The sequence below is a fragment of the Nicotiana sylvestris genome, chromosome 9 (assembly GCF_000393655.2).
Source record: "Nicotiana sylvestris chromosome 9, ASM39365v2, whole genome shotgun sequence".
Classification (NCBI taxonomy): domain Eukaryota; kingdom Viridiplantae; phylum Streptophyta; class Magnoliopsida; order Solanales; family Solanaceae; genus Nicotiana; species Nicotiana sylvestris.
In genome coordinates, this window is record NC_091065.1 from 58,987,421 (window position 1) to 59,059,509 (window position 72,089).

At 39.1% G+C, this 72,089-nt stretch overlaps 4 protein-coding genes across 4 annotated transcripts; 3 read left to right on the forward strand and 1 right to left on the reverse strand.

The window, feature by feature from the left end:
- The first annotated feature begins 3,537 nt into the window (after positions 1-3,537).
- Positions 3,538-4,026, forward strand: LOC138877631 (uncharacterized). The gene has a single exon (XM_070157256.1). It carries the CDS (start codon positions 3,538-3,540, stop codon positions 4,024-4,026), a length of 489 nt encoding a protein of 162 aa, XP_070013357.1.
- Positions 4,027-11,203: 7,177 nt separating this feature from the next.
- Positions 11,204-18,135, forward strand: LOC138877632 (uncharacterized). Its single transcript, XM_070157257.1, has 6 exons — positions 11,204-11,303; positions 11,749-12,587; positions 12,877-13,019; positions 13,132-13,202; positions 16,506-16,671; positions 18,033-18,135. Exons 1-6 carry the CDS (start codon positions 11,204-11,206, stop codon positions 18,133-18,135), a joined length of 1,422 nt encoding a protein of 473 aa, XP_070013358.1.
- A 5,631-nt stretch (positions 18,136-23,766) lies between these two features.
- Positions 23,767-27,807, forward strand: LOC104233570 (uncharacterized). Its single transcript, XM_009786979.2, has 5 exons — positions 23,767-23,885; positions 25,408-25,487; positions 25,599-25,696; positions 26,303-26,619; positions 27,221-27,807. The coding sequence occupies exons 2-5, from the start codon at positions 25,479-25,481 to the stop codon at positions 27,598-27,600; spliced, it is 804 nt and encodes a 267-aa protein (XP_009785281.1). The 5' UTR covers positions 23,767-23,885; positions 25,408-25,478; the 3' UTR covers positions 27,601-27,807.
- A 2,276-nt stretch (positions 27,808-30,083) lies between these two features.
- Positions 30,084-38,351, reverse strand: LOC104233571 (thiamine-repressible mitochondrial transport protein THI74). The gene is made up of 3 exons (XM_009786980.2): positions 37,539-38,351; positions 36,638-37,058; positions 30,084-30,663 (listed from the first exon to the last, which is right to left on the reverse strand). Exons 1-3 carry the CDS (start codon positions 38,037-38,039, stop codon positions 30,371-30,373), a joined length of 1,215 nt encoding a protein of 404 aa, XP_009785282.1. The 5' UTR covers positions 38,040-38,351; the 3' UTR covers positions 30,084-30,370.
- Positions 38,352-72,089: the final 33,738 nt, after the last annotated feature.

Sequence of the window (72,089 nt, forward strand, 5' to 3'; positions counted from 1 at the left end):
ACACAGCAGCAATACAATAACAGCAACAATCCTGGAGCTATGTGACCCCAGGTTAAAGTGGTGCCTTACCAAAGGCAATAGGTTACAACCAGCAAAATCAGCAACTGGGTTATCAACAACCTCAACAACAACATATTGTGAGACAAGATGATGGGTTTGCTGAACTTAAGGGAATGCTGAAACAACTGATTGGGTCCACTGGAAAAATAACCGAGAGAGTAGACTCACATGAATCAGCGATAAAGGGTATTGAGATTCAATTAGGACAAATTTTGATGGCTTTAAATAATCGTCCCCAAAGGACATTACCTGCAGACATACAAATCAATCCAAAAGAGCAGGGCCTAAAACAGCTTATGATAGTAAGTCTACAAAATGGTAGAGACCTAGATCTGGAGCAAGAAATTGCTCGTGAAAATTGACCTACTGAAACACTTATGCAATACCTATTGAGATAGATGATTCAACAGGGTTAACTAAGGTGATGGTACAACATGCACAAAAGAACACCAGCAAAGAAAAAGAGGTTGCGAAGGAGACTGAGGTAGCACAAGAAACAACAGTAGAAGCAGTGCCTGAACAAGATAACACTCAAATCACAGGAAAAAACGACCTCCAACTCCATTCCCACATAGATTGGCCAAGTATCAGAAAGATGAGTAGAATAAAAAATTCTTGGAGATGTTGAAGCAAATTTAGGTGAACATTCCATTGATTGACACCTTAAAGTAAATGCTTGGTTATGCAAAAATGATGAAGGACTTGATGTCTATTAAGTTCGACTTTCAAGACTTGGCCATGATTGCACTGACTCAGACACGTAGTGCTGTAGTAACGAGACCCATAGCTGAGAAGCTGTCTGACCCAGGGAGTTTCACAATCCCATGCACAATAGGCAACTATGCATTTGCTAAGGCACTTTATGGTTTAGGAGCAAGCATAAACTTGATTCCCCTGACTATCTACAAAAGGTTAGGCATTTGAAAAGCTAGGCCCACGTCCATGTTACTACAGCTGGCTGACCGGACAGTGAAGAGGCCCTCTGATATTCTTGATGATGTATTAGTATAGGTTGGGAAATTTGTGTTCCCATCAGATTTTGACATTCTTGACCATCGGGTTGACGAGGAGATTCCCATAATTTTGGAAATACCATTCTTGGCCACAGGGAGAGCTTTAATTGACTGCGAAACTAGAGAGCTCAAAATGAGACTAAATGATGAAGAAATAACATTCAACGTACAGAAATCTATGTGGTAACCAAGTAAATTTGCTAATTGCTCTTTAATAGAAGTCGTGGATGTAATTTTGGAGGAGGAAGATGAAATATTGAACACTAGAGACCCTCTAATAGCCTATCTCATGAACTTATATAAAGCAAATGGAGAGGACTTGGCGAAGTGGGTACTGGCTCTTAAAGGCCAAGGTTTTTGGAGAAGGGAGCTCGAATTTGAGCCTTTGAACTTAGAAGAAAGGAAAACTCCTCCAGCTAAGCCATTGATAGAAGAGCCACCAAAGTTGGAACTGAAGCCCTACCACCTCATCTCAAGCATGTTTTCTTGGGACCTAACTCAACTTTACCTTATTATCTCATCTAGTTTGTTAGATGTGCAAGCAGAACAGCTTTTGCAGGTATTGATGGAGTGCAAAACTGCAATTGGTTAGACTATTGCTGACATTAAGGGTATCAGTTGGTCTTCTGTATGCATAAAATTCTACCGGAAGATAGCCACAAACCTTCCAGAGAACATCAAAGAAGGCTGAACCCCAACTTGAAAGAAGTTGTGAAAAAGGAAGTGATAAAGTGGTTAGATGTTGGGATCATTTTCCCCATCTCCGACAGCAACTGGATCAGCCCAATCCAATGCGTGCCTAAGAAAGGTGTGATGACTGTAGTGCAAAACGAGAACAATGAGTTCATATCAACAAGAATAGTCATGGGATGGCGAATTTGTATGGATTATAGAAGATTGAACAAGGCCACCCGAAAAGACCACTTTCCCTTGTCGTTCATTGATCAAATGCTAGATAGATTGGCTGGAAAGTCCCACTTTTGCTTTCTAGATGGATACTCGGGGTATAATCAAATCTCTATTACCCCGAAAGATAGAGAGAAAACATCATTCACTTGTCCATATGGCGTCTACGCCTTCTAGAGGATGACGTTCGGCCTATGCAATGCACCTGCCACATTTCAAAGGTGCATGATGGCCATCTTCACTGATATGGTTAAGGACATCATGGAGGTCTTTATGGATGATTTCTCGGTAGTGGGAGACACATTCGATGATTGCCTAAGGAATTTTAAAAGAGTGATGAAAAGATGTGTCAAGACTAATCTGGTACACAATTGGGAAAGGTGTCGTTTCATGGTACATGAAGGTATAGTCTTGGGGCACCTAGTGTCCAGTAAAGGCACTGAGGTAGATCATGCAAAGTTTGATGTGATCGAAAAACTTCCACCACTCACTTCCATCAAAGCAATAAGAAGTTTCCTCAGGCACGCCGGCTTCTATAGGAGATTTATAAAAGATTTTTCCAAAATTGCTAACCCCTTGTGTAAATTGCGTGAAAAAGATCACCCTTTTGTGTTTTCTGATGACTACAAGGTGGCTTTTGAGGAATTAAAGAAGAGGATGGTAACAACACCTATTATAATTGCACCTGACTAGGAGCAACCATTTGAGATGATGTATGATGCAAGCGACTACGTTGTGGGAGCATTTCTTGGGCAGCGAAAAGACAAAGTCATGCATCCAATATACTACAGAAGTAGAACTCTGAGTGGTGCCCAACTAAATTACACAATGATTGAGAAGGAAATGCTAGCAGTGGTGTTCACATATGACAAATTCAAGTCATACCTGATAGGCTTGAAGGTAATTGTTTATACTGACCATGCTGCTCTCAGGTACTTAATTGAGAAGAACGAGTCAAAGTTGCGCCTGATTCGATGGGTGCTACTACTACAAGAATTTGACTTGGAAATCGGTGACCAAAAGGGAATAGAAAACCAAGTGGCTGATCACGTGTCTAGGCTGGAAGTTGCTGAGAAGAAGGTTGAGGTGGAAACGATTGTGGAGACTTTCCCGGATGAATAACTATTAGCCACGAGTCTTGAGGTAGCACCATGGTACGCAGATATTGCAAACTACCTGGCAAGGGTATTATTCCTTATGACCTTTCCTCTGTCCAAAAGAAAAAGTTCTTTCGTGATTGTTGCATGTATTATTGGGATGAACCTTATCTGTTCAGGATTTGTGTTGATAACATGATCCGAAGATGTATCCCCGAGATAGACCAATCTTTTATTTTGCAGGCGTGTCACGCATCACCATATGGTGGCCATTTTAGGGGAGTAAGGACAACGGCGAAAGTGTTGGAGTCGGGCTTCCACTGGCCGACATTGTTCAAAGATTCACACTTATGGGTGAAGGGTTATGATGAATGCCAACGAACCGGGAATATTTCTTGCTGACATGAAATGCCTATGAACCCAAGTAGATAGAAGTGTTTGATGTATGGGGAATCGATTTTATGGGACCTTTCGTTAACTCATATGGCAACAAGTACATACTCGTAGTTGTGGACTACGTGTCCAAATGGGTGGAGGCTGCATCACTCCCTACAAATGATGCAAAATGGGTAATTGGTTTTTTGAGAAAGAATATATTCACCCGATTTGGCACTCCAAGGGCAATAATCAGTGACGGAGTCACTCACTTCTGTAATCGAACCTTCGCAAAGTTATTAGAAAAGTATGATGTACGCCACAAGGTTGCCATCCCATATCATCCACAAATGAGTGGGAAAGTAGAAGTTTCGAACAGAGAGATAAAGAGCATTTTGACAAAGACTGTGAATGCTACAAGAAGGGATTGTGCAAGAAAGCTAGATGATGCACTTTGGGCCTATCACACCACTTTCAAAACTCCGATTGAAATGTCGCCGTACAAATTGGTGTTTGGGAAGGCGTGTCACTTACTAGTGGAGTTGGAGCATAGAGCTTTGTGGGCATTGAGATAGCTGAATCTCGATATAGAATTTGCGGGTACAAGTAGAGTCACAGAGTTGCACGAGCTTGATGAGTTTCGATACCACGCTTTTGAGAGCATAAGATTATACAAGGAGAGAATAAAAATGATACATGAAAAAAATATTCTTGAGTGGAGTTTTAAACCCGGAGATAGGGTAGTGCTATACAATTCAAGATTGAGGTTATTTCCGGGCAAATTAAAGTCAAGATGATCAGGACCATTTCGTGTGGTAGAGATTCACCCCACTGGTGCCATAGAGATTGCTGCAGAAAATGACTCCTCGCACATTCAGAGTCAATAGGCACAAGTTAAAACATTATTTGGGCATGGATGATGCAAAAGTAGTGACGGTGACTCATTTGCTCGAGCCACCGATGTTGAGCATACTTTAAATGCGCTTACCTGCACCATGCCGTGATGTTAAATCAGGCACTTCATGGGAGGCAACCCATTGGACTATTATATTCATCATGCCACGATGTTAACTAAGGCACTCGTTGGGAGGCAACCCAATTCGTAGTTGATTTTTAATGTAGTTCGAATTTTTTTTCTTTTTGTTTTTAGGTACTAACAAGTTGTAGGTGATTTTATGCAAGTCGAGCAGAGTTTTCAGCATCACATGAAGGAAAGCTGGTGATGGAGTTGGTGTCGCCTGGGGTAAGGCCAGGTACACCAGGCGCTAAGCCTGTTACCGCATGGGTTGAGGCCAAGTACTTAGGCAGGCGTCGCCAGGTAAGTTTTTTCTTCAGCTTATTTTAATTTTTTTCCTTATTTATTTTAACCCCTCCCTTCTTGGACTCTAACATAAACGCCCACACTACCATAAAATAAAACCCTAACCTAAATCACTTCACTCCTCACACAACACTCCTCACAAAACACTCACACACATACACTGCCATCCCTTCCCATCCCAAACCCATTGAAGTCAAGCGAGTTTGTCCTCTTCCACTCACTAGAAACAACAGTTCAAAGGCTAAACCTACATCTTACAACATCTAAGGTATGAATTTTATCTTCTTTCTTTCTCAATTTCGAGTTGGATGAAGGTATGAAATAGGAAAGGCCACTTCCACTGCTCCGGCTAAAGCAAAGGCGACCTCCGCACCTCCCCCAAAGAAGAGAAAAAGGGGAGAAGCTACCTCCAGTCTAAGTGGAGCACAAGTTGTGGCAGCTCTAGCAGCCATGCGTCTAAAACCCCAAGGTCAATGGGAGTTTGGCATCAATAGCATACCCCGCAAACTAAGGATTGGTACAAGCGTTGTAGGCCTAAACATGTACACCCGGAAGCAGTTATCCAGAAACGCAGCCTGAAAGCAAAGTATCAGGCAATTTGGAGGGGCATCCAGGATTTGGGGTTGAGCTATGTATTCAAGAACACAGGGGATATTAATCTCAATCTAGTACGGGAATTCTATGCAGAGTTTTATCCCCAAGATATTGAACATCTGGTGCTGATTCGTGGACGTTTGATAGATTTTTCAGCCATGGCCATATGTAACTTTTTAGGTGAGCCAGATTGTTCCTATGGAGCCATTGGACCACTTAATTTGCCGGCCTACATATAGATAGTTGAGACACATGCTCTGTAGTGTCGACTCTACGGTGGCATGGGTCTAGGATAAGAAAACAAATCGGCACAAGAGATTCCCCAAGAATAAGATGGAGGCAGAGGCTCAAGTGTGGCTTAAACTGATAAATGCACTGCTCCTACTGTGCAATCATGACACACTCATTAGCTGTGAGAGGACCTGTATGCTCTACTTCCTCATGACGGGTCAAAGGGTGAATGTGGGTCATCTGATCCGCTACCAGATGTCATAAGTCAGAATGAGTAAGAAAATTGATTGAATGCCATTTTCCAATTGTTTGACTCAGTTCTTAAGACACGAGGAGGTTGAGGAGGAGCCCGAGTTTGACCACACTATCGATCAGCCCCTCCGACAAATGGACATCACTAGTCTCCGGGTGAAAGAAGAGATTGCCATGCCATCATTGACAGGTGCTGAGCGCAATGCTCGTGATGATAGTTTTATGTTCCATCTCTATGGGATGATGGATTTGCAGCTGAGGATAGGGGGCCGGCCGACCACATATGAGGAGAAGACTTTATTGGAGCAGCGGTACCCGCTAATCGCTCATGCCCAACAGCTGGTTGGAATAGGTGATGGATACAGACTCCCCGATGATAAGGATATCAACACACCTAAGCAGTTTGAGGCCGAGCTAGAGCAGTCAGATGATGAGGACGATGTTGATGATGAGGACGATGTTGATGATGAGGAGGAAGAACATGATGAAGAGTGGAGAGCATCATAGGATGAGGACACAACTTGATCAGGGAGTTCCTTGCACCCTAATCCTTTTTCTTGTTTTGTCAATTTGCGCATGCACTGAGGACAATGCATGATCTAAGTGTGGGGTGGGGACTTGTAGAAATTAGTAGTTGTTAGTTGTTTTTGTTGTTTTAGTAAGTGTCGTTTTCGTTAGCTAATTGTTTTAGTTATTTCTTTTAAGAATTTGTTTTCATTTTGGGGTTTTTTTGTTATTTGTTTTTTAGTCAGAAAATATAAAAAACAAAATTGGACTCTTCCCAACGATGGATCTCCTAGACAGTTTTCTTGAGGGAAGTAAGTTTAATGAAAAATACCAAAAAGATTTTTTTTGGGTAGTGTAGTAATTCCCCCTGGTTTTTCTTTGGGCCGCGGTTCTTTTCCAAGGATTTTTAGTTGAACCGGATGTAGTTAGTTTTAATTTTTAGGAGTAGGAACCACGGGGCTATGCATTTAATCGCAGCAATATCTCTTAGCTTTGTGATGCCTTGAGAATAGTTAGTACTCTGGTTGTGACGCTTAGGCTCAGTTTTTTGCTCTAGTATAAGTACCTTAAATCGTAGATTCTTGAATTTGCTTAACTACTTTGACTGGAGTGTCGTGAAAAAAACCAATCCTGAATGAGTTATGTGCCATGTCTGTGTGAGGTTTGTATGTATTTTGTGCATTGCATTTAATTGTCTAGAACTTGCCTTGTGTGTGCAAAGCAAAATAATAGTTTTGTTCAGTATGAGAAGTTATATAGACGTTTCTTTGTTAAGCCAGATATATATAGAGTACCCACCTAAATGTTATGTATCGTAGTTAAACCCTTTGAGCTTATAATCCTATTTCTTTGGTAACCACATTACAAGCCGTACCCCTTTATTTGAATCGATCATATATTTGAACCTTGTCACCTCTCATGAGCACTTGAATTGTGATGAATTATGAAAAAGTTAAAGTGTGAGGTGGTGGGTTGGCTTTTAAGTGGAACAATTGAAACAAGGAGAAAGGTGCACCGTTTGAAAGAAGAAAAAAAAGATGAGAAAGAAGAAAAAAAATAGTCATATTGTATGAACAATAATTCTTGATGGTAGTGGCTGGTGATATATTGGTGCTTAAAGAAGTAGGGGGGTAATATAGAGTGAAGTTAAGGTAGAGTTTTGATTTAACATAAGTATGGGCTTGAATGTTAAAGTATATATATTAAAGTGCTTAAGGGAGGTGTAGTCACTCATATCCAAATGTATCCTACCCGACCCACAGCCGACATTATAACCAATGAAAGTCCTACTTGATCTTAGACTGAATTAACTCAATTAGTAGAGTATTACACTATGGGCAAGCCTATGGTGCATCATTTGTGGCATATGAAGGTTATTTCTGAGAGCGAGTGAATTTTTCGTATCTTGAGTTCCTACGTTCTTAAATTCATTGTGTGTGGAACTAAGCTCTTTGATTGGGTGATGGCACATGATTCATAAAGGAAAGGTATTGTTGTTGATCTCCATGTTCGAGTAAGTGAATGGTAAATAATTCATGGTATTTGTGAGTCAAATCTTAAGGCGAGGATGTTACACCTTGATGTTGTTACATCTCGCGTTTTTCGTACGTTAAAATTTCATCTTCAGTTAATTGACGTAGACTCGGAGGTGAGGTCATCTTGACGTTAATGTATTTATGCTATCTATAACAAGCGATAAATAAGTGTCGTGAAGGATAAAGGATGCACAAATTAGAGAAAGCAAGTTTTGTTGAAAATGGCCAATTTGGGATAAAATACGGATAAAGTAATAATACCCAATAATTATAAACTAGTACCATGCAAGGTACCATATGACCACGGTAGTATAAGGTATAAAGTATATTAAAAATAAGTAGAATTTTAAATAATTTGGGGAAATTTTTAAATTATGCAGGTAATTGATTAATTACGGGTAACCGAACATTACCCAGTTAACTAATAAGTGAATAAGGATTAAATATCTCATCCCAACCCCACGTGGTAGCTAGCCATGTTTGAAGGAATGACTAATATCATTCCTTGATAAGGTGTCATTCCAAGACTTTGCCTAATCAAAGTCTTTCAATTAAAGAATAAAATACACCATACAACTTGATTTTCAAAAAGGTTTCAAGAAGACAGAACGCTAGGATCTTGCAAAAACACTTTCAAAGTTTCATCCAAGACCAAAAACCGTGATTCCTTCTCAAAAAGGCATTAACTTAGGGGCAAAATTAGATTTCTATCATGAAGTAACGAAGATTTTTAGAATTTTAGCAACGTAAAATCTTGCGGTTCTAAGGGAGTACGGTGTAACTTTTTCCAAGGATATCATACGGATTTTTCCTACTCCAGGTATGTTAAGGCTAAGCTTTTTCTTTATTTTAGCATGATCGCATCATTACACAAGTTTGATAACGAAGCATAAAGAAAAATTTATATCCCGAAATTTACGTATATTTTCCTAATTTTGTAAGTTACAATATTCTCCTTATTGGGACTTCATATTCAATTGAGTATTTTCTTCTTCCAGTCAAAAGAGCGGAGAATTTATATATATACAGTATTAAAAGTATTTTCATTACAATCGAGCTATAATCGATGGGCAGGCCCCTATTAGCAACCTCTAATCAGATTGTAAGTTATATACTGAGCCTACTGTGACCAAGCGCCTATGAGCGAGACCAGTTGGTTGAGATACAGAGCCTAGTATGGCCGAACGCTTATGAGCGAGCCTACTACGACATAACAGATATATATGTATACCGAGCCTTATAGGGTTGGACAACTATTTTACTCACTATATTGGGAGAGTTGAGTCAGTATCAGCTGATGAACATATCTTCAGATTATCTTTGATCCCCAATTGCTTTCAGTTATTATATTATCAGTTCAGTTTTAGCTTCAGTATATTGCCTTACATACTCGATACATTATTTCGTACTGACGTCCCCAGGGGCGGATTTACATGGTGGCAAGCGGTGTCATAGGACACCGCTTCGTTGAATTTGTTTACTATTTATATATATATAAATAATAAGTAAAACAGAAATACAAGATAAAACTATTAAAAGTGACACCACTTGTAACAAAACATCTCAGTAATCTAGTGGTTGTTAGCTTTAAGTATTATGTGAGAGGTCTTGGGTTCGTACTCCCTTGGCTCCACAAAATATTTTTTGACTGTTACGGCCCTTTTACTAGAAATAATGACACAACTTATGAAAAATCTTGTGTACACCACTGGACGTCCCTTTCTGGGGGCGCTGTATTTCATGCGTGCAGGTTCAGACAGACATACGGGTAGACCTCCTCAATAGGTGTTGCCTGAGTTCAACTTTATCGGTAAGCTCCCCTTCTTTCGGAGTTGACGAGTCTAACAGTGTGGTGTATATCTTGTGTATATATGTAGATAGGTTATGGATAGGTCAGGGCCCTGTTCCGATCACAGTACATCTATCAGTAGAGGCTTTAGGCATATTCTATCGGTTAGTGCAGTATGTTGGGCATGTAGGCCTTGTACGTATATTTTGTTGGCCTGTTAGTTGTAGTAATTATGACAGCCTTGCGGCCCAACTTTATGTTGACATTAGTCAGTGTTAGTCTCCATTTAGTTTTATATTTTGCATCGCACATTATCATGTAATGTGGCCCGTAGCCAAAGTATGACATTACATGTTTAGAGTCTCTTAGTTGCAAGTGGTACGCAAGGATAGATAAGGCACTAGGTGCCAGTCTCGCCCTGGGCTCGGGGCGTGACAAAAGTGGTATCAAAGCAGTTCTGTCCTAGGGAGTCTACAAGCCGTGTCTAGTAGGGTCTTGTTTATAAATGTGTGGTGCACCACATTATATAAGCAGGGGACTACAGGGCATTTAGGAGTTGGTTACCCTTCTTTCAAATCTAAATCGTGTTGTAGCACTGAGTTATAGGAAATTTGAGTTAAACTTATGTGTTGACGTTTGCATGCACAGATGATGGTAACTAGGAAGACTACGGCTAGCCAGAGGAGAGAAACAACAGTAGGTGAGGGGACTAGCAGGGTACCCCTAGCAGATAGGGCCCAATCGGAGTCGCAGGGAGAGACCCCTACCCAGCAATTACCGGCTCCTCCACCACCTGAGGAGATTACTATGGAGATCGCACATCCAGTTCCCCCTCCGCTTCCATCAGACTAGGACTTGAGGAGTGCGGTGCATTTGTTGGCACAATTGGTAGCTACCCATCAATAGTCTAGGGCATCTGCTAGTGCAGGACCTTCTGAGGGATCTGGGAGTTCAAGGGTCCGAGAGTTTATTGCTTTGAATCCCCCAGAGTTCACGGGGACAGACCAGATGGAGGACCCGCAGGATTTCATAGATCACCTTTATAGGATCTTTGATGTTATGCATACCACGGAGAAGGAGGCGGTTGAGTTAGCAGCTTTTCGACTCTGAGATATAGCCATCCTTTGGTATGAGGGATGAGAAAGGTCTAGGGGACGTGATGCACCTCTTACTATTTAGGAGAATTTTTCAGATGCCTTACTTGACCAGTACTTACCACGAGAGATCCGTAATGCCTGACTCGATCAGTTTCTAGCCCTCAAGCAGGGCAATATGAGTGTTCGAGAATATAGTTTCCGTTTTGATTTATTGTCTAGATATGCACCATCCATAGTTGCTACTATGCAAGACAGGATCCACAAATTTATAGCAGGGTTGGCCCCAGAGTTGACTGAGGCATGTGCCACCGCTGCATTACAGGATAGTATGGATATCTCCCGGATTCAAGCATTTGCCCAGAATATAGAGAGGGGTAGGCATCGACAGCAGAGTACGAGAGGACTGAGTCAGGGCAACGTAAGAGAATGAGATTTGCCAGGTCTCAGGAGCAGTCTCAGGGTAGTTACAGGTCCCAGTACTTTGAACGGACACCTATACCTCCGCCACCTCAGCTACAGGTTACAGGTATGACTGCTATACTCAGTCAGAACCAGGTGAGAGCTCCTAGGTGTCAAGTTTGCAGCGACAATGAGGTTTGAGGCAGATAGGTCTGTTTCCACCACGGTGTGCCATCTACGGTCGAGGACACTTGGGCCAATGCTGAGCCAGTTTCGATGCGTGTTATACATGTGGACGTCCAGGGCATATGATGCGAGAATCCCAAATAGAAATTCTGGGGGTATGGCGTAACCAGCGAATTCAGCAACACGATCAGCTATGTCAGTGCATCCTTTAGGGCGCGAGTCTCAGTCTTCGACTGGTAGAGATCGAGGCAGAGGTAGAGGGTCTAGTTTAGGTGGTAACCAGAATTGTATCTATGTGCTAGCAGGTCGACAGGACTAAGAATCCTCACTAGACGTTATAATAGGTATGTTAACCATTTGTTCTCATGATGTTTATGCCTTGATAGACCCAGGATTTACTTTATCATGTATTACCCCATTTGTCGCGAGGAAATTTGGTATAGTACCTGAAATACTAAGTGATCCTTTTGTGGTAACTACACCGGTCGGAGAATCAATTATCTCTAGACGCGTTTACCGAGGTTGTACGATATCAGTTTGTGGTCGTCAAAACTCAGCCGACCTAGTTGAACTAGAGATGTTGGATTTCGATGCTATCTTGGGCATGGACTGGTTGACAGCTTGTTATGCCACAGTTGATTGTCGAGCAAAGACAACTAGATTTTATTTTCCGGGTAATCCAGTCCTTGAATGGGAAGGTAATACAACGACACCCAGAGGCAGGTTTATTTCCTATCTGAAGGCGAGGAAAATGATCACAAAAGGGTACATTTATCATATTGTGCTAGTTAAAGATGCAGATGCTGAGATACCTACACCTCAGTCTATTCCAGTAGTAAAGGAGTACGCGGATGTATTTCCAGATGAACTTCCAAGTATTCCTCCAGAGCAAGAGATTGATTTTGGCATCGATTTGCTTCTAGGAACTCAAACAATATCCATCCCTTCGTATAGAATGGCACCTGCCGAATTAAAGAAGTTAAAGGAGCAGTTAAAAAATTTACTGGAGAAAGGTTTCATCAGACCCAATACCTCACCTTGGGGTGTACCGGTATTGTTTGTATGGAAGAAAGACGGCTCGCTAAGGATGTGTATCGCCTATAGGCAACTGAACAAGGTAACTATTAAGAATAAGTACTCGCTTCCAAGGATAGACGACTTGTTTGATCAGTTGCATGGAGCTAGATGTTTTTCAAAGATAGATTTGAGATCGGGGTACCACCAGGTCAGAGTTCGAGAGAAAGATATTCCCAAGACAACCTTTAGGACCCGATATGGCCACTTTGAGTTCCTTGTTATGTCTCGGGTTAACGAATGCACCTGCCATATTTATGGACTCAATGAATAGACTATTCCTACCATATTTGGATCTGTTCGTGATAGTCTTTATTGATGATATTCTGGTTTATTCACGTTCAGAGGATGAGCATGTGGATCACCTGCGAGCAGTACTCCAAACCCTCCACAATAATAAATTGTATGCTAAGTTTTCTAAGTGTGAGTTCTGGTTAAAGTCCGTAGCATTCTTGAGGCATATTGTATCCGACGGAGGTATAAAGGTAGACACTCAGAAGATTGAGGTTGTGAAGTCCTGGCCTAGACCTACCACTCCGACAGAGATTCGTAGCTTTCTAGGCTTAGCAGGATATTACCAGAGGTTTGTAGAGGGTTTTTCTTCTCTTTCAGCACCATTAACAAAGCTGACGCAGAAAGCGACTAAGTTTCAGTGGACAGTCCTGTGAGCTTAGTTTCCAAGAGCTTAAAAACAGGTTGACTTCAGCGCCAATTCTAGCACTTCCAGAAGGTCCAGATGGTTATGCCATGTATTGTGATGCCTCAGGTGTCGGGTGAGGATGTGTCCTAATGCAACATGGGAAAGTAATTGCATATGCTTCAAGGCAGTTAAGGAAGCATGAACGGAATTATCCGACCCACGACCTCGAGTTAGCTGCAGTTGTCCATGAACTTAAGATATGGCAGCATTATTTATATGGTGTGCATGATCATAAAAGTCTGCAATATATCTTCAAGCAAAAAGAGTTGAATTTGCGACAGAGGTGGTGGCTTGAGTTATTAAAAGACTCGATGTTAACATTATCTACCATCCAGGGAAAGCTAATGTTGTAGTAGATGCCTTAAGTCGCCGATCTATGGGCAGTTTAGCACATGTAGAGGCCGAAAAAAGACAATTAACCAGAGAGATTCATCAATTGGCTTGTTTGGGGGTTCGATTAGTAGACTCTGTCAATGGAGGAGTTGTACTCCAAAATACTGCAAAATCATCTCTCATAGCTGAAGTAAAGGAGAGGTAGTACAAGGATCCAGAGTTAGTCAAGTTGAGAGAGCGGGTTCCACAACAGAAGAAGTCGTTGTTAGAACTCAAAGGAGATGGGGTTCTCAGATACAGGGGTCGTTTGTGTGTTCCAAATGTAGCAGGGCTATAAGACAGGATTATGTTAGAGGCACATTATTCATGGTATTCCATTCACCCTGGGTCGACAAAGATGTATCATGACATTAAGGATGTGTATTGGTGGAATGATATGAAGAAGAACATTGCTGAGTATGTCGCTCAATGCCCTAGTTGCCAGCATGTGAAAATAGAGCACCAGAAGCCCGAAGGGCTAATGCAGACTATAGAGATCCTAACATGGAAATGGGAGGCGATAAACATGGACTTTATCGTAGGTTTACCTTGTTCCCATCGTAAGTTTGATTCCATATGGGTGATAGTCGACAGGCTCACGAAATCAGCTCATTTTTTTCAGGTCAAATCTACATATACAGCAGAAGATTATGCAAAATTATATATTAAAGAGATATGCGACAACACGGAGTACCGATATCTATTATATCTGACCATGGGGCCCAGTTTACAGCACATTTTTGGAGGTCATTTTAGAAAGGTCTAGGAACTCAGGTGAATCTCAGCACAGCTTTTCATCCACAAATAGATGGACAAGCCGAGCGCACGATTTAGACGCTCGAGGATATATTGTGAGCAAATGTGCTGGATTTTAAAAGAAGTTGGGATGAGCATCTACATCTTATCAAGTTTTCATATAATAACAGTTACCACTCTAGTATCCAGATGGCTCCGTACGAGGCTTTGTATGGGCGCAGGTGCAGATCTCCCATAGGGTGGTTTGATGTTGGAGAATATGGGTTACATAGGCCAGACCTAGTTCAGCATGCCATAGAAAACGTGAGGCTTATTTGGGAGCGACTATTGACAGCTCAGAGTCATCAGAAGTCATATTATGACGTGCGGTGATGAGATTTAGAGTTTGGGGTTAACGGCTGGATATTCTTAAAGGTGTCACCTATGAAAGGTGTGATAAGGTTTGGCAACAAAGGCAAGCTTAACCCACGGTATATTGGGCCTTATAGGATCATTCAGAGAGTGGGCCAAGTAGCTTATGAGTTAGAATTGCCCTCGAAATTGGAGTCTGTTCATTCGGTTTTTCACGTATCTATGTTACAAAAATGCATTGGCGATCCTACCCAAGTGGTGCCCGCAGATGATGTACAGATTACAAAGGACTTGTCATACAAGGAAATTCTAGTTGTCATCCTAGACCGACAAATCCACAAGCTACAAAATAAGGATATAGCATCCGTGAAGGTTTTATGGAGAAGTAAGAAGGTGGAAGAGATGACATGGGAAGCAATGGAAGAAATGAAGTCTAAACACCCCCAGCTATTTCAAACTGAAAATATGACTCGAGGGTATTAACTCTCAGGCCAGTAGGTCATCAGGTGAGCTCTCATTTTTAACTCTGTATGTTAAGGCTAAGTTTCTTCTTCATTTTAGCATGATTGCGTCATTACACAAGTTTGATAACGAAGCATAAAGAAAAATTCATATCCCGAAATTTAAATATATTTTGCTAGTCTCGCAAATTATATATATTTTCTTAGTTTTGTAAGTTACAATATTCTCCTTATTGGGACTTCATATTCAATTGAGTATTTTTTCTTCCAGTCAAGAGAGTAGAGATTTTACATATATATAGTATTAAAAGTATTTTGATTACCATCGAGCTATAATCGATGGCAGGCCCCTATTGAGCAACCTCTGATTAGATGGTAAGTTATATACTGAGCCTGCTGTGGCCGAGCGCCTATGAGCGAGCCCAGTTGGTCGAGATACAGAGCCTAGTATGGCCGAGCGCTTATGAGCGAGCTTACTACGGCAGAACAGATATATATGTATATCGAGCTTTATAGGGTCGGACAACTATTTTACTCACTATATTGAGAGAGTTGAGTCAGTATCAGCTGATGAGCATATCTTCAGATTATTTTTGATCCCCAGTTGCTTTCAGTTATTATATTATCAGTTCAGTTTCAGCTTCAGTATATTGCCTTACATACTCGGTATATTATTTCGTACTGACGTCCCTTTCTGGGGGCACTGCATTTCATGCGTGCAGGCAGACAGACAGACGGGTAGACCTCCTCAGTAGGTGTTTCCCGAGTTCAATTTTATCGGTAAGCTCCCCTTCTTTCGAAGCTGCTGAGTCTAGCAGTGTGGTTTATATCTTGTGTATATATGTAGACAGGTTATGGGTAGGTTGGGGCCCTATTCTGATCACAGTACATCTATCATTAGAGGCTTGTAGACATATCATGTCGGTTAGTGCAGTATGTTGGGCATGTAGGCCATGTACGTATATTTTGTTGGCCTGTCAGTTGTAGTAATTATGACGGCCTTGCCGGCCTAGCTTTATGTTGACATTAGTCAGGGTTAGTCTTCATTTAGTTTTATATTTTGCATCGCACATTATCTTGTAATGTGGCCCATAGCCAAAGTATGACATTACATGTTCAGAGTCTCTTAGTCGCAAGTGGTACGCAAGGATAGATGAGGCACTAGGTGCCGGTCTCGCCCCCGGGCTCAGGGCATGACAGATGCTTAGACTATTTTAAATATTCTTGGTGTAATGAGTTAAGGAAATTGCTTAAAAAGGTTGTGTCTATAAGTGTAGTTTGATTGCTCGAGGACACGCAATTTTTAAGTGTAGGGTATTGATGCGTGGCTATAATTCCATAGTTTCGTACATTATGTACCTTGTATTTTATATGATTTAATGATAAATTACACTTTATTTGCGCGTAATGGAGTCTATTTTATGTGTAGGTGCATTGGAGATGAAAGTAGAGCAAAAGGGATACCTAAACATTGAAGTGTGCTCGAGAACAGTGAAAAGGATAAAGATGGCGAAGCCAGGCCTAAAGAAAGCATTAGAGAAGGCGACGCTAGGCCTAAAGCAAGGTCCACCAGGCGTTATGCCTGGCAACACCAGGTCTGGGGTGAGGTCCACCAGGCATTATGCCTCGCGAGGCCAGGTCTGGGCGTGCACATTCCGAGTTTTGAAGACTTATTTCGTCTCCTGGTTTGACTAGGACTTGACCTACACGTTTAGGTCTTTTCCTACACATATAAATAGACCTAAAATGCCACTTTGAAAGACTTTTGTCAACCGGAGGCAAGAAGAGCTTGCGAAAAACCCGTGGGGAGTTAGAATCATCAATTTCTACATCCTTTCATCTTTACTTTGTATTTTAATTATGCAAAATACTTTAGATATTGTTACTATGAGTATGAGTAGCTACATTTCTAATCTAGGGTTTTGATGGAAGATATTGGAGGATGACTTTCTTGTTACGTTAATATAGATTTGCCGTAGTATTTTTCTCTATTTGTTCAATTATATTATTATTGTTGTTGATTGAAGGGCCGACTATGCCTATTTAGTGTGCATTACTCGGGAGAAAGTCCATATTTAGGTAGTTGTTGAACAACATCACTCCTAACGTATATGAGGGATCAATACGAATGGTTTAAAGGTGGGATTAGGGATAAAAAAAACTTGGTGCGATCTGAGTGAGCTGTACTTCAGACCAGCTAGCGTAATTTGGGAGAATATTTCTAGTATATTGTGGTAATTACTCAGGAGAGAGTTACGACAGTCAGAGTGCTCATGATCAGTAGAGAAGACTTAGGCAAATTTATAAAAAATATAGCGTAAAGTAAGGGTGGCAAATAGTTCGGTCCCGGTCCTAAACGGGCCTCACGGCCGGGCTTAAACGGACTCGGGCTTCGTGGGTCGGGCTTAAACTGACCCGTGCTTAATGGGCTTTTGGGTGTAACCAGACCGGGACCGGGACCGTGAACTAATGGTCCCGGGCTATGTGGGTTGGGCCCGGTCCTAAACGGGCCTAAGTGGGCCTGGACTATTTTTTTAATTTTTTTTTTATCTAAGGTAATTTTTTGTAAATTATATATATATATATATATATATATATATATATATATGTGGGCCTAAGTGGACCTATTTATTTGTGGGGCTATGTATTTGTTTAAACTTTTTATCTAAGGCATTTTCTTGTAAATTATATTATATAATTGTAATTCAAATTTAAAACACAAAATATTGTAAAAAGATATTCAAAAGAATGCGTTATAATTTTTATTATTATAACATTAAGAAAACATGACCCAATCTTTCTTAGCTTCCACCCACCCTCCCCCCAATGGAATGAGCACAACCAAGGTGCGAATACTACCATTGAGAAGAAAAAGAAACTAATCAAGATGTGCCAAAATACAAGTTACATATTAATTTTACATGGTATCTCTTACAAATTTTATAAATCCATCAAGGTTCGGAGGAATTTTCGTTGGTGGTGGCGGAAAAGAAGCTTGTTCATCACCGCTTCCGGACAAATCTGCATCCTCCGCAAGTTCAGCTAGCATTTCTTCGTAAGCTTCGTTTATCTCTGGTTGTGATCCAGTAAGTCCAAAATTTCTTCGTTCCGAACGGATTCAATCTCTGAAAAGTACTGATTTTTCCAAGCTCTCCCTCATAGACGCTCTATAATCACCGAGTTATAGTCCTGCTTGACTGAAAGCGCTCTCTGATGCCACTGTTGAAGCTTGAATGATTAAAATATCTTGGGCCATCCTTGAAAGGACCAGAAAGTATTTTTCTTTGTCCTTCCACCATTCCAAAAGATTAAATGAGTCGTCGGGATTCAATTCCTCAAGTCCATGTGACAAATAAACTTCAAGCTTATTTAGTTGTGAACAATCACTAGTGGTACAACCTTGAGAACCCCTGAACTCGGTCCAAGTAGTAATTGATCTTACTCCTGTAGTTCTTTAGATGATTGAGAACTAGAAGAAGAAGGAGTTGGAATATCTGGTCTAGCATTATCTAATGCAATTTGATAAGCACTTTAAATAGTTAGAGCATTTATTTTAATTGAGGCTTGTGCGTCCGAAAGTGGAGACAACTCCTCAGGTGCAAGTGCTAAACCATTATAAATAGATCGATACCAATATTGAGGACCACCTAATTCCATAGTAGGATTTAACAAGGCAGCAATACCATAAATAGGGGGAATAGGGAAAATTTTTAAATTTCTTTCTCATGGAATCAATAGCTACTTCATAAATTTCCCCACCCTCTGAAAAATAAGCAAACAAATTTGTAAGATCTGCAAGATAAACTAAACAGCTCGAAATAGTAGGATAATATTACCCAGAAAATTCATTTGTAGCAACATGAAATCTTTCTAAAAAAATCTACAAGCACGTTAACATTAGCTCAATCCGCATTTATAAAGTACTCATTACCATCACTTACATGAGTATTAAACCTTGAGTTTATGGGGTTTTATAATCATATGCAACAACTAAACTTTCATACATGTAATTCCATCTAGTTGGACAAGGTTTAGGAACCTTTCTTTCTCTTAGGCCAAATTCATCGCATCTTTTAAAATATTCTCTAAGTCTACTTCTACGGTTTGAATAAAAAAGCCAAGTAAGAGCCATTTTAACCTTTTCAATTTCAATATTTAAAATTCTCATACCATCACCCACAATTAAATGGAAAATATGACAAATACATCTAACATGAAAAATATTACTAAATGCAGGATTTAGTGTAGTGGTAAGCAAGGCTACAACATTAGTGTTACTAGTAGCATTATCCATTGAAATTGATATTATTTTATCACTAATGCAAAAATATCTACAAATATCCGTAACCGTGCTAAAAATAAACTGTCCTATGTGACGTGAATTAATTATTCTATAAGCAATAATGTGATTTTGCATTATCCACTCCTTATCAATCCAATAACTTGTAACAGTAAGATAATCGCAGTCATTACCACTTCTACCAATATCAGTAGTAATAGTAACACGACAATTAATATGAGTAAATAAATAACACAAATATTATTCATATTCATGTTTATATTTATAAATATTGCTCTTTACGATCATGCGAAGCCATCCTTTATAAGTAGGATTAAAAATTCTTCTAATATAATGCACAAAGTGAGGGTTAGAAGAAAAACTATAAGGTAAGCACATAACAGTAACCATTTTTGCTAATTCTTCCCTATCTTTTCTTGGGTCATAATATAAAATACCACCCGTAATAGTATTAATTCCCTGTTAAAATTGATTTGACCCGGTACTAGGGTCAGGCTGACTAGTTGGACTTGCCCCCCCTCCCCCCGGCCGCAGCTTTCATTTGAAAATATTTAGCTTTATCTTGATGGTGTATCATTATGTGTCTCCTCAAACTTCCCCTTCCCTCCGATCAACATAGTTAAAAGCTAACTCTTTGCCACAAGTTTTATACCTAGCTTTATTTTTTCTCTTATTTGAATAAAAATGGCCAAACAAGAGATGTTTCGGCCCGTTTAGAAGGTTGTCTAGAAAAAGTAGGGGTAGTAATAGGAGGGTCAACCGGGGCATCATTTGGATTAGTTGGGTTAACTTGAGCAACATGACTAGTGGGTGTACCATCATCCGGTTGCGTTTCATCTAATTCTATTTCCTGCTCGTTTTCTTCATCAATAGTTGGATTACCATAAAGAGAATTCATATAATCATGATCTAAGTTTTCACCACCTCCAACATTATGCACATATTGACTCTCCATAAATTATAATAAAGTATTATCACTATCAAAAATAGAAACATGTGGAGGGCGGGTATGGGGTTTGGGTAGGGGAGGTCGGGGAATTAGAGGAGGAATAGATTGACCACTAGATTCACCACTCTTGGATTTTTTCTTATTTTTACTAAATATTTATTTTAAGGAATATGCCGTCTTAATTATAATTATATAAAGTAATTAAATAAAATGAACAAAAATATAATATTAAAACTAAAGAGTTAGAACGAGTTTACCGAATTGACGAACAACTTGTTGAAATTAATTATCGTTGAATACTTCAATTCACCAACTTTACAATTTTTCACACAAGTTGCAACAACAAAGTAACCAATTTTAGAAACAAAATTAGAGAGAGATTGATGATTTGGTGAAGAAAAATGAAAGAATGAGGGGGTATTTATAGTTGAAAATAGGAAAAAAGTGTAATTATAAAAAGTTTGGGTTAAAACAAAGTTGGGGGGGAAGGGGATGTGGTTAAATGGCCATTTTATAAATAGGCAACGACTATTTTGGCAGCCATAATGGCTACATTTTAAAGGTGCAACGGTCGGATTTTGATTTGAGATTTTTTTTTTAAATTAGCCGTTGGGCCCGTTTGGGACCAGTTGAACCAACCCAATTAGGAGCCGGTCCCGGGCTCAAACGATCCCAGTCCTAACAGGCCCCTACTGTGAACTGGTCTCTAAACGGGTAGGACCGTTTAGGCCCACTACCCATATGGGCTCACGGACCTGGGCCGGTCCCAGGCCTAACCGACCCACTTGCCACCCTTAGCGGAAAGGATTCCGACAATAGGAGAAATCATAACCTTGGATCATTTCAATTCTTGTCTACAACCCGTTCGTAGTTAGTTATTATTTATTGCGTTTTCATTATGTAATATTTAGTTAGTAAACACCCAATTCTTTACTTAAATATTTCTGAAGATTGATTGCATGAATTTGTGCGAGTCTAGCAGCTGCGTTTAATAGGTTAATTCCTTGTGGGATTCGACTACGGACTTATTAACCGGAATATATTTGCAACGACCGCTTCATCATTTTTATAGGGCATAGTTAGATGTGATCACGCCGCAACGAATTGTGTATGTTGAACCCATTATGTTACTGTGTTAGTTTTCAGCTTTTTTATATGATATTTTGAGGTCTAATATTCTGGATTCGCTGGTTGCGAGGATTAAGCTCATTTCCATAGATTAACTGCTTTATTGTCATTTCTTGTTTCCTTCCCTATTATTATTATTATTATTATTATTATTATTATTGTTGTTGTTGTTGTTGTTGTTGTTGTTGTTGTTATTATTATTATTGTTATTATTATTATTATAATAACAATAATATTATTATTATTATTATTATTATTATTATTATTATTATTATTATTATTATTATTATTACTGCATGCATGTTATTGTAAATGACCCGCCTTAGCCTCGTCACTACTTCGTCGAGGTTAGGCTCAACACTTACAGAGTATACGGGGTCGGTTGTACTCCTATTACACTCTCCACTTCTTGTGCAGATTTTGGAGTTTGTCCTAGCGTCGGTCAGTAGATTGCTCGGATCCGGTGCTAATGAAGACCTGGGGTACAGCTGCATAGCGTTCGCAGCCCTGAAGTCCCATTCTATATTACCTTAGCTGTTATTTCGATTCAGACAATTATGCTTTCATTCAGACTATTACTTGTAGTCCTCTAGACGCTCGTGTATTCGTGACACCAGTTCTGCGATTTGTATTTGGATATCGTCGTTTGTTAGACTTATCTAATTTATTTTAGTTTATTTAGGTTATGGTTTTCATTTGATTGATTTATTTAAAAATGGCTAATAACTACATCTAACATCGGCTTGCCTAGCAAGTGAAATGTTAGGCGCTATTACGATCCCGAGGATGGCAATTCCGGATTGTAACACTAAGGTTCATCACCGCGTCCCTATTTACAACTCCTCCGCCACCATTCTCTTTCATCCTTCTCTTTCCTCCACCACTCTTCCCCTTCCTTCCCCACTATCTTGAAGCAAAATAAAATGCAAACCTTTCAAATTTTGTAGGAATTTTGCTGGGCTTGATTATGACATAATCTATGTGTCGAAGCTTTTCAGAAAATAAAATGCATAGAAAGAGAAGATTGTTGGCACATCCATTTATATTGCTCTGCTCGGCGAACTTCAATGATGAATTTGGGTGATATCAGTTTGAAATTCTTGTTACCCGGTTCTTAAAAAATTCGAAAGAAAAACTAGAGATTGCATATTGTTGCTGATAATATTAGTTAAAGATTAAAGCTGAAACTTAAAAGCTCTATAAACACACCCACTTGAGTTCGAGGCCTTAAATTTCGAAGTGAAGAATTTGAAGGTTATCTTATTCCGTTTTCATTCCTAATTAATTTTATTTTTGAATTTCATAGATGTTAGTTGGTTGATTTTGACATATAGATGGTTGATGTGGTTATTGGAGTTTCCATGGGCAACTCTGTTCTTGAATTTCAATTTAGATCTGGTTTTGATTTCTCGAAGTGTTTAGGTGGCGACATTCTGGGGTAAAAGTGAGAAATGAGTTTTGCAATTAGTGATGGAATTTTGTAGAAGGCCATAAAAATTTCTGATAATGTGACCGACGGCTTAAGTAAAAAAAAAAAGGTAAACGAGAAAGAAAACAAAAAATAGAAAAAAGAAAAGATTCTTCTTCTATTTTTTTCCTTTGCCGACTTGTCTTTTTGTTAGTGGTGTTAATTGTCATGTCAGTGGCAAGTAGAATTTACGCACTTAAGCTTATTTAGAGTTGTCAAAATTATGTTTAAGTGAAACAATTGAAATGTAATTGGAGTGTTTAAATGAAACATGACTAATAGTCTGTTTGGCCAAACTTCTCCAAGTCAAAAACATTTTTTTCTTTAAAGAAAGTATTTTTTTCAAAGTTAAAGTGTCTGGCCAAGCTTTTAGAGGAAAAAAATGCTTTTGAGTAGAGTAGAAGCAGTTTTCTGTCTCAAAAACATTTCTGAGAAAAATACAATTAGAAACAGTTTTTAAAAACTTGGCCATACATTAATTGCTGTTTATAAGTGCTTTTCAAATAAGTTTGCCAAACACAAACTACTTCTCGCCAAAAATACTTTTGAAAAAAATATTTTAAAAAAAGAACTTCTCAAAATTAGCTAATTTTTAAAATTCGGCCAAATAAGCTATAAGTTAGGTGTTTAAATGGATTTTGGGGTCAAATTTAAGGGACCGCAAATGTATTTCGCATCGAATTTAAACTAGAGCCCACTAACGAGCATGGGACCGCTTACCGTTGATCTTTTGCTGGCCAAGCGCGTCAGCCGACTTGCGGGACACGTGTCATAATAATAGTGGATAGTAGTTTCTAGAAGGCATGGACTCAGAGCCTTTGACTCTAATATAAGATATGTCCCAGTGTCTCTGGAATGTGGTCTACTACAAAAAAAAACAAGTCTATTTTTGGACGCTAAAGCGAGCATAACTTTCCTCTCTTTCCCTCTCTCTGCACGCTTCCTTGGATTTCCCTCTTCTCAGGTAATTAATCTAAATCTTATATTTTTAGGGTTTTGTTTGGTTTGATCTCCGGTTCCTTGATATTGATATTGATATTTGTATGGGTGTATCTTTATTGTGTAAAAGATTTTTCCATCTCTTCCCCCAAAATAGAGCTTAATTGTGGAAATTGGTACCAGATTAGGGTTCTCTTTTTTCTAATTGTGATTTCAAATTATAATCGCCTAATTATTATTTTATCTACTTTTTTCCCGTCGAATATTCTTCTGGCATGTTATAAGCAAGTATTTCCTCAAAAAGCTTTGTGCGGATAAATTGTATCGGTTAGTTCGTGGTGCTTTTTAACTGGATGCTACTACCCTGACCCCCCAAAAAAAAACGGAGACAACTTCTAACTCTTTTTGTGTGTTAATTAAGACATGTATTCTTCATTTATTTTTTCTTTTGGACATAAATGTTTGTTTTAACTAATTGGAAGTAGCTGATAAACATCAAGTGCTATAAATTCACTTCTAAGTGCGAACTGATTTTACAAAAAGACAGTTATGTATTGAAATTGATAATAGGCTTTTGGTAAACTGACTAAAATGCTACTAAAGTTATTTATGAAAGATATTAATTTAAACAGAGACAAACAAAAATGTGGAATGAAGAAGAGCCAGGGGTGTTTGGGAAGGCTATTTTGGGGTTTACAAAAGATACATGCAACAACAATAAAAGTAGGGTCGGCTATATGAATTCTCATTGATCACGATTCTCCTTTTAAATTCGTCTCAGGTCTAGATTACCTAGACAAAAGATACTAGGGATAAAATAGTCAGAAAGAGTTGTCAAACCAAATGGGCTTAAAAGCTAATAAGTTACTATCAGTTTGGAGAAAGCCAATTTATGACTTTTGGTTGATCTTGGCTTATAAGCACTTTTGATGTTACCAAATGCATAGCCAAGCAAGTTTGATGCGGTTATAAGCTAGTTTGATCAGTTTATAAGCTTACCAAAATGCTGTCAAAGTAAGTAGAATTGTGGTGACCGCAACAACCTTTTATAACTAAGAATAGTCAGAATGATTGAAACAGTGAACTATTTGAATGTTCAAATAGTAATGGTGTTACCTAAAATAAGAGAAGACTAATTCAATCTCTATCAGGGACCAGCTTCACTTTTCTGCTTTTTCGTGTTTCCAAGGTTGCAAATTTTGTAGGGTTGAATTTTGTGCTTCAAAGGTGTTTGATGATTATGATTGGGGAAGGATATGCATCTCACTGGTTAATATTACCCTGCATTTCACTATGATTTATTTGGGGTGATGTTAAGCTGCATACTGTATTCTATTATTGATCGATGAGGATGGTGGATTTGTTAGACTATTATATGTGCTTTTTATTGTTGTCATGAGTCTGTTGTCACGTGTATGGTTATTCGTCTAAGCTTTTGGTTTCCAAGATAAGCCGCTTCTGAATATCTGCTTTAACCGGTTCATCGCTATTTCCCTTTCTAGACCTTTGTTTTCTCTAATGTTCTCCTCGGGTTGTGAATATTCCAGGTCATCTTTTCAGCTCACTGAGTTTTACATTGCAGTCTACCTAAGAAAGCCTTTTTATTGGACTGTTTGAGATGGCTGAGGTATTATTAACCTTATTTCATATGCCAGTTATAACCAATCTAATATTAGTTCCTTCATTAGACTTTGTGCATAGAGACATTTACTTACAAACATAACTTTGATTGTTGCAGGAGGGTCACAAGGTTTCCTTGAACGTCTATGACTTGAGCCAAGGTTTAGCTCGTCAGTTGTCTACTACATTTTTGGGGAAAGCTATTGAAGGAATATGGTAAGTTGCATACAACCTGAAGGGCATTCTTTTCTTTTGAGTGATGATTGGATGGGGTTAATTGGGATATATTGAAACCAAATTTTCTTTTGAGTGATGATGCAGGGGATGGGGGTAATTGGGATATGTTGAAACCAAATTCTGCTCTCTGATTAATAAGATTAAGTATAATCCTATTATATAGAGGAGACCGACACCTATGTCAATTGGGTCACCGCTTGCCACTTAACTTATGCCTTGTTGACTCTTTAAGAGCATAACTTGAGAACATGTAAGCTAGGTGACATTTCCATGTTTTCTTATGGTTTTCTAAATCCACTAGTCTTTAAGGGTGGTTAACGTTTCTGTATGAGGTAAAGCTTTCCTGCTTTGGTGCATCAAAGCCAGCAGAACTGTCTTCCATAGCCTGATCTTATACTAAGTTGCATCTAAACATATTGGTGCAGGGATAATAAACTTTCTTGTGTTTTTCTGTCCTATTTCATGGAGGTCTTACCTCTCCTGTAGTTCTCATCTAATGAGTAGTTCGTTCGTGTCTGTCATAGCAGTAGTGTGAATTGTCTTTCTATCTCCTTTAATTCAGATCTTTGTGTATCTATCCTGTAGGCACACAGGAGTGGTGGTTTATGGTCATGAATATTATTTTGGAGGTGGTATACAACATGCTCCAGCTGGGACGACTCCATATGGGACTCCTATTCGAGTTGTAGACCTTGGTGTCACACACGTACCCAAGGATGTCTTTGAAATGTATTTACAAGAGATAAGCCCTCGGTATACTGCAGAGACATATAGTTTGCTAACCCATAACTGCAACAATTTCAGCAATGAGGTTGCTCAATTTTTGGTCGGTGCAACCATTCCAGATGATATTTTGAATCTTCCTAATGAGGTTATGAACAGCCCAATGGGTGCCCTTATAAGTAAGTTGTTCTTTGCACTTTCTGTATTGAACATCTGTACGACATTTCTGATTGACATAAATACCTGATCTTAGTGAAACATGAAGGTTCTGTGTTGGTTACCTTTTTGTCTTTTTCATATCGTAAAATTTTGCTGTTCTGTGTTGATTTCCTTTTGTCTTTGTCACATCCAGAATTTTCAGGAAAGATGCCTTTTCTTGTGTGTAAATGCGCTGTACTTTCGTCATTAGTTCTGTGAAGTCTTGCGCGTGTTACATGATGCTTTCTCGGACAAAGTTTAGTTCATGTGTTTTGGCGGCCTCCATAACTTAAAGAGTTCTTAGATATTCAAAATAGTGCAAACCATCTCCCTCTTTGGTAGTAATAGTGATATACTTGAAATGACATTTGAGCTATGTACAGTATTTCAGCCTCACCATTTTCATTGTAACTTTCCGCATCAATTACTTTTTGCTTGGTTTATATGCAAAAGGTTACTCATTACTTATCAAAGAAACTATATACATTGCTGCTCTGTGCATTGAAAGTAATTTCTGGAGGAAAATTTTGTTTAAAATGTTCAGTTTTTATTTTTACTCCATGCATTATTATCTTGATGCAGTGCCCATGATACAACAACTGGAATCAACATTGAGGGCTAACGCAGTTCCTCAAGCACCCCAGTTCAGACCACCTACTGTTGCTTCTGCTTCCCAGCCGATGGTTTCTGGTGGAAAGAGCCAAGTCGGAGAGGATAAATCTGGATCAGTAGTGAAGCCTGCCAAACGTGAAGAAAAACCTGTGGGAGAGCAACAGAAGACACCTGCTAATACTGCTGTGAGGGATCCTCTGGGGGACTCACGAAGCAAGGTACAAGAGGAAATCACCCGTGAATTTGCTGCAATCATGGCAACTGGAACATTGCGTGCAAGTGAGGCTGCTGCTTTAGCAACTAAGAGAGTTATGCAAAGATATGGACACACAACTGCTGCTTTGAACTAATGACAAAAATGTTTGCCAATTCTTAATTTTTTCACATCTGTGTTGGATAAGTAATATCCAATTGAATGATGTGAGCCTAAACATTTAGGCTGTTAAGTAGTAGGAGGTATATCGAACTATTGATTCCTATCTAAGATTGTTCCTTGAAAGAGATCCGTATCTTGTACGCTTTTTGGACTTTATTAATTGAATAAGTACTTTTTGCAAGACGATGCGCTTCTGATTGTGCATAATTAGTTGACTCAGAAAATGTAGGAGAACCTGAAAAATAGTTGAAACTAAAAATGTGAGCACTGCAGATAAAAAGTTGAGTGAGATATTCGTTCACGTTGTTAGTGTCTTTGATTCGGTTTGGTCCGATTTTCCTGTCTGTCTTTTGTTGGAGTGTTCAATAGATCTTACCTTGCCTTTCAGTTTTTAATGATATTGTTGTGAAGTTTGGTGAGAATTTATTAGAACCTGAGCTTTAATGTTGCCAGAAGATCGAAAACAAAAAGGGTTGATTAAATAGTTTATGGGTCAGGACTATTTTAAGGAAACAAGCTGGTTAACCAGATAATATACAGCAAAGGATAGGCGAAATACATAAAGCAGTAAAAATACTTATAAAGTATAGCAAGTAAACACCTTGCGCTAACATGGCAAATCAGTTGTGTCTCACTACAAATTGAGCGCGTGAGGACTTGAATTGTGTTTTTTTCTTTTTCTTTTCAGTTTAAAAAGTAACCTTTATTTTTGTGGAGGCACTTACCTTCATCTTTACTAACCCTTCAAAAATATTTTCACCATAGATGAAAAACAAGAAAAACCAAAGCAAACCAATGCCAGACCCCGTCACTCTTCGACAAAAAATTGGCAAACATTACTGGACCATACATGAAAAGCAAGAATAAAACAAAGACATGGCAGCCGCCCCCTTCTCTTTCTGCCCTTTTCACTAGTCAGTCGATGCCGATGCGGTTGCCGAAAATTCCACGGGCTGGCCAGTTGGCGACCCCGCTCCCTGTTCTTTTTTCTGCAACTTTTTCAAACTATTATCGCTAGCCCAAGACCGGCAAGATGCCAGAAGCAGAGAACAAACAAACCCGCCAGAAAACCTTCGCGGTTGACTAGGCCGAAAAATGGTGACGACCGCCAGCCTTCACTCCCGCTCTAGATCTGTCACCTACTACCTTTTTTCCGATTGGAATTGTCAAAAATGAATACGGAGGGAGGCGTAGGTATTTGGAATTTGGAGGAAGGAAAAAGATGATGAATGCACTTAACTTTGGATTCTTATGAAATCCACTGTTCTTATTTTTGGTTATTAGAACCTTCAAAGTTCAATCTAAATTTTTCTTTGCCCAATTTTTTGCAGATGAAATGGTGGTCATGGGTTCAACGAGTAAGGGGAAGGGTTCGGGAAAGCTTGGAAGAAGAGTTAGGGGAAAGGGGGAACGCTGGTTTAGGAGAAAAAGTTTCTTTTCTTTTTTAAATGTATTTTTTTTGTTAATTACATGTGTCAAATTCTTATGGCAAAATTACACGTGTCATTTTTTGATTGGTTCTTTTGCAATGTCATTGGCAAGTGCAACTCACGCATATGGCCTGATGTACTCGGGTGTTTACTTGACCTACTTAATAGCCACTTGAAGTGTTAAAAATAAAAAAGGGCTCAGTTAAAGTATTTGTCTTATCGTTAAGGACAACTTAAAGGGACCGTTTATGTATTTCGCCTAAAGGATATGAAATGAGAAAAGAAATTTAGAAGGGTGTGTAGTTTGTCAAAGAGAAATTCACTTCTTACATATAAAACTTAATACTTGTTCCCTAGACAGGTTAAGAAGTTTGTCCGCGAAAGTAATACTTGTGTGCTATAATTATTATGAGTTCTACTTGTTTTTTATTGCATTCAAATCGTTACAAAGCAATACTTATTTCGGAGGTTGTCCTTTGCAGTTGCTATTTTCTTGATAGATCTGTTCTCTCATTTACAAGCTATGATGAAAAACGAAGAACAGAAAAATAAAAAGTAATACCACATATAACCCTCCCCAGACCCACGTGTGGGATTGTACTGGGTTTGTTATTGTTGTACTTGCATATAATATTTCCCGGATTAAGATTTTTAAAAATCATTAGTATAATATATGAATGTAACAGTTAAGTGTATTTATACATTTTTTTGTTCGGTAACTTTTTGGTACAAAACCAAAAACCAAACCGGATTATCAAATTGCAAAAGTTACAACCGAAAATTTAACTAAATTATTGAATCTTTTTTCGATAATTCGGTTTTTACCCAATTCTGAAGCCCCCTAGAACTCAAGTTTGTGACATTAGATGGAGAGAGGCAGGTAAGGTAATTTTACAGTCAACTCAACCACTTAAGTATGGATTTTCCAGGGAAAAAAAGCAAAAGGATTCAAATGATCGATCCTTCCTGCACGTGGGAAGTCATGCATCAAAGTTTGAAAAAACAAGTGTATTTCGAAGCATTCATCTGCAAAATGAGAATTGAAAGAGATAATTCTCACTTGATGTATAGTAAGTATAAAATTTTGGGGTTTGCATTGTTATATCTGCACAAGACAGTAAAAGACTGGACACACCTATACTTTTGCAGCGAACCAACCTAACATTGTGGGTGTCATTGAGCTTTGAACATGCTCGGGAAAGAAAACAAAGAATACGTTAAGTTCCCTTCTGTAACATTGAGTAAGGTTAACATAAGATACACCTAAACTACTGCCACCAGACAAACCCGTCACCATTAAGCAAAAGAGGTAGTCTACCTTGGTGATAGGTGATCTTGTTCTGTGGACTGGATTTTCCCATTTTCAAGTTCAATGCTTGCTTCTTCTAGTACTGAACATGCGTCTGAAGGGATGTTAATGCCTGCAAAACCAACCATAACAGCTGCAGCTCCGATGTAATCCAAGATTGGGGGTGCATTTCCTGTCAATGTATCCACGATTGCAGCTAACGGGACCTGAATGGTGAGTCCTGCTGTTGCTACTGTTGTGGAGGTTAAAAGAATAGCCTTGGCCCACAGTAAATCACTCAGCACATTGTCAAACATACCTATATATGGTTATTTTGAAGTTAGTAGTCCATATATTATGTGGCCTCCTACCAGATCAAGTAAACAAAAACCAAAAAGTTGGCAATGCCAAATCCCATCCGAAGAAAAGGAGAAATTCTTAAAGACGAGATGAACGAAGAACGTAAAGATTGACACCACAGTTGGATAACATGTCTATTTCCGAGGGTAACTTTCACTACTTCAAGTAGTTTAGAAGCACGGATTCCTGATGAAACATCAAAACGATTAAAAAAAACTGTTGCTAAATATCAAGCGCAGAATAATAGATGACTCACGGCTCCCTTCGCCCAGCAATTCTGACATGGTTATTAGAAGTTTAGATGCACCTGTACTATGTAGTTCAGTCACATTAAAAGAATTAGAAAAAGAATGACGATGCCAAACCATACTCCCCCCCCCTCCCCCCAAAAGTAGAAATTCACGAGGATGAGATGAAATATAACAAGAATGATATGCCACTGTGGACGACACGCCTCGCTAGTCTAACTCTACCTTTCACAACTAAAGAATTTAAGGTACAGGATGCCTGCACACTTGATGATTGATGAACAGCTAAAAATCAAATCTCATGATACTAGCTGGTTAAAGGAACTCTTATATAGTTGACGTGAGTGATTTAAGGTCAAGTCTCTTGATTTGCTCCTGCGACAAGGACTCACCATCATATGACTGATGCTTATAAGCTATGCTTCCTAGTTACGCTTCTCCTAATCTCAATTATCAGATGCAGACAAAATACAAAATAGAAAAATCAGGATAAATCATGAATTAGAGTACGATTAAAAGTTGCTGTGTACAATAAAAAAGAGGTATCCTTTTTTTTTGTTTCTGAATTTCCTTCCAGCAGCTTAGCCAGGGTCATAAAGCATCTTTCTAACTGGAAAAAAGACTAAACCTTATATGAACAAATGTAGAACCTAGAACATTTCCTCTACTCGGCAATGTAGAGGCAAAAAGAGGACTTCACTTTTGTTTCTGTTTTTCCTGCCAGCAGCTTAGTTAGGGACATATTCCATCTAAGATTCTTGCAAACAGCAAAAGACCAAGCTCTTCTTCAATGTGTCTGTTGGTTCTATTTTTTTAAAAACGTTCTTCGAACTTTAAAAACACCTCAAGCACTTCAAAAAAACTATTCAAATCTGCTTTGTCTTCCAGAAAACCTCTCTATCTCATCAGTTGCCAGAGTTAACTGTCTTTGCACTTCCCAAGAACTTTCCCTCAAGTGGCAGACCAAGTACTTGGGTGTAGTGTCTCCATTTTACAAATGTAGATCATAACTAACTCATGAGTATTATGTACCACTCCAATTACGAGTGCCTTGAACTACCAAACTGACCTGAAACTCAGAACCGCCTCACACCCCATCGGTGTCCTGAATTAAAAAACTGTCTCATCTGTTGTTCACAGAAAACCAAATATTATGAACTTTCTGATAGTTCGACGGACAAAACCTATTACTCCCTCCGTCTCATTTTGTGTGAACCTGTTTGATTGGGCACGAAGTTTAAGAAAGAAAGACAAAAATTTGGAACTTGTGGTCTTAAACATGACATGACATTTGTGTGGCTATAAAAGCATGTTATTAAGTGTAAAATGAGAAGTTTAAGTTAGACTGTTTCAAAATATAGACAGATATCATTCTTTTGGGAATAGACTAATACGAAAGAGTGTCACATAAACATCCCCTTTAGGATACTCAAAGATTAGCTAGCTCTTTGGGATGTGAGGTAAGATCCTTGCCTACCACTTATTTGGGCAAAGAGCAAGTCTCAACGGATATGAAATGGTGTCCTAGAAAGGTGTGAAAAAAATTGTCTAAATGGAAGAATAATTATCTGTCTATGGGAGGGAGGGTTGTACTGGTCAACAGTGTGTTAGACTCTCTTCCCACCTACATGATGTCATTGTTCCCATTACCAGCAAGCAAGAAGATTGATGCTCTGAGGAGGAATTCATATGGCAAGGCAATAGAGAAAAAAGGGGTTATCATTTAGTTAAATGGAAAACTCTTACAGTTGCAGAAGAGAAGGTGGTTTGGGAATCAGAAATTTGAGGCAACATAATAAAAAGCCTATTCATGAAATGGCTTTGGAGATTTCCACTAGAGGAACAAGCTTTACGGTCTTGGAGGTAAGGCAATCTCCCCCTCCTTTCTAAAGATAATACAACACACCCAGTTGATACTGGGAAATTATTAAAAAAAAAAAGAACAAGCTTCACGGAGGAAGGTGATATGTACAAAATATGAGATTGAAGGTCAGTGGAGCTTTGGTGCAGCGGCCAGTCCCTATGGAGTGTGTGTGTGGAGATCTATTAGAGCTCTATGGCCAACTTTTATGAGAAACACCAGCATAAAGGTGGGGAATGGAGCAAAGACTTCCTTCTGGAAGGATGTTTGGACAGGAAATTGTCCATTTAAAGACAGTTTCCCTGATTTGTACTACTTAGCAGTTAGCACAACAGCCTGATGCTACTATTGCTGAAACCTGGAGCCAGCAGGGATGGAATTTCAGTTTCAGAAGATTTCTCAATGATTAGGAGGTAACTAGAGTGATCGAGTTCTTTTAGGTCCTGGAAACTTTCAAGGGAACAGTTGAGCAAGTGGATAGACTGACATGGGATAGCAATTGCAGAGGAGTTTTCGCCGTTAAATCTGCATATGAGGGCCTAAACAGATCAGTCCAGCAGCAAGGGCCTTGGCTATGGAAGCATATCTGGAGATTGAAGGTTCCTTTTAAAGTTGCAGTATTTTGTTGGCTAGTGGTCAAACAAGGCTGTCTTGACTCATGAGAGTTTAATGAAGAGAGGAATGCCCCTGTGTTCCAAATGTTTCCTATGTGGTAAGGCCAACGAAACAAACAGTCATCTCTTCCTTCATTGTCAGGTACCAGTAGATTATGGAAGTTGTTCATGAGTATGAAAGGTCTAAATTGGCAATGCCAAGAGATACCATGGAGCTTTTGTTTGTTTGGGACAACTTAGCAGCTGGAACAAGTCAGATGAAGTGGTGGAGCATCATTCCTGCATGTAATTCTGGACAGTTTGGTTGGAAAGGAACTCCAGATGTTTAGCAGATTCAGCCAACTCTGAACAGAAGATCAAAATGAACTGCTTATTTTTGTTTCACTTTTGGTGTAAAGAAGCTTTAGTACAAGATGTAGAGTCCCTAGTTGATCTCATTGGATCTTTGTAACTGTCACAAGACTTGTCTTTTTTTCTTTTTATCTTTCTGGAAGTCTTGTAACTAGGGTCTGTTTCTATTAGCACTATCTTTGTGCTAAGTTCAATTTTTAATGAATTCTGTTACCATTTAAAAAAAAAAAAGATGTATAAACATCCCCTTCTACTTTTTTTGTCAAATAGAAATAGTCTGTCTAAAACCATTCTTTTCAAACTAAGATAAAGAGGTCTAGAGATTGATAGAGAAGTTAGAAGAGAGGAGCAATTGTGCTAGGGTTTGTTTGCTAGTTGCGGGTGGGGTATTGAAGCTAAGGTTTCTTCGCTAGTTGCGGGTGGGAGTAACTAAGCTAAGGTTCCTCCACTAGTTGCTCGTATGCTGGGCTTTTAAAAAGTGGTTCAACAAAAGTATTAAGAGAAATGTGTTGTATCTTGATTGGGCCACAACAAACAAGTTTGGATGACAAATAAAGTTCACTTTTATAAACAAGACCCAGAAGGAATAAAACCGGTTGGGCAAGTTCTGGACCATTTAACACAGCATAAAATAAAGTTTATTCAGTATAACTTAGTTAATTAAGTAAAACTGGATTTTAGCATAACATCGACTTTAATAATTGAATGGCTAACTAATTACTCCATCAAATATTTTATATTTACACATTTATTATCTGTATTCTGTATCCCAATACCCGGTACTCCTAATTGTATCACTGTTATTCATTGAATCCTAAAGGTTATGAGATTAGCGAATTTGACCTCTAAATCCATACCGCGTGGACACCCGAGTTCGTACAACATTGCCAGTCATCGTAAAGAGTTTCTTCAACTTGTATCCAAAAGAAGGCGTCGAATATTTGATAGGTAATGAAGCCCTTGCATTCACGTATCCTTACCTAAGTCTTACACATTTCGAGCCATACCTAGGGGAATCAACTTAAATTTCCAATGCTACTTCAAACCAAACTCAAGTTCTAAAGCTATCAAACCTCTCTTCTGTGGGTCGGAAAAAAAGAAAGAATATCATTCGCAACGAAGAAAACCGGATCTACCCTGTAGGCATGTAGCCATTAACCTTAAAGCCATTAACAAAACCTCCAATCTTCACATTTTCTAGAAGTTCACTTAATATTTTTTTACCAGTAATCAAAAAATTTCATTAGTATAAATGCCAAGCACTAAGAAGTTTACTAAATGCTTCCATAACAATAAAAAATAGCAAGGGTGAGAGGGGGTCTCCTGTGTTAGTCCCTACTAATACCAAAGAAACCAAAGGAAAATTTGCTAATCATGAAAGAGAATTTAACCATTGGTAAGCATGTTGGATCCATTGCCTCCATTTATATCAAAATATAGCAAGATGCTCTAATTCACTTAATTATCCATTTGTTCTATGCCCAATATAAACAACATTCTCTATTCTCCACTCCTCAATCTACAATCTAATATCTCATTAGCAAAAAGAGTCCTAGGACTTGTCTACTCCTCTCAAAAGCATTCCATGAAATAGAAATGAGCTTGTCTAAGACGCGTTTCAATCTCAAGGATAATGTGTTCGTGATGATCTTATACACTGCCACCAAACTGATCCGCCAAAAATCCTAAATGCACAAAGCACCATTCTTTTAATGACCGAGAAATCTCTGAGGACCAATGGTGCATAGTTAGAAACTCAGTGGATAATGGACCCGCCCCTCTACCCTTCCCCATTTAAATACTAGGCTTTAGTTCGAGCCAACGACGTGCGATCAATTCACACATAACATGTTGCACTCTTACCACTAGACCAAAGCCTGGGGGCCCAATCCACCACTTCTCTGAGGAATCAAAATTACAAAAGAAAAATTAAAACACTTCGGTAGAACCGTAGAAGTGATTCATACATTCCACAACCTCTTTCTGTAGCACCTCCAAATGGTGAAAGAATGCAAAAGGAAACTCATGCAGGCGTAAGTTATGCGGCGTACTACTTTGTCTCCCAAACAATTTCATAGAGCCTAAAGGATCTCTTCTTCTGAATGGTTGCTCCATTCCTCTTTCTCCTCCTCAATAATTGTCTAGAATGTGATTCGGTCCATAATTAGCGTCCATTCTCACTTTTCTCTTACAACATTTGACTAGGCGCTCAATGAAATTATTTCATTTCTATGGATTAATGACACAACAGAAGAGTTTAGAATTATTCTTCAGACCAATTTAAGTGTGACTTTTATCTCCAAATAATTTCTGGGGCCACTAGTTGCTTGCCCCATATCGCCTTTGATTGTTTCCTTCTGGATTTCCTCATCATCATTTACGCCTTCTTTTTCCTCCTCTTCTAGTACTTGTAAGTTCATTAAATAGGTATCCATAATTTGTTTCCATGCATCCAAGCACCTCCTTGTTCCATTTATTCAAGTTGTTCTTCAATATTTTTAGGAATATTAGATAGGTTAAAACCAAGTTATCCTATGACAGTGTAGTTCTCCCACCATGCTCTAATTGTTGGTTGAAATTATATGCTGTAGACGGTATCAAAATACAACTTCTGCCAAGAGCTAGAAATCATCCTGTTTTTCATAGGACAGGAACCAAATGCAAACACTTACTTCAAAGGGTCACATAGTAAGCAATTCTGTTCAAGAAAGCACTGAAGAAACAACAATTAGAAGATCATGTAGAAGAAAAAATGAATGGACTATCATATGTCATCGTCCCCATTTTCACTCATTTACGCACACAAAGACACAACAAATCAATAAATACTTAAATATGCAAGGGTAGGCAGACTCATACCTTTACCAACAATTAGGCCAAGTTGCTTCCAGGTGAGCGTATTAAATGGCTCGAGGTTAGCAAAGTTGAGTACAAGAGGGATGGGTAAGAATATCAGCAGGTTGAATAAACCCAAAAATCCAAGAAACTGTGCCATACTGGCATGACCACTTTTTCCATCATCATCAGGTAACTTTTTACGAATGAGGGTTATGTACACAGCATAAAAAGCGGATGAGAGGAGAGCAAGAATGTCTCCAAGAACAGGGTTTGAAGCAACTTTACTGGATCCTGATTTTGAGTCACCCAAGCTGACGATGATTGTTCCTCCCATGCAAAGAAGCACACTGATCAGCTTCACCCAAGTGAAAATCTCCCCCAAGAATACAAGAGACACCAGAAACGTAAACAAGCTGGATGAACTGCTTAAGATGGTGTTTGACTGTAAGGAAAACCAAAATCACAACCGCATTACACATTGGTTAACAGAGGCGGATATAACATTGCACCCACTATTAATGCGATAACTGGCTTGAACATAATATAAGTATATACACTCCTAAAAAATCTTCAACTACATAACTCGAGTTGAAGTTAGTGGAGTGTGTCCGTTACATACATCAATGTTTGTCGATAAAAGCAACTCCCTCCGTTCCATCTTGTATATCTTAGCTCGACCGTGCATGAAATTTAAAAATGTAGAGAAGACTATTGAATCTTGTGATCTTAAACTAAAATTGTGTGTAAACGCTTTGAATCTCGCAGTCCAAAACATGTAATCTCATTCCTATAAGGGAGAGTCGTTAAGGATATTATAGAAATATGGGATTAAAAACTTACTAAATATAGAAAAGTGAGGTTCGTTAAACAGACTAAAACGGAAAGCAAGACGCATAAATTGAGTAAAAGATAGTAAGCTTACCGTAACAGTTGTATATTTGAGTGATAGATTAAACGTAAGCTGTGCTAGAAACCAAAAAGGGCATATTAACAAGCTAACTTTAGCTACTCTAGAACGGGTCCAACGCCCTTTTGCGTCCAACCCAGTATCAACACTTTGATCTAAATCCTTATCAGCAACAGCCAATTTGCTCTCTTCTGCAATCCCACTTGGACTCGAATCCTCAGCTCCGTCGTCAAGAAGAATAGCCTCCTCTGATTCACCAGAATCTTCTTGCAAGGTGCTGCTGTCTTTTTTCTTTTGCCAAAACAATAAAGTCCCATATTTATCTTCGAGAAAGCGTATAATTTCAATAAGGGGAACGTATATAACGAACAAAGAATTGCAGATGTACGTGACAAGAAAAGGGGAAACACCGGCATCCACAACGGACTGAACCACAAAACTAGCAGCAATCCAAATAGAGGCAACAGTTAATATATACACCAAACCTAAAACCCATCTCCAAGTTTGATTTTTCATTCCTTTTTAAACCAAAATTTCAGCCCCCGAGACGAGTTTTAACTGGGAATTAATGCACCCTCTAGATGTTCATCGATCAACAATTCTATGCTCTAATATTTTGAATGTCACATCCAATAGAGGTTTCTTTAATTCAAAGAAAATCGTAGGAAACTAATGTAAAGAGATTTCGAAAAGACAAAAATGTGAATGCGATCTAATAGTGTGTTCGCAAAGGGCGTGGAATCTGCAGTTTATTGATCAGCAATGGAATATCATCCCAGGAGACTAACTACGCGGACTTTGGAGCACGTGACTCACGCCTGCACGTGCTTCTCTGCTTCATCTCTTGGGCTTGGTCCCTTCTCATTAGCCCATATATAAGCTGGGTCGGCAATTTCCTCCACAGCTTAACCGCTTAACGGTCGAAGTGCACAAATAGCCAATTTATATTGCAGAGAGAAAATTAGGGAGAGAGGTAATTACAATGGAATAAAACTCTCTATTTACAGGGAGAGGATGATTTAGTCACCAAGTAATGAACCCTAGAATCTTTCTAAATATAAATATTCACCATAAATAAAATTATATTATAACACTTCCCCTGAATGTTTATTCAACAGATAATGTGGCTTGTTAAAACCGTAACTAAAATAAAACCCAGTGGAAAAAAAATTCTGGAGAAGGAAAAAGAGTACACATATCTAATAATACGCCTTTTGGTTGCCTCGTTAAAAACCTTGCAAGGAAAATCCAGTGGGACAAAACCTTGTAAGGGAAAAAGAGTACAACGCGTATTAACTGCCTCTGATAAGAGCATCAATTCACATTCTTGAGCCTTCACATCCCAATCTTGTATACTAACTTCTTAAAGGTTGACATCGGTAGAGATGTGGTGAATAAATCAATCATATTAACTTAAATGAATATGTTGCACCTTGAAATCATTCCCGATAGAAATGAATTGTCTTCATATGATCTTGTTGGAATCATCATTTCAATATCAAGGCAAAAACTCTTGCTATCATATTACTATCATGCGTATAATTATAGCATAATACATTGTGCACAAATTGCGCTGAGGATGTGGTACTTCAAGATGAAGAATTGTATATGCTTTAAGCAATTTAAATCCTTTGGGGATTGCCACATATGTATAGTCAAATAAGTCATATAAATAGACTTTAGATTTATATCAAGTTTTCATGTCATGCCAGACATATAAGATACATGAAAGTGATTACACACACTAATGACTTTATACTTTCGAGTGTTTGAACTACATGTCCAAAACTATATGTCTTTCATATGGAATCAATTCTACTTGAATTGTGTCTTTTCCATTTGGCCAATATTTTTGTGTCTATAGGCGATAGACTCGAGGTCCTCATCTATACTTAGTGCTATGATAGATGTCGTCGACAAACATTTTATATCGGTTCCAATATTTTTTCATAAAGACATAACATAGAGATCTCTTCATTCATTTATTCAGGTACTGAATATCTGAGATTTTATGAAGTGTTATGTCATGTGATCTTCTAGATCACTTGTCTCCTTTATTATGATTATTTTGATCATTTGCTCATCTTCTTTATCAAGAAGTTTATTTGAAACTAATTTGTCTATATGGTTTAAGCGTACCATAGATTTTGTCCTTCTAGGACTTAATAGGAGCATTTGCAATGAGAATATAGTTACTTTCTTTGGGTCAGCAAATGCGTATGGCATGCTTTGCAATATGTTGCAAATGAATTATCTTTTTATAAACTTCAAGTTTATATTATCTTATTCGAGGATCTAGATGTACACGTGATAATTCATTCCACGTAACTTTTTCTCAACTCTTTGTCATGTCTCCCCCTCATGTTAGAAAAACTAACTTATTTTCCTCAACTTTGAAAGCCCATCTTTGTGTGTCATGGTGTTAATTAAAATATACACCGCACATTAATAATAATAATAAGATAAAATTATTTGGTTCCTGACCCTGAACCACTTGTGAGGGGAGAATGTAATATACTTTCGTATATAACCTATATCAAACTGATATAGATAACTTTGTTCTCATAAGCAATAGTTTAGCTATTAAGTGGAGGCACTCAATAAAATATTTTGCTAAACCAACTGTGATGTAAATCAACTTATCAAGATGAACTTCTTGAATAGAAAATCTGGAAATTATGCTCGAAATTTAATTATTGAGTAAGTTACCTCGCAAAATACCATGTTGCGGGTTAATAATAATCGCACATGTAACCATATCATAAATGCATTTTATGTGGTATACATGATAGGTGAATGGGCTTATATTCACCTTTGATATTTCCAGCATTCATGGGATTCAATTTCAATTTTAGTTGGTCTATTAATTAATGAGAACATGCAACATAAGAGAATTCATAAAGAACTTTCTAGTTCTTTAATATTTATCCATGTGAATTCTCGATTATTTTTGCACACCATACTTAAATTGATATGGTTAAACCAATTATGTCAACTGAATAAATTATCAATATTGATAAACTTCAGGTTTACACCATGACGCATGCAATTATCAATAAACTCCAAGTTTATTATGATATGAGTTTTTATATCAATAAACATCCACTTTAGTGTGGTATTCTTTTATTTGTGTAGTGTCACACCTCCTTTTTCAGCTACACCCCGCAAAGGGACGTAAAAGGGAGTTTTTCCAATTAAAGGACAATCAAAAGGGGATTTTATTTAAAGATTCAGAGTCGCCACTTGGGAGATTTGTGGTGTCCCAAGTCACCGGTTGAATCCCGAATCGAGGAAAAGAATGACTCTGTTTAATAGTCTACGCGCCAGAAATCCGGATAAGGAATTCTGTTAACCCGGGAGAAGGTGTTAGGCATTCCCGAGTTCCGTGGTTCTAGCACGGTCGCTCTACTGTCATATTCGGCTTAATTATCTGATTTTATACAATTATGAACCTATGTGCAAATTTTAACTGTTTACTGCTTTTGTTATTATTTATTCAAAGAATTGCAACGTCGTGAGAATGCATCTCGAATTGCGCCACATAAATGTACCCGCAATTTTCGCTACGTTCCAACTTCGTTGAGATTTGGATTTGGGTGACATAAATGTGCACCCAAGTTTAGGAAGATAACATTATTAAACTTGCGCCTAAAGATACTAACGCGTTGTTATTTTGAGAAAAGCCGTAAAGTTCGCTATGCGACCTGTCTCGAAATCTAAGCGTTTGAAATAACTGTCCGTTGAGGGCCCCGCAGTTTGTGTATTATTGTTTGTCAAGGCTCGTCTCATTCATGGTTTTTTTAAAAGGAATTTGCAACGTCATGGAAATGCATCTCGAACCACGTCACAATCAATGTACCCGTGATTAACTACACATTTCGATTTCGTTGAGATTTGGATTTGGGTCACATAAATGTGCACCCGAGTTTAAGAAAGTAAATTATTAAAAGTAAGCGCCTAACAGTGACTAACGCGTTACTACATTTGGGAAAAAGGCCGTGAAATTCGCTAAGCGACCGATCCCGAGTTCTAAGTAATTAATATATATACAATTGTGAGGGCCCCGCAATCATTGAGTTTTACTAGGCGAGGCTCATCTCGTTTATTTGAAAGGACAATCCTAAAGTGACTACATTTTTTTTCTCTTATTTATCTTTAAAGGAATTTGAAATCCTACTCAATCAACTTAATTCGCATAGTCCGGTACAGTAAGATTTGTTATAAGATTTGTTATAACTGGGGTTCATGGGCGCATGAGTTCAAATCATTCAACGGATTTGGGCCTTTCTACAGTCCGTGTAAGGAATCAGTACAAATGCCAGCTTGGGCCCAAATGTGAGCCCATTAAACAACGGCTGAGGGCAAGGCCCCAAGTCAAAACATCAGTTGCATGAATAAAACGCGAATATTACTCCTACTCAGTCTACTGTTCGTTATTTACATATAGGAAGTGGCTTATATCATGCATCAAGTCCAATTGGGTTTAACACTACCTTTATTAACGCCAATCCGGGCAACCAGTACCCTTAATCTGAATTACATGTTCCTGCTTCAAAACTAGTGAGCCATTACCAATTGTTTTGAGAAATCTGTGATTACTTAATAGCAGAACAACACAATCAGAAATGCTAAAATCATAATTGACACCTACGACTGGTGCTATCTAACAATGTTAGTCACATTTACAATTTTCTCTTCTTTTCAATTGCTGCAGTGATATCTGAATTATCAAATGGTGTGCAAGCTAAATACTCAGAACTAATAGAACCTAATCTAACAACTATAGCTTCCAATTGGTTTTAACAGTCCATTAAGATCGTTCTTAACTACAGGGATCTATATACTACATCAGTGACTGAATAATTTAAATACATCAATCATATAGAAACCAAAACAAAATTTCAACTATTCACGTATATTCGAACTCTATGTTTTTAGCTTACAAATGCCAGAGTTACAGTTGTGTACCTGGTATTGGAATACAAGAAGAAGAAGAAAAGGATCAGCAGCAGCAGTAGCAAGACAATACAGTAGAACGACACCAGTAACCAATATCTAGTATCAACTCAGGAAAACCAGTTGAAAAAAAAAAAATTCCCAGCAATACCAACAGCAACACAAACACCCAGTAATTGAACAAACTGAGCTCGGATAAGGTCAGAAGCAGAATCAATGGACTGCCAAATAGATTCAACAATCAAAAGGGCAAGAACCAGTGCTTGGAATCTATATTCTGCCTAGAACTCAATGGAACAATATCTTTTCTCTTAAACTCTCTCTTAGAACTAATTCAAAACTCAAAATGTTACTCTCAGATTACTTTTTCCTCTCTTCAGATTTCCCTCCAGATTTTCAGAAAATCCTCTTATCCTCTCCCAAAACTCAGCCCCCTCTTCTGTCTATAAATGACTCTATTTATATCCAAACACTGACCCTGCCCCCTACCTTATCAGATTTTTTGCCCATCATCTTTCCTTACAACCCATTATCAAGTGTTTTGTTCCCCACTACACTTGTCTTTTCTTTATTAAAATTCAAATAGGTATGGACACCTATTTCTTAATCCATTTTTTTTAAACCTTTCCCCCACCATTAGGTCTTGTTCCCCATTAGCACTAAACAATTGTATTAGTTTAATGGTATTTTAATACTTAGTGGACAGAACACTCAAACTACCCATTTCTTTCTATTTTCAATTCCCAAATTACCCCTGAAACCCCCTTATATTACTCCCCCTAATACAATCTATTCATCCGTATTAAAACCTTTTAACTCTAAAATCTGTTCAAACTAACAATGATTTAAAACTAAATCTGACTAACAACTATAACCAATTCTCCTAACAACTGAATGACTAAGGTTGAGTTCCCATTGAAACCCATGGACTGAATTTAAATCACAACACAGAACTCAATAGAATCATTATAACTGAAACTGAAAATTGAATCAAAATGAACATGAATGCAGGTAACATGAATGCAGGTTCATTGTCAGCCTATTGACAATGCCCTGAAGCTAAGTGTCTACAGATCAAACATACACAACAAACATTTGATGAACTTATTGGTTTACAAACAAGAACGAATTAATCAACGAAAACTAATTAACCGATTGCCTACAACAATTGACATCAATCAATCCGAAATAGATAATCAGGCAATTCAAGCAGCATTGACAAGAACAGGAATTTGTAATAAAACTTAACTAATCGATGAAACTTATTTGAACCGATTACACAGCCTATAATTATACACAACAAAGAACATAAACAAATAACAAAACATGAAAAATAAACAAAGAAACAGAAGAAATACCTCCGAACTTAGACCTATCTCTCACTCGTTTGAAGTTTTAACTTGATTCTGAAGCCGAAAAGGACCTTAATCGAGTGTTCTCGACTGAGAACACATGACTAAGGTCGATTACGACCTCAGTTTTCTACTGCGTATCACTCCCTTAACCTGGTTCTTTTAGGGTCCATCAAATGCAAGCTTCACTTCCCTTTTGAGAGTCAACCAGTTTCGAAGGGATTAGAGGGAAACGGGCATGTGATTTGTGGTGAGGGAGTCAAGGAAGCTACTAGGTGTTGGGTTAAGGATGGTTTGGAGATGGCGCCGCCACCAGGGGATCTTGTGGCGGTGCTAGGGTTCCTGGCTCAAAATCAACGTTCGAGTGACTGGGGCTAGATTCGAAGGAAAGAGAGGGTGGATTTGGAGAGAAGAGGTCATAGCGGAGCTGTGGTGTAAAGCTGGGGTCGTTCAGATGAACTAGGGTTAGGGAAGGGGATCTTCGATCGAATATTCGAGAGGTTGTAAGATGATTCGAAGGATAAGGGTTATGGATCTGGAGTGGGGAGGTCGAAGGGTTTGGACCACCGGAACCGCTGTGAGGCGATTTCCGGTGGGCGGTGCATGGTGGCAAGAGGCGGGGGTATGTTTGGTCTCTGAAACTCAGAGACGAAGAGGTGAAGGGGCATGGCTTTGGGGGGGAGGGGCTGGGTAGGATTTTAGGAATATATACGGTATGAGGGATTTAATCCCAACCGTTAGATCAATTAAGATCAACGGCTAGGATCAAGAAACTAATCCAATACGTTGTCGTTTGGTTTAGTGTTGGGGTCGGGGTCGATCCGGTAGCGATTCGGGTATGGGGTTACGAGTGAGGGTGGAGTGATCTGGACCGTTGATCAAGTGAGATCAACGACCCAGATTGAGAGTGACAAAAATGATGTCGTTTGGACGGTCGTATTGCCAGCCTAATTGGACCGGGTAAAAAGGGTATTCGGACTGGGCTGTAAGGGGTTGTTTTGGTTTGGGCCTGGTCTAACTAATTCAAAACTGGCCCAGTCCGACTTCTCTTTATTTCTTCCTTTTCTTCTATTTTCTTTTCAATTCCTAATCAACAACTATAATTCCTAATTATAAAATTGACAATTAGCTAAAACATTAACTCTTAATAATAGCTATCACACGAAGTTAAAGGTAAAATCACACAATTCGGACATTAAATGCAAAGTACATATTTTTTTTGGTGATTTTTCTATTTTTGTAAAACAAACTTGCTTAATTAAATCCTAAATTGTAAAATTAAATCCTAAATGCACATGCAACCCATATTTTGTACTTTTCTCATTTAAAGTAGAAACAAACATGCGTAGACAAAAATACAAATAAATCGCAAATAACACAAAACCATTTTGTTTTGAATTTTTGGGAGTAGTTCTCATAGGGCAAAAATCACGTGCTCACAGCTGCCCCTCTTTGTCCGAAAACACAAAAGGTTTTCGCGCAAAGATAAAGTGAGCGGATACGAGCGATTTTTGCCCGTTGGGATACTCCGTTTGAAGCATTTTTGAAAAGATTTAACCGAACCTTTGCTTCAAAGGTTTCCTACATATCCCTGGCTAGAAGGGAATCAGGTTAATATAGTTCGGGAAGTTTTGGTAGCTGGGACTACCATGGGATTGCATTTTTGTTGTTACTGCAGCTGCATGCTGTTGCTACAGCTTTTCGATCTCCTTATTACACCATGCTAAAAGGAAACAAGAAGCTAGACTAAACTATAGTCTATGAATTACAAAATCTTATCTAAATCTTCAGCCATGCTCCTGCGTCTCTTGTTGCTTTGACGTCTTGGTGATTGGTGTTTCTCTGACGTTTTCTTTCTTTCTGTCTTGACTCGTAGTCTTCTCTTGATTGCCAAATTTGAACTGCTTATTCCTTCTTATGAGCTTCGAATTGTTTTTCCTTTGAAGCTTGAACCGCCTTCTTCTGACTAGTGTTGCATTCCTTCCGACTTCTGAACTTTAATTTATGCTGGGGATCTTTGTTGTAACCCTTCGCTCTCCGGGCGGGCTCCTGACTTCTACTACGACTCCATTCTCCAGACGGGCTCCTGACTTCGATTACAACTTGAAAATATAACAACCTCCATTCTCCAGGCGGGCTCCTGACTTCATCAGCAACTTTGAAAATAATTCAGCCTCCATTCTCCAGGCGGGCTCCTGACTCCTTCAACTTAAAATTTAACAACCTCCATTCTACAGGCGGGCTCCTGACTCCAACAACAACTTAAAATAATTTAGCCTCTATTCTCCAGGCGGGCTCCTGACCTCGACAACTTCTTAAAATGTAACACCTCCATTCTACAGGCGGGCTCCTAATTTCAACAACTTCTCAAAATGTAACACCTCCATTCTCCAGGCGGGTTCCTGACTTCGACAACTTCTTAAAAATATAACACCTCCATTCTCCAGGCGGGCTCCTGACTTCAACAACTTCTTAAAATGTAACACCTCCATTCTCCAGGCGGGCTCCTGATTTCAATAACATTCTTAAACATATAACACCTCCATTCTCCAGGCGGGCTCCTGACTTCGACAACTTCTTAAAAATACAACACCTCCACTCTCCAGGCGGGCTCCTGACTTCAACTACTTCTTAAAAATACAACACCTCCATTCTCCAGGCGGGCTCCTGACTTCAACAACTTCTTAAAATGTAACACCTCCATTCTCCAGGCGGGCTCCTGACTCCTTTAACTTGAATCATCTTCTTTCAACTGTTTCCCTCAAAACTGGTGTCTTATTCCTTCGAAAACTGCAGGGGACAACACCAGTGTTTTATTCACAACTACGTTATTTTCCTCCTTCATAGACTACTTCCTTTAGAGATGGTGCCTTCCTTCCACTTGGAACTACTTTCCTTCTATCTGGTGTTTTCACTTCTCTGAAACCTGCCGGGAATAACACTGCTGGGGAATTATCTTCCTTCTTTAAGACTAGTTACTTTCCTCCCTTTAACAATAGTGGGGATGATACCGATTCAAAGACCACTACCCTTAAAACTTGGGTTATCTTTCTTCTTCCAAGATTGCTTTCTTTAAAACTTGTATTCTTTCTTCCGTAAACTATGGGGGATTCCACTTCCTTCAAAACTTGTGTTATCTTCCATCTTCCCCAAGAGGGTATCTGATTTCAAGAAAATTTTCGCAATAAGAGAAAATTTTCTGCTCCAATTTGATAATCTTCTTTGTGGCCATGTCTTCCCGTTATCAATAACATTTCCTTTCCCTGCTTCAAATCAAATAAAAATTTGTTAGTTTATAACGTGGTGAGTAGTCGTGCCACTCCTGCCGGGGATGACTTTTCCCTTCTCCCTTTCCCTGCTTTGCGTTTTATTACAAAACTTGCTGGGGATGATATTATTTGCTGAGGATGATACTCCTGCTGGGGATGGTTTTTCTTTTCTCTTCCTTCCCCTCTCTGTGTTGTCCGACCATTGCGGAATTTGGTCGAGAATCTGTCGGAGTTGTTCCTGTATCTCGCAAATCTGCTGGGGATCCCCATAACCTTTTAACTGTTGCTTTTTTGTTTTTCTCCAACTTCCCCTGGAAATTTGGTCCTCTTGGGATCTAGACCCATTCATCATTTGGTCTTGCGACAAACTTCTTTTTGCTTTGTCGCCTTATCTTTGGCCTGTCCTATTCACATTTTGCTTTGTACCATTTTGGCAACTGGTGGTAAGCTCTGAAAATCCTTTTCAAAAACAAACTGCTGGGGAGGTAAAGTCTTTAAACCAAGAAATGAAAAAGTGATGATTTCAAAAGATAAAAAAGAAGAAATTTTTCTGAACAAATGTTGGGGAAAAGGAAAGAAAAGAACTTATCTGAATGATATAACCGATACCAACGATCATGTCGTGCATTCCGGATTAACCAACCTAGTCTATTTGTATCAATCAATCTTTCGGACGACCTCATCTCACTGGGGATAAACAGACACTTGACTCTTGGCCAAATGCGGATCCTTTCCGCCAATCTTGTCTTGTCGCCTCATAGTGCCCTTCGAGGAGTTTTCACTAATAATACTCTCTCATTTCTCTCAACTCCCGTCGTCTTATGGTGCCTGTGAAGATTTTTACCGATAAGACTCTCTCGTTCTATTTCTCTCATCTTCCGTTGCCTTATGGTGCCTGTGAAGGTTTTCACTGATAAGACTCTCTCATTTTATTTTATTTTCAGCTGGGGATTGGAGTGCTGCCGATATGACTCTCTCTGCTGGGGATTCTTTCGTCTATCAATTCATTTCCAGCTTATGATCCTCTTCTCTGCTGGGGATCAGAGTGTTATTCCCGACTTCCGTTTGCATGACTTGGCACTTCTCGGATACTGATCGGGAGGTCTTTTTGGACATCAATATGGGTTTTTGTGTGTGGCTAAAAGAAAAAAGGGTAAAAGGTACAAAATAATTTTGATGGGTAACACATTACAACTCTTGGAATCAACTTTCTTTCCCAAAATTATAAACACAACTCCTGCCCCAGTTTTCTTGCTTGGGGATTTTTTTTTTTGTTTTTTTTGTTTTTTTTGTTACACTATGACCGAGCCGTGAGGCGCCTATGTATCCTTCTTTGAGGAATCAGGTCAAACGTAGTTCCCAATTCCTTTGTTTTTCTTATGACTTTCTTTTGTCTTTATTATCATTGTTTTTTTCTTTTTTTTTTCATTTTCATTACTGATTCCAAAAGAGGGGTATGAAAGAATAAATATGGCTCAAAGGGGGAAGCAAAGGTTAAAGTGTTTGGATAGAAGAAAGAATTGCCTCCGTCATTTCATTCTCCGATAAATGCCAAGTACAAACAAACATCAATTACAATCAAAAGAAATCATACATAATATCTCTTAACTGCGTCAGAATTGATAGCCATGTCGACGCATTTCCCTTCGATATCTGTTAAACATAAAGCGCCATTGGACAACACTCTGGTTACAATGAATGGCCCTTGCCAATTCGGGGCGAACTTGCCCTTCGCCTCAGCCTGATGTGGGAGGATGCGTTTCAGCACTTGCTAGCCCACTTCAAACTTCCGGGGATGCACCTTTTTGTTGTATGCTCTTGCCATTCTCTTTTGATATAACTGGCCATGACACACAACTGCCAATCTCTTTTCATCAATCAAGTTCAACTGCTCCAAACGGGTTTTGACCCACTCGTCATCATCAATCTCAGCTTCAACGACAATCCTAAGGGATGAAATTTCAACTTCCGCCGGTATTACTGCTTCAGTTCCATATACCAACAAATAAGGAGTTGCCCCTACTAAAGTACGAACAGTAGTGCGATAACCCAACAATGCAAGTGGTAATTTCTCATGCCATTGTCTGGATCCTTCTATCATCTTCCTCAGTATCTTCTTTATATTTTTGTTGGCCGCCTCGACTGCTCCATTCGCCTTGGGGCGATATGGTGTGGAATTGCGGTGTGTAATCTTGAACTGTTGACATACCTCTTTCATCAAACCGCTGTTAAGATTAGCACCATTGTCCGTGATGATCACTTTTGGGATCCCAAATCTACAAATAATATGGGAATGAACAAAGTCCACCACTGCCTTCTTGGTTACAGACTTGAAAGTTTTAGCTTCAACCCACTTAGTGAAATAATCGATGGTCACCAGAATGAACCTATGACCGTTGGTAGCTGCCGGTTCAATAGGTCCAATGACATTCATGCCCCAAGCAACAAATGGCCATGGTGCTGACATTGTATGCAATTCTGTCGGTGGAGAATGAATCAAATCTCCGTGTATCTGACACTGATGGCATTTTCATACGCAATTGATACAATCACGCTCCATAGTGAGCCAATAGTACCCTGCTCGAAGAATCTTCTTCGCCAACATATATCCGCTCATATGTGGCCCACAAACTCTAGCATGTACCTCTATCATAACTGCCGTGGCTTGACTAGCATCTATACATCTCAGTAATCCCAAATCTGGGGTTCTTTTGTACAACACTCCTCCACTGAGGAAGAATCCATTTGCCAATCGCCGAATGGCTCTCTTTTGATCTCCGGTGGCCTGTTCCGGGTATATCCCCATCCTGAGGTATTCCTTGACATCATAAAACCATGGTTCGCCATCCCTTTCTTCCTCTATCATGTTGCAATAAGCATGCTGATCACGAACCTGAATATGCAATGGGTCAACATGAATTTTGTCTGGGTGATGCAACATCGATGCCAAAGTGGCCAAAGCATCGGCAACCTCATTATGAACTCTTGGGATGTGTCTGAACTCCACTGATCGAAATCGCTTGCTCAGATCGTGCAAATATTATCGATATGGTATGAGCTTCAAATCCCTTGTTTCCCATTCACCCTGAATCTGATGCACCAGGTGGTCTGAGTCTCCCAAGACCAAGATGTCCTAGACATCCATGTCTGCAGCTAACCGTAAGCCCAGAATGCATGCCTCATACTCAGCCATGTTGTTAGTACAATAGAAACGTTGCTGAGCCATAACAGGATAATGGTGTCCTATTTCAGAAATAAGCACCGCTCCTATTCCAACTCTTTTTGCATTTGCGGCTCCATCAAAGAAGAGCTTCCAACCTGGTTCCTCAGATAATTTCAACTCATCTATATGCATCACTTCTTCATCAGGAAAATACGTCCTCAATGGCTTGTACTCTTCATCAACAGGATTCTCAGCCAAGTGATCTGCCAATGCTTGGGCCTTCATGGCCGCCCTCGTCACATAGATGATGTCGAATTCTGTGAGTAATATCTGCCATTTCGTCAATCTCCCTGTAGGCATAGGCTTCTGGAAAATATACTTCAGTGGATCCAAGCGTGAAATGAGATAAATAGTATATGATGACAGATAATACTACAATTTCTGGGCCACCCAAGTTAGGGCGCAACATGTCTTCTCAAGTTGAGTGTACTTAACCTCATATACTATAAACTTCTTGCTGAGATAATAGATAGCTTGCTTCTTCCTTCCTGTAATGTCGTGTTGCCCCAGTACGCAGCCAAACGAATTCTCCAGGACCGTTAGATAAAGGATTAACGGTCTTCCCGGCTCAGGTGGAACCAACACAAGTGGATTTGATAAATATCCCTTGATTTGGTTAAATGCTTCCTGGCATTCTGCCGTCCATTCTATCGTAGCATCTTTCTTCAGTAGCCAAAAAATGGGTTCACAAGTTGCTGTGAGTTGAGCAATAAACCTGCTGATATAATTCAACCTTCCCAACAGACTCATTACTTTCGTCTTGTTCTTCGGCGGTGGCAAATCTTGGATGGATTTAATCTTTGATGGGTCCAACTCAATGCCTCGCCGACTGACGATGAATCCCAACAGCTTTCCAGATGGAACACCAAATGCACATTTGGCCGGGTTGAGCTTAATATCGTACCTTCGAAGTCTTTGGAAAAACTTCCTTAGGTCTGCTACGTGGTCTTCTTGATGCTTGGATTTTATGATCACATCGTCCATGTATACCTCAATCTCTTTGTGTATCATGTCATGAAACACAGTAATCATTGCTCTCATGTACGTTGCCCCAGCATTCTTCAAACCAAATGGCATTACCCGGTAGCAATAAGTCCCCCACGGCGTAATAAATGCCGTTTTTTCCGCATCTTCTTCATTCATCAGAATTTGATGATACCCAGCATAGCAATCTACAAAAGACCCGTTCTCACGTCCGGCACAATTATCGATCAAGATATGGATGTTGGGCAATGGAAAGTTATCCTTGGGGCTTGCCCTGTTCAAATTGCGGTAATCGACACACACTCTGAGCTTCCCATCTTTCTTCGGCACTAGCACCACATTAGCCAACCAATCAGGATATCGGGTGACCCGAATAACCTTTGCTTGCAACTGCTTGGTTACTTCCTCTTTAATCTTCACACTCATGTCTGTTTTGAACTTCCTCAATTTCTGCTTGACGGGAGGACACGCCGGGTCAGTGGGCAGCTTGTGAACCACTAAATCTGTGCTTAACCCTGGCATGTCATCATACGACCATGCAAAAACTTCTTTGAACTCAATAAGTGCTTTTATTAGTTCCTCCCGGATATTCGGTGCAATGTGGATGCTTATTTTAGTTTCTCTGGTATCATCTGCATCCCCTAAATTGATGGCTTCTGTGTCATTTATGTTGGGCTTGGATTTCTCTTCAAACCGGCTTAACTCTCTGTTTATCTCTTCGAAGGCTTCATCCTTATCGTATTCTGATTCATTATCATAATCGACCCCTTGTATAATTAGTTCGGAATCAGATTGATTTTTTAGACTGGGCTGAAGATTCGTTGTACATGCCATGTCATTAGAACCAATATAAAGAGAACTGTTCAGAAAGAGAAAAGAAGAAAACAAAGTTAAAACAAAATAAGAAAAGAAAAGCTTTCACTTTATTAAAATACGGGATAACAGAGTTTCACACTTTGCCGAATACAAAACAAAACTGGATTACAACCCTGGAATAATCCAAAAACAAGAAAGAAAAATCAGAGCCCACTACCAAGACTCCCTCCGAGTAAGAAGGGGAGTAGCCATCCAATTGTTGATATTGGCCCTAGGCCCCACAAACTGCACATCCGCCTTGCTGGACCCCTCCCCAACTTCTACCACTGCCTTTCCACTAGTCGGCTTTTCGTTTGGACTGGCACGAATCATCATTACCGTTTGTGAGGGTTTCTTGGGATCCCCTCCTTTGTGCATTAGTTCGATCATGTGGGCCTCATGGTGCACTGGCAACGGGTTCTCATTGATGTTGGGTGCCTCTGGTGCCTGAACCTCGATCCTATTTGTGTCAATAAGATCTTGTACGACAGTCTTCAACTTCCAACACTTCTCAGTATCATGCCCGGGAGCCCCCGAACAATATTCACAGCTTACCGAGTGGTCCAGATTTTTGGGAAGGGGATTTGGCAATTTGGGCTCAACAGGACTCAATAGGCCTAATTGCCTCAATTTGTGGAACAAAGTAGTATATGTTTCTCCCAGCGGAGTGAATGTTCTCTGCCTGTGTACCCTTTCATTCCGGAAAGCCTGATTTTCTCGGAAGCCTGGCCCTGAAGGATTCCTGTAGGCTCTTGGTGGTGGATATGTGCTTTGCGGAGGTGGGTATGTGCTTTGTGGAGGTGGATATGTATTCTGGGGAAACGACGCACGCCATTGTGGGCGAGCCGGAGGCTGGGTGTAAGTTTGGGCGTGATGGACGGAGAAATGTGGCTCTTGTGGTGGATAATAGGGCTGTGGAGGGCCGTATGGAATGTGTGGGTAATTTGAGTGATGGGGTTTAGGTTGGTAGTGAGGGGGGGGGGACCTCTAGATCTGGACCAAGTACCTGCCTCGACTGTTGCGACATCTTCCCTTTTCTTCTTTCCGAGCGCACCTACCGTGCCGCTCTAGATGGCCTGAGTGGTTGCTTTAATCGCCGAATAGCTCAGGATTTTGTTGGACTTAAGTCCCTCTTCAATCATACCACCCAGTTTCACTACTTCGTTGAAAGATTTGCCAACTGACGTCACCAGGTGACCGAAGTAAGTTAGCTCCAGAGTCTGCAGAAAGTAGTCCACCATCTCCCCCTCTCTCATCGGAGGATCAACCCGTGCTGCCTGTTCTCTACAGCGGAACCCAAATTCTCGGAAGCTTTCCCCCGGCTTCTTCTCAAGTTTCAGCAATGTGAGACGGTCAGGGACGATCTCAAGGTTATACTGGAAGTGACCTGCAAATGCTTGGGCTAGATCGTCCCAGGTATACCACCTGCTAGGATCCTGCCTTGTGTACCATTCCAGTGCGGACCCGCTTAAACTTTGACCAAAATAAGCTATCAGCAGCTCATCCTTTCCACCTGCCCCTCTCATCTTACTACAGAAACCTCGTAGATGTGCCATGGGATCACCATGTCCCTCATATAGATCGAACTTTGGCTTCTTAAAACCTGCCGACAATTGAACATCGGGGAATGGGCACAGATCTTTGTAGGCCACACTGACTTGGTTGCCTAACCCATGGATATTCCTGAAGGATTGCTCCAGGATTTTAAACTTCTGAAGCACTTCGTCTTGCTATGGGCTCTTAGCCGGCTTTTCAGTCTCTACCGGGAGCTCGAAGTGAGTATTATAAGTATGAGGCTCGGGTGCTTTGAAGGTTGGTTCAAGGGGGTAATACTGGTTATCGTGAGCCTGAAACAATGGCTCGCTGGATGATCTTTGCAGTGTGGCTGGTGGGGGTGCCACGAAAATAGGAACATTTGGTGGATGAGGGTTCTGATTGGGTTGTGAAGCTTGGGGATCATAGGCATTTCTTCCCTGATAGTATTGGTGACTGGGGAAGCTTGTCGAAGGGCCGGGGGAGGGTATTCCGGCGTGTGTCCTGGTGGGAGAGTGGGAATAACGGGAGGGTTAGGCACTTTTTGCACCCTAGCTAAGGCCAGTTGCATTTCTTTCATCTCCTGTCTCATCTTATCCATTTCCTCCTTCAGCATTTGATTCTCCGTCCTTTCATCCTCGACACTTTGGTCTGAACTAGTCATGCTTTTTAGTACGGGCCCTTTGGATCTTGTTTGGTAATGGTAATCTGCTAGAACGTTCTAACAAACTAACTGGTTCGAAATTTCTGGATAAACAACAAACTTGTTAGCGTTAGAGTTTAACACATATTGCAATTTCACGTTGGGGATGCAATGTTCCTAGGCAGTTTAACCATTTCTAACATGTCTTTGCTTCGACCGCATGCATCATTCCGGTTTACTTTGTTTGTGCCTTGTTTAATTGTTTCCGAAACTTTCTTTATCTCTTTTTTTATTTTCTTTCTTTTCTTCTTTTCTCCTTTTCTCTTTTTTTTCCTTCTTTTCTCTTTTTCTTTTTAGTGGTGGTCGAATCTTATGTGGATTGCCTACGTATCATGTCCCCGCATGAATCAGACCGGGCGTAGTTCTGCCACAAGTGCGGAAAATAAAGACACCATTTTTGGATTTTTCAACCTTTACTAGCAAAACGTTTTATTACAAGGCAAAACATTTTTGAAAGGAAATTGACAGACTTGATATAAACTACAGACTTTATGCCAAAAAGGGAAATACAAACTCCGACGGACAACAGACTCTGAAGACAAGGAAAATACAGACTCAAACTATGAATATTTCCGAGTTTTGAATTTTGGCGCCCGCGGGGCGTCGTTCGGCCTCGCTGCGGGTTTTGGTGCAAGGCCCCTTTGCAGATCTTTCAAATCTTCCATGATCTGGTGGACATAAATCATTATTGAAACAAAGAAGGTGGCCCTTCACCACCTAAATCATCCCACCATAGCCGCAACTTGAAAGGGATTTTAGTCATTATTGAAAAATGTTCATTTTGCATCGTGCTCATCCTGCACATTTATTAAGGTGATTAAGAAATAAAATTTATTTGACTCAACAAATTGACTATTTTTAATTTTTCACAGATTAAAAGGAAGATCCGGCTCCGCACACGGCTTTTCAGCACTTCGGGAATGAAGATTTTAAAGCTAGGTGAGTCAACCGGTCAAAAATCCAAAAATAACTAAAAGTGGTCGTTTATGCAAAGTCAGCCTTCCGGCGTCCCTTTCTGGAACATTCGGCTATTCTTGCCAAAAACGGCATCACCCGACTCATTTATGTTGACAATTAAAATTTGATATTTTTGGCTATCTTTGTAAAAGGGGAGGTTGGACCTGATGAGGGTTGCCTACGTATCCCGCACCCTGTGAGAATCAAACCGACGTAGTTCGGGTCGATAAAACAAACTCTTTTTTTGAAAAACAGACTCTTTTCATTGGCAAATAAAACTATATACATTTTTTTTCTTCAAAAAACAGGAGATTAACTCTCCTTAACCCTCATACTGCTATTTCGCTTTCCTTAAAAAGTCGGTCAGCATGCAAGTCCGAAGCAAATAAATGCACAAGTAGAAGCAAGTAAGATGCATCAGGATGGTCATTTTTATTTTTTGGTACACCTGTCCTAGACAGACCCAACCCCTGTGTTGAGCCTCCAAAGTCAAATGCACGTGATGCAAACAAACGTTCCTACTAGGGATCCGGCATGAAGCTGAGTTATTCTAGGTTCATAACCTGGGTATTGGTTCTAGACTGTGTACCCGAGCGTACAACTCGAGTCGAGGAGGGGGCTACGTACCGGGAACCAAAAGGCCATCCGGCTTAGTAACTTGTTCGGCCTCTTTCTTATTTCAGGTATTAACACTAACAGAATAGGGAGTCTCGACCAGCAAGCTCATCCCCGGAGGTAAGAAGAGAAGGGTTTCGACACAGTTTATATACAGTTCAGATAATATCAAAGCGGTAAAAGCATCATTTAGCACATTAAGCCCAAACATGTAAAAATCACATAAAACCGAATATAACAATTTATCTAAGCTCGAATTCTTGAACCCTGAACCAGAGATTCTGGGTTATCGATCCCCAACAGAGTCGCCAGAGCTGTCACACCTCCTTTTTCAGCTACACCCCGCAAAGGGACGTAAAAGGGAGTTTTTCCAATTAAAGGATAATCGAAACGGGATTTTATTTAAAGATTCAGAGTCGCCACTTGTGAGATTTGTGGTGTCCCAAGTCACCGGTTGAATCCCGAATCGAGGAAAAGAATGACTCTGTTTAACAGTCTGCGCGCCAGAAATCCGGATAAGGAATTCTGTTAACCCGGGAGAAGGTGTTAGGCATTCCCGAGTTCCGTGGTTCTAGCACGGTCGCTCTACTGTCATATTCGGCTTAATTATCTAATTTTATACAATTATGAACCTATGTGCAAATTTTAACTGTTTACCGCTTTTGTTATTATTTATTCGAAGAATTGCAACGTCGTGAGAATGCATCTCGAATTGCGCCAAATAAATGTACCCGCAATTTTCGCTACGTTCCAACTTCGTTGAGATTTGGATTTGGGTCACATAAATGTGCACCCGAGTTTAGGAAGATAACATTATTAAATTCGCGCCTAAAGATACTAATGCGTTGTTATTTTGAGAAAAGCCATAAAGTTCGCTATGCGGCCTGTCTCGAAATCTAAGAGTTTGAAATAACTGTCCGTTGAGGGCCCCGCAGTTTGTGTATTCTTGTTTGTCGAGGCTCATCTCATTCATGGTTTTTTTAAAAAGGAATTTGCAACGTCATGGAAATGCATCTCGAACCACGTCACAATCAATATACCCGTGATTAACGACACATTTCGATTTCATTGAGATTTGGATTTGGATCACATAAATGTGCACCCGAGTTTAAGAAAGTAAATTATTAAAAGTACGCGCCTAACAGTGACTAACGCGTTATTACTTTTGGGAAAAAGGCCGTGAAATTCGCTAAATGACCGATCCCGAGTTCTAAGTAATTAATATATATACAATCGTGAGGGTCCCGCAATCGTTGAGTTTTACTAGGCGAGGCTCATCTCGTTTATTTGAAAGGACAATCCTAAAGTGACTACATTTTTTTTCTCTTATTTATCTTTAAAGGAATTTGAAATCCTACTCAATCAACTTAATTCGCAAAGTCCGGTACAGTAAGGTTTGTTATAACTGGGGTTCATGGGCGCATGAGTTCAAATCATTCAACGGATTTGGGCCTTTCTACAGTCCATGTAAGGAATCAGTACAAACGCCAGCTTGGGCCCAAATGTGAGCCCAATTAAACAACGGCTGAGGGCAAGGCCCCAAGTCAAAACATCAGTTGCATGAATAAAACGCGAATATTACTCCTACTCATTCTACTGTTCGTTATTTACATATAGGAAGTGGCTTATATCATGCATCAAGTCCAATTGGGTTTAACACTACCTTTATTAACGCCAATCCGGGCAACCAGTACCCTTAATCTGAAATACATGTTCCTGCTTCAAAACTAGTGAGCCATTACCAATTGTTTTGAGAAATCTGTGATTACTTAATAGCAGAACAACACAATCAGAAATGCTAAAATCATAATTAACGCCTACTACTGGTGCTATCTAACAATGCTAGTCACATTTACAATCTTCTCTTCTTTTCAATTGCTGCAGTGATATCTGAATTATCAAATGGTGTGCAAGCTAAATACTCAGAACTAATAGAACCTAATCTAACAACTATAGCTTCCAATTGGTTTTAACAGTCCATTAAGCTCGTTCTTAACTACTGGGATCTATATACTACATCAGTGACTGAATAATTTAAATACATCAATCATATAGAAACCAAAACAAAATTTCAACTCTTCACGTATATTCGAACTCCATGTTTTTAGCTTACAAATGCCAGAGTTACAGTTGTGTACCTGGTATTGGAATACAAGAAGAAGAAGAAAAGGATCAGCAGCAGCAGTAGCAAGACAATACAGCAGAACGACACCAGTAACCAATATCTAGTATCAACTCAAGAAAACCAGTTGAAAAAAAAATTCCCAGCAATACCAACAGCAACACAAACACCCAGTAATTGAACAAACTGAGCTCGGATAAGGTCAGAAGTAGAATCAATGGACTGCCAAATAGATTCGACAATCAAAAGGGCAAGAACCAGTGCTTGGAATCTATATTCTGCTTAGAACTCAATGGAACAATATCTTTTCTCTTAAACTCTCTCTTAGAACTAATTCAAAACTCAAAATGTTCCTCTCAGATTACTTTTTCCTCTCTTCAGATTTCCCTCCAGATTTTCAGAAAATCCTCTTATCCTCTCCCAAAACTCAGCCCCCTCTTCTGTCTATAAATGACTCTATTTATATCCAAACACTAACCCTGCCCCCTCTACCTTATCAGATTTTCTGCCCATCATCTTTCCTTACAGCCCATTATCAAGTGTTTTGTTCCCCACTACACTTGTCTTTTCTTTATTCAAATTCAAATAGGTATGGACACCTATTTCTTAATCCATTTTTTTTAAACCTTTCCCCCACCGTTATGTCTTGTTCCCCATTAGCACTAAACAATTGTATTAGTTTAATGGTATTTTAATACTTAGTGGACAGAACACTCAAACTACCCATTTCTTTCTGTTATCAATTCCCAAATTACCCCTGAAACCCCTTTATATTACTCCCCCTAATACAATCTATTCATCCGTATTAAAACCTTTTAACTCTAAAATCTGTTCAAACTAACAATGATTTAAAACTAAATCTGACTAACAGCTATAACCAATTCTCCTAACAACTGAATGACTAAGGTTGAGTTCCCATTGAAACCCATGGACTGAATTTAAATCACAACACAGAACTCAACAGAATCATTATAACTGAAACTGAAAATTGAATCAAAATGAACATGAATGCAGGTTCATTGTCAGCCTATTGACAATGCCCTGATGCTAAGTGTCCACAGATCAAACATACACAACAACCATTTGACGAACTTATTGGTTTACAAACAAGAACGAATTAATCGACGAAAACTAATTAACCGATTGCCTGCAACAATTGACATTAATCAATCCGAAATAGATAATCAGGCAATTCAAGCAGCATTGACAAGAACAAGTATTTGCAATAAAACTTAACTAATCGACGAAACTTATTTGAACCGATTACACAGCCTATAATTATACACAACAAAGAACAGAAACAAATAACAAAACATGAAAAATAAACAATGAAACAGAAGAAATACCTCCGAACTCAGACCTATCTCTCACTCGTTTGAAGTTTTAACTTGATTCTGAAGCCGAAAAGGACCTTAATCGAGTGCTCTCGACTGAGAACACACGACTAAGGTCGATTACGACCTCAGTTTTCTACTGCGTATCACTCCCTTAACATGGTTCTTTTAGGGTCCATCAAATGCAAGCTTCACTTCTGATTTGAGAGTCAACCAGTTTCGAAGGGATTCGAGGGAAATGGGCATCGGATTTGTGGTGAGGGAGTCAAGGAAGCTACTGTGTGTTGGGTTAAGGATGGTTTGGAGGTGGCCCCGCCACCAGGGGATCTTGTGGCAGCGCTAGGGTTCCTGGCTCAAAATCAACGTTCGAGTGACTGGGGCTAGATTTGAAGGAAGGGGAGGGTGGATTTGGAGAGAAGAGTGGTGTAAAGCTGGGGTCGTTCATATGAACTATGGTTAGGGATAGGGATCTTCGATCGAATATTCGAGAGGTTGTAGGATGATTCGAAGGATAAGGGTTATGGATCTGGAGTGGGGAGGTCGAGGGGAATCAGTGGTGTAAAGTTGGGGTCGTTTGGACCACCGGAACCGCCGTGAGGCGATTTCCGGTGGGCGGTGCACGTTGGCAAGAGGCAGGGGTATGTTTGGTCTCTGAAACTCAGAGACGAAGAGGTGAAGGGGCATGGCGTTGGGGGGGGGGCTGGGTAGGATTTTAGGAATATATACGGTGTGAGAGATTTAATCCTGGCCGTTAGATCAATTAAGATCAACGGCTAAGATCAAGGAACTAATCCAATACGGTTTCGTTTGGTTTAGTGTTGGGGTCGGGGTCGATCCGGGTAACGATTCGGGTATGGGGTTACGGGTGAGGGTGGAGTGATCTGGACCGTTGATCAAGTGAGATCAACGACCCAGATTAAGTGTGACAAAAACGACGTCGTTTGGACGGTCGTATTGCCAGCCTAATTGGACCGGGTAAAAAGGGTATTCAGACTGGGCTGTAAGGGGTGGTTTTGGTTTGGGCCTGGTCTAACTAATTCAAAACTGGCCCAGTCCGACTTCTCTTTATTTCTTCCTTTTCTTCTATTTTCTTTTCAATTCCTAATCAACAACTAAAACTCCTAATTATAAAATTGACAATTAGCTAAAACATTAACTCTTAATAATAGCTATCACACGAAGTTAAAGGTAAAATCACACAATTCGGACATTAAATGCAAAGTACATATTTTTTTTGGTGATTTTTCTATTTTTGTAAAACAAACTTGCTTAATTAAATCCTAAATTGTAAAATTAAATCCTAATTTGCAAAACTAAATCCTAAATGCATATGCAACCCATATTTTCTACTTTTCTCATTTAAAGTAGAAACAAACATGCGCAGACAAAAATACAAATAAATCGCAAACAACACAAAACCATTTTGTTTTGAATTTTTTGGAGTAGTTCTCATAGGGAAAAAATCACATGCTCACATGTAGTACAAATTGGAGAATAAAGCGGATAACTTTTCACATACATATTACCCCGCTACAAGTTGTAGTAATAGAAGATATTAAACTTTTCCTTTATTTATAGTCTCAGTATGACTAACCGCTTTCGCGAATACTTTAGAAACTAAATAAGTTTCTTTGAGACTTACTACAACATATTATCTTATTGATAATCAATTTTATTTCTCCAAAATAGTGGTAATTGGCTCTTCCAGAGCTCTCAATTAATTTAGTACTACCACATATTCATCAACATCCATATGGTCATATATCTCTTTCAAGGAGAAAGTTATACCATTATGGTTATGGTCAAAATTATATGCAAGATCTGTTCCTTGCATTACTGTTGTCTTTAAATAATCACATTGCCAAAATATTTTGGCGCACAATAAGTACGTGATCAACGACCATTTATGCCATAATAATGACATTGTTTTCTTATTTCATCTCAAACCTCCTTCTAGAGGTGAGTGTGGTATATATCACTAGCACACTCATATTCTTCCAAGAATGAATATGTATTCATAAATCACATGTTGTCACATTCACATCATGAATGGACCATAATCATCTATATGTTCTTTACAAAATCTCATGTCAAATCGATGACAAATATTACTTTCACATAGTAAAAGATTATTTTGAGAATAGTTATTGTTCTCATTACCACAATAATGACGATTATAATTTCGTCTATTGCCACATCCACATCCATTGATACATTCATAGTAATAATTTTGTCTTCTTTCAGACTTATCACATACTGCTATCACATTTTCTTAAGGGAACGAGAATGAAGCAAATTCAATGGGACGGGTTTTAAATCTTTTGCCCACAATCATACATGAATTTGATCGTGGCAAGGCATAAAATTTTTACCACTTTGGGTGGTTATAATTTCTTTCAAACTCCATTAGAGTTACAATCAAAATTTATCGTTTTTGCTTGTATTTAAAATCAAATTATAGAATGTTAAGAATTTGATAAAGAGAAAAGTAAAATACTTACCTTAAATCCAGAATTTAATCATGAAGGAAGTTCATGAAACAATTAACAATCATTATGCTCAATCCCAAAGCTTCTACTCAATTGGTTAGAGTCTCTTGCTGATAACGTGTTATAAAATAATAAAAGAACAAGAACAATATTGCAGATAAAAGTAGAGAGAGAGGGAAATCTTATAGATATGGGATGAATTACAATGGAATATAACCCTCTATTTATAGGGAGAGGGTGACTTAGCCACCAAGTAATGAACCCTAGAATCTCTCTAAATATTGACATTCACCATAAATAAAATTCTATTTATAACAGACCCCTATTTAAAGGAGGGATTTTCTCGTTCATATACAATATTTGAAATTTATTTATCAATTTTTTTTAATTTTATATATTAATCATTCTAAACAAGAATTGCTTATAATTTATATACAATCAATTATTAATACCTTAAATTGGGGGATTTAATTACACCATTTTCCTTTTTCCTCTCCTCTCCTCTTTCCCTATCGCCGCCAGTCTCTTTAAAATAAAAAACAGAAGGTGAAAGTCTACAGAAGTCAAGTCAATCGGGAAACAAATGTAAGATTTTGGCAGAAAGTCGTGTTTTTAGGCAATCACAAGCGTTTTAAACTTCTTCTTTTTTAAAATTTCTTCTTAATATAGTCTAGGGCTATCTAAGGGAGGGTACTGGGACTTTAAGGATTAAGAGTATGGGGAGGTAAGGGTAGCGTAAGGGAAAGGTTCCTTAAGGGTACTTTTCTTAAGGGTATTTAAGAATATGTTTTTTGTACCTTACCAGTACCTTTACCGGTACTTAAGGGTGTGGTACCAGTACTTAGGGGTAATCTTAAATTAAATAAAAAATAACCATATTTTAAATTAAAAAAAAATCGTTGGGTACTGGTTCGGTACCGATGCGGTACCTTAAATGTACTTACGGTACTAGTACTAAGGGTATTATTTCGGGTACCCTACCATTATCCTTACCCTTCACCCCGAATTCCTCACCCCTACCCATCCCACCGGAGCGGTACGGTCCGGTACCGATACCAATTCAGTCCGATACAGGTATGACTGTTGGTATTTCTGAAGGTATAATATCAGACATAATTAGCATTTCGCATAATCGACATATAAGTTACATTAACAACTAGCTTTTCTCACATAATCAATAGTATATACTAAAAAAGAATTTTATACCACTAATTATATAGTATACAATTTATTTGTAATTTTTATACATTATTTTTACCCAGTTAAAAATAACTACGATATCATACAACTTAAATACAATTTTCATACAAATTTTCACATGTATATATTTTGTATATGATTTGTATATATTTTTATGTGGTGTGTTCTTCTTCTCTGAAATTCCAATCAAAACTTCATCTCTTAATACAATTTATATATACATATCAACAGCTTTATATGAAAGAAAGTATTTATAAATTAAATACAAATTTCATATAAGGATTCATACATCATACAACTATTTTCAACTTTTATATAATATTAAAATAAAAAAATATAACTACAATAGAATACAACTTAAATACAATTTACATTCAATTATAATACAATTTTAATACATCTTCTTCATTTTCGAGTTTCAATCTGAAAATTCATCCAAAATCAATTCTAATCTTTACCAAACACCCTTAAAATTGAGATATAAACTCCAAAGAATATTCTCGATCGTTTCCAATTACACCTAATCAAAATAAGTAACAATTTTAAAAAAATACGAATTTAAAATCAAAGTTTCGAAGATTTTAATGCTTTCAATGGTTGGCGGAGAAACGGACAATGACTGGTTCGACGACGAAAAAATGAAACTAGCATTACAATACTCAAATTGCAACCAAACCAATTATAGTCAGTATCTTATATTGAAGTCGATATTAATCCAACTTCTGAAAGTTGAGATTCAAAGCACACCATTCCGTTTTCGTTTGACCACTTTGCTGTCATTGTTTAAAGCATGCATTTTCCGAAGTGCATGGCTTCATCCAATTGCATATAGGGTAAAACCGATTCATATTAAATAAGTGACATATGGAACTGGGGGCAGACGGAAGATGAAGCGAGTGTAAACCAAGACCGAGGACAACAACTTCGGTTGGCACTGGGAAGATCCCGAAGGGAACATTATCGACGAGAGCAAACGAATATTTATCACCAGATGAAACTTAATGAAGAATATTCCTCAGTATTATATATGCAGTTGTTACAGAGAATTTTGGCATTCATGACCTGCCGTTACATATCTATCAATGGCCCTCATTATTGCCATTTAAGAGGGGCTTGATCCTAGGACCTTGTTCCTTAGGTTTAGCTATAAATAGTGGCTTCAACAACTATTGTAACATATGGAAATTCTGACAAACTTATGCTACACAGTATTTCCAAGTTAAAAAATATTTTATTTTCTGTCTAACATAATTCTTATCGCTACCTTCGGAAGCTTTGCTCCCGAAACCAAGCTATTTGCTATTTTATCTCGATTTCAATGCTAAGTCTTGTATTTTATTTAATTCATTTATTATTTTGGGATCAAATCGATTCGCTTGTCTATAAATCATGCTATAATTCAACTATATTGTTTTATGGGTAAACAGTTTGGCGCCCACCATGGGGCTTAGACAACTGCGTAATTGAGTTGATCCTTGCATCTATTACTAACGCATTTGATTCTTTATTTCATAGAAAAAAATGGCAGCTGATGATGTCAACATCACACACAACATTGAGGCGCAACAGAATCCGCCTCACATGAGTTCGATCAGTGATACCCGCAACGAAGATGATGTAGCAACTCCGGTCCAAGGCGGGCGTTATCCCTGTGTCACGACCCCGGTTCACGCTCCGTGAACCATTGTAATGGCACCTAGTCTTTACGACTAGGTAAGCCTAACAATGCAGAAAATAAACCAATTTGCGGAAGAAATAATAAAAATGAAATAGTGAAATAAAACAGTGTTTAAAAGTACCGCTCGGCATACACAATATCAACTCTCAAAATCTAAATAATTTCCCAAAACTCGGAATCTCATGATCACAAGCCTTTGAATGTCTATAAATATCTAGCTCCAGAATATCTATCCAAAGGAAAAAGGAAAATACAGAAGGGCTAATACTAAAAAGGGGGAGTAGAAAGGGACTCTTCGGTCTGCGGACGTGACAGATATACCTCAGAGTCTCTATAAGCGCCTCATCTCAAGCGTGATGAGTCTGAGTTGAGGTACCTGGATCTGCACATGAAAAACATGCACAAAAAGGGCGTGAGTACACCACGGCGGTACTCAGTAAGTGCCAAGCCTAACCTCGGTCGGGTAGTGACGAGGAAGGTCAAGGCCTTACTGAGATTAAATGAAATATAAAGTGCAACAGTATAAGATAAAGCAATATAGTTGGAAGATAATAATAAGAATCAATACAGGATAATAAGGATAACTATAACTGAAATAGAAGCAGAAACAATCACCAGGAATACCACTCTTCTCAAAGATAATGACCGGGGATCTCTTAGTATCCCGAGGATCTCTTAGTACCCTCAATACATGCCAGGGATCTCTTAATATCCCGAGGATCTCTTGGTATCCTCAATATAAGCTAGGGATCTCTTGATATCCCGAGGATATCTTGGTATCCTCAATATACGAGGGATCTCTCGGTATCCCACACCTCAACTCAAATCATAAATACGTGCAAGGGATCTCCCGGATGCCGTCCCGTAGTCCCAAAGTAAAACATACAGCAACAACACAAGGAATACTCAATTAAGCCAAATTTCGTACCAAGTAAAAAAAGGTAATTCTAACCTAACATGCTTCATATAATACAATTACGACAGTTTAAACAATAAAGCAATTAAGTAAATTAAACATGCTTTTCTAAGCTAATAGCAGATTTAAATTTCAAGTAGAGTAAGCAAGAAAGGAAAACACAATTAAAGCTACTTAAGTGAAAAATAGGATTTTCAATACTTAGCACAAGTATGTACTCGTCAGCTCACGTATAAGGCATTTCAATTACCACAATACCAAATCCTAAGGGGAATGTCCCCCCACACAAGGTTAGGCAAGTCACTTACCTCGAACCAGCTCAAAATCAACCCAAAACCATGCTTTTTCCATGAGTACTCGACTCCAAATGACCCAAATCTATTTAATTCAATTGCATAATGTAAATAACACTTCAAGTAACTGATTCCACAAAGAAATTCTAAGCTAATACGCGAAATTAGGTAAAATGACTCAAATTCCCCTTAGGCCCACGTCTCAGAATCGGGTGAAATTTACATTTTTAGAATCCCCATACTCTCACGAGTCTATACATAATAAGAACACTGAAATCGGAGTTCAATTGACCCCTCAAATACCCATTTTAATGTCTCTTAATCTCAAGCCCTAATTACCCATTTTTCCTAAATTTTTTACCTCTAATTAGGTCCTTAATCACATATAAACGAGTTATGAAGTCAAAAATGTTACCTCCAAGTGATTCCCCTTTGGTTTCCTAAAAAATAACCCTCAAAAACTTCAATCTCCTTCAAAAATAGTGGAAAAATGAAGAAGGGTCGTGGATGGGCTATTTAAATACTGCCCAGATATTCCTTCTTCGCGAAGCGGAAGGCCCTCGCGTTTGCGAAGCACAAATTCACTTGGGCCCAGATTTCTTCATCGCGAACGCGATGCCCAGGTCGCGAACGCGATACAACACTTCGTCCTCCTACGCGAATGCGGGAACACCATCGCGAACGCGTAGGTATAAAACTCCTAGCTTCGTGAACGCGGGAGACACTTCGCGAACGCGAAGCATAAATTCCTCACCAGACCCAACTCCTCTTCGTGAACGCGAGCCCAGTCTCGAACGCAAAGAAGGAAACCAGAACTGACTGCTGAAACATTTTTCTGCAATTTCTAAGTTCCAAAAATGACTCATTGAGCATTCGAAACACACCCGAGGCCCCCGGGACCTCAACCAAACATGCCAACCAATCCTAAAACATCATTCAAACTTGTTCCAATCTTTAGAACGCTCAAAACAATATCAAAACACCAATTTAGCATCGGATTCAAGCCTATGAATTTCAAAAACTCTCAAAATATGCTTTTGATTAAAAAGTCTACCAAACCTCGTCCGAATGACCTGAAATTTTGCACATACGTCACATTCAACACTATGGAGCTACTCCAACTTCCGTAATTCCATTCTGGCCCTTGGATCAAATCTCACTATCGAACCGGAAACTTCAAAAATTTAACTTTCGGCATTTCAAGCCAAAATTAGCTACGGACCTCCAAAATACCATCCGAACACGCTCCTAAACCCGAAATCACCCAATGGAGCTAACGAAACCATCGGAATTCCATTCCGAGGCTGTCTTCATACTGTTTCGACTACGGTCAAGTTTCCAAAACTTAAGATCTCATTTAGGGACTAAGTGTCCCAAAACTCTCCGATCCTAATAATTTCCCCCGGCAACTCAAAATAGTAGAAACAAACATGGGGTAAGAAGTTAATAGGGGATTGGGGCATAAATTCTTAAAATGACCGGCCGGGTCGTTACACCCTGACATGTGTGGGAGACAACTCCTGATAACACTGAGAAAGAGCATGTTGCAGAAATAGTAAGGATTTTGAGGAAGCAACAAAAGGCCACCATGGGCCATCTCTCAAGTCAAGACCAGGCTATGAAGGAGCTAAAGTACGCATTGTCAGGCACCTCCAACAATGCAAATGGAAGATGCCCTATTCCTCCTGGCGCTTCCGTAAATCAAACAGCTCAAAGGGTTGATAACAACACCCTAAGGGGAGAAGTTGGCTTCAACAGAACCGGGAGGATCAACAATGGATCCAATAACAACAACGACAATAATACCTTCCAAACCGAACTCATGAGGTTCATGAGGGAAATGAACGAGCGGATGGATCAGAACGCGAAAGAGTTCCACGTCTGAATGGATCAAATTTTGGGCGCACCACCAGTGTTGAAGGGCTCGGACTCGAAGAAGTACACCCAACTGTCGTTCAAACCAAGCGTATCACCAGAGTTGATTCTGAAGCCGTTCGAGATACTGGACATACCGAAGTATGATGGGACTTCAGACCCACAGGAGCATATCACAACTTATGCAACGACGGTGAAAATTGGCTCAACATGAAATTAAGTCTGTCCTATTGAAGAAATTCAGAGAAACCCTCACGAAAGAGCATTGACATGGTATTCCCTCCTACCCTCGCACTCGATCAATTCCTTTGAAATGCTCGCGGATTCTTTCATCGCGGCCCATACCGAGGCCAGGAAGGTCCAGGCGGGGAAGGCGAACATATTCAGAATTTTGCAAGGAGAGTTCGAATTTCTGCACGAGTTCGTGATTAGGTTCCAGAAAGAGAGGATGCTGTTAACGGCCGTACCACATGAATGGGTAGTTGAGGTATTTAGTAAAGGGTTGAACCTGAGGGAGCTCTGATGCCTCCTGGAAGCTGAAAGAAAGCTTGTTCGAGTTCTAAGGAACCACATAGGCAAATGTCCATAACCGCTACGAATCAACGATAAGGATAGAAGATGATCAGCTCGGGTTTCCGGCATCAACCAAAGGTCTGGATCGAGAAAAGAACAGGGATAAATCAAAAGATGATTTTGATGCAGATCGGTGGTCTTCTAGGGTCGTTTCTTTCCCTATGAGAGGGCCGAAGGACGTAACATCAAGGGATTCTAGTTGGTGGATAGGTTCGCCCTTAATAGAAGGGTTGACCTCTACCAGAACAATAGGTCATTGCAGGACAAGGAGGTATCGAGTTCCCGGGGTTCCACTTATCCTATGCTGTCTGAATATAAATTTAATATCAGCATAATGGAGCTATTATCGATGATGAGAAACATAAAGGAAGTGAGGTTCCAGAGGTCGATGAGATCCGATCCCAACTAGAGAAATTTTAATTTATGGTGCGAATATCATGGGACAAATAGCCACCGAACTGGGGACTGCCGACATCTATGCGAGGAGGTGGGAACACTGTTAAAAAATGGCCATATCAGAGAATTCTTAAGCGATCAGGCTAAGAACAATTATGGCCGTAGCCAAGACAATGCAGAGCCCTCAAAGATAGGGGAAGACCCTCCTCGACAAACTATCAACATAATTTTTAGGGGGAACGAGATCAACAGTGTAACCTTCTCGGCAGCGAGAAAGACATAGGTGTTGATGACTCATCATAGAGACTTCGGGAAGTTGCCGAAGATGACATCTTCACAGAAGAAGACATTGATGGAATCCTTCTACCACACAACGATGCCCTGGTATATTTCTCTTAACGTTCTAGATTTTAAAATTAAACATGTTTTGGTGGACTCAGAAAGTTTAAACAACATCATTCGGTGGAGAGAGCTAGAATAAGAAACATGACTAGAAGCATCATTCCGGCAACAAAACTCCTCACCGGATTCAGCTTACCAAGTGTAACAACTCGAGGGGAGATTTTGCTACCCACGAACATTGAAGGGGTCATGAAGACTACCTTATTTGAAGTGGTAGACGACGACATAGGCTACAACATAATTCTCGGTAGACCATGGTTACATGAGATGAAAGTCGTTCCATCAACATACCACCAAATGCTGAAATTACCCACCCTAGAGGGAATCAAACAAATAAGAGGGATAAATCAGTGGCAAGAGAAATGAACATGGTATCAGTTTCCAAGAGTAAAGGGAAGGAACTCAACACATAGTAATTATAAGAATCGACGCATGTTCTCGAGCCAAGTGAAGATGACAAAAGGGAAGAGTCGTCGGACCCCACCAGGTACCAAGATATTTTTACGTACTGGAAGAGACTGATGCGACCAAATTCATAGTGGAAGAACTCGAACAAGTGAACTTGTTCGAAAAATTCCTAGAGAGAAAATTCCACTTAGGGACAGGCCTCAACCTTGAGCTCAGGACATGATTTATTGATTTTCTTAAAATTAAAGTTGATTGTTTTTGTTACGCCCCGCAATATTACGTCGATATTACGTCCCGCAGTGTTATATTACGACGATGTTGCACCCTGTAGTATTGTACGTTGAAGTTGTCGTAAGGTAATTGACATCAGTCTAAGGGAAAGATTATTTAGAGATTATAAGGATTATACTATTTCAAATGAGTGATGAGAAAATTCGTGAAAGTGAGAGCGGAAGAAAGTCAAAGAAAATGAATTTTCGTCCAAGTTTGGCATGTTGGGGTACAATTCGGGCCGAGCGTTAATACCCCATATTTATGAACTAGTACCGTGCAAGGTACCATATGACCACGGTAGTATAATATATAAAGTATATATGAAGTATTTTAAAAATAAATAAAATTTTAAGTAATTTGTGGTAATTTTTTAAATTATGCGGGTAATTAATTAATTACCGGATAACAGGACATTACCCAATTAACTAATAAGTGGATAAAAAATTAATAAATTATCCCACCACCCCATGCGGCAAGAAGCCACAAAGTTTAAAATGACTAAGTAGTCATTTTGCCAGATGGCTATTAAATAAACTAACCAAGCATGTTTTCTAGTCTTAAAGACTTGTAAAGTATATCCATATTATTTAGTGGGAAAACCTTGAATATCCAAGAATCTGACGTTAGCTTCATTTTAAAAAGTCTTTGGCTTCATTTCATTTCATTGTTTTGAAATCAAAAACGTTAGCTTCATTTTAAAGTCTTTGGCTTCATTTCATTTCATTGTTTTGAAATGAAAAACGTTAAAGAACATAAGCTTTCAGAGGATCCATTTCATTTCAATTTGGCATGGTGAATTTACTTTTATTTCAATTCACCATTCAAATCCAAGCCTATTTCTCATTTGGTTAAAAAAAAAAAAGCAGAACGTCACTTGGTTCAAAAGAACAGAAGCAGTTTCGTCTAAAATTTCAACGAAATCCAAAGCCAAATTTCGTGTGTAAATTTCGCAGAAGCAGATTCGTTCAAATAATTCATGAAATAGGTATGTTAAGGTCCTCCCTTCTTTCTTTTGGCATGGTCCAGATTATACGAAAGAAACGAGCAAATACACGATTTCTATAAATTATTCTATTCATAGAAATAGTAGGGGTGTCTATATTCTTGATTCCCCATGAGAATTATTATTTTCTTCTGTTCATGGGTCTCACAATAATACGCAGTTGGAAAAAATTTATCCGGAAGGAATATTAGATTATTACATATTTTTCATGCATTTCATACATGTGCATTGACCCATGACCAGATGGCGTTATATATGTAAATATATGTATATGGGATATTGGAAAAGGTTACGGCGTTATATACGCACCACCACCTGATCAATTGGTATATGATGATGATATTGCCCACAATGGCTAAAATATGATTCAAACGGCATTATATACGCGTATATATATATGTATTCAAACGACGTTATATACGCGTATATATGTATTTATATATATGTATATGGGATATGGGAAAGGTTATGGCGTTATATACGCACCACCACCTGATCAGCTGGTATACGATGATGATTTTGCCTACAGGGGCCAATATGATATGATGGGATGCCCTCAGAGGCTGATGATGTTATGAAAAATGTACCTATGCACGACTTGACATTCATACGCATATGCATGACGCTAAAAGTAATTTATTATTTACAAAGTTATTCAGACTTACAGGTTGAGTCATGTACTCTATATGTCTTCCATGTCCCTTATGTATTTATTTATGTGCCTTACATACTCGGTACATTATTCGTACTGACGTCCCTTTTGCCCGGGGATGCTGCATTTCATGCCCGCAGGTCCCGATAGATAGGTCGAGAGCCCTCCAAGTAGGCTATCAATTTAGCAGAAGATGTTGGTGCGCTCCATTTGCTTCGGAGTTGCTCGTTTGGTTAGTATGATTTAGACATGTATTATTTGGTATGTCGGGACTCTATCCCAACCTTTATGATATTTACGTATTCTTAGAGGCTTGTAGACATATGTCTTGTAAGTGAAAGATTGTACGGCCTTGTCGGCCTATGTTTTGAGTTTATAAAGGATCATGTTGGACTATTAGGCCCATATGTCATGTGTATATGATGATGTAATAAGAAAGATACGTTACGTTGGTACTCGGTTGAGTAAGGTACCGGGTGCCCATCGCGGCCCATCGGTTTGGGTC

Coding starts and splice junctions, on each gene's coding strand:
- LOC104233570 (XM_009786979.2), top strand. Junction 25,697..26,302: donor AAAGCTATTGAAGGAATATG/GTAAGTTGCATA, acceptor TCTATCCTGTAG/GCACACAGGAGTGGTGGTTT. Junction 26,620..27,220: donor CCCAATGGGTGCCCTTATAA/GTAAGTTGTTCT, acceptor ATCTTGATGCAG/TGCCCATGATACAACAACTG.
- LOC138877632 (XM_070157257.1), top strand. CDS start 11,204: ATGAGATTTGCCAGGTCTCAGGAGCAGTCTCAGGGTAGTTACAGGTCC. Junction 11,304..11,748: donor ACCTCAGCTACAGGTTACAG/GTATGACTGCTA, acceptor ATGCCTTGATAG/ACCCAGGATTTACTTTATCA. Junction 13,203..16,505: donor CATGTATTGTGATGCCTCAG/GTGTCGGGTGAG, acceptor TTTTATGTGTAG/GTGCATTGGAGATGAAAGTA.
- LOC104233571 (XM_009786980.2), bottom strand. CDS start 38,039: ATGAAAAATCAAACTTGGAGATGGGTTTTAGGTTTGGTGTATATATTA. Junction 37,059..37,538: donor TCAAATATACAACTGTTACG/GTAAGCTTACTA, acceptor TTTTCCTTACAG/TCAAACACCATCTTAAGCAG. Junction 30,664..36,637: donor TGGCCTAATTGTTGGTAAAG/GTATGAGTCTGC, acceptor AACCATATATAG/GTATGTTTGACAATGTGCTG.
- LOC138877631 (XM_070157256.1), top strand. CDS start 3,538: ATGGGACCTTTCGTTAACTCATATGGCAACAAGTACATACTCGTAGTT.